The following is a 72089-nucleotide window of genomic DNA, read 5'->3' on the forward strand; positions in this document are numbered from 1 at the left end:
GCAGTATTTTGTGCACATATGCATCATGATCATAAAAGTAACAAGCATGATGCCACTTACTTGAATGCACAACAAACGATGGCCAACATTTTGTTGTTGTTATTGTTATTTTCTCTGTCACATGATTAGTTTTTGAAAAGTCTTCAATGGGTCTTATTCAAAGAAATGTATTGGAAAACTCAGGATTTTTTGAGATCACTTTATTACACATTGCAGCTATTGGGGCTTTAATGTATTTCTATATATTTACAAAGTTCACCATGTTATCAAATGATAACCATTATGAACAGAATATTAGTGTAAAACTGACAACATGCACTTTACTTAACATTCAATAAATACTACTTTTTTGCAATGACCTAGAAAAGTGAGTAGACTGCTTGTGTACATTTCTGTTTCTACATGCTTATAATTGGATCTTGAAAATTGCAAAGAAGTGCACATACCGTCCACATTTGGTTGATGCTGCAAAACATAGACAAAGGGAATACTTTGTACCAATTGTGATTTTTTTAAATTTTATTTATGGCTCTGTCTACATGTAATTATGCAACTGCTATCTCTTGAGTTTCAATAACCTCACCTGCATTAAATTGATTGCCCTTCTCAGTAAATGGGTGAATATTTAAGGTTTTAGAAGGTCTGATATTGCGATCAAAGCCCTTATCTGCCATGACAGTCTCCAACATTAAAATACATCTCCACAAAGCCACTTCTTTTTACTATTTGATGGTCACTTATCAAACCTGTGTATAATGGGTTCACAATTACAATACCACCTGACAGAGAAAATCTTATTACTGCTTTCATTGTCACATTAATATGGTAATGTGTAATGAGATGATTTTTTTGTATAGTCCTGCGTCTCCTTCCATTTTGTAAATTTGTATTATATATTTTTTTGATGTTGTATTTGAGCCACGCTTTTTAATTGCCCATGTTTGGGATAAATAAAGTTCTATTGAATTGAAAAATTGAATTGAATGATGGAACCCTTATTTCAGTGCAATCAATTCTAACCTTTCTTGATTGATACTTTTCCTTCATTGAGAATTGCATTGTTGCATTGATAACATCTTTTGAAGGCAATGTGTCAAGACTGCCTCATTGTAAATACAAAGAGTTCACCAAAGTTACAATGGAATTTAATATTAAACAGGATGGTCAAATGATGCTCAGGAAAGTACCACAAAGTAATAGAAAAAACTCATCAAGAGGTTCAAGAGACCTTGGTTGACCTAATTTATTTCTATGAAAATCATTCCTGGTTCCTGAATTTTCCATGGTACCCTCTTATTTCCAATATTCCAGTATTATTACATGCGCTATTGTTTCTCCTGTATCTTGAAATTCAAAAACGTCTAGAAAAGTCTTTGTATCAGGAAAACCAGTTTAGAGAGCTATATCATTATCAGAATCCAAAAATCTGTGTACGCTAAAAGCAATCTGACAGTCTTTCAGTTGTTATTTTTGAGATTTTTTATTTTTTTATACCTTGGCATAATCACCCTTCAGAATTACAATTTCATTCTTCAATATTTCTACTTCTACGGTATGTCTTTGCTGTAGATAATCTCACTTCAACTTCTGTATGTTCTTTCCTCAGTATTTACTGTGTCACAGGTATTTTGACACTCTCCTAGGACTGTTTTTGTTGTCACTGCCTATGAACATTTAGTCTGGGGAATCATCGTCGTACACCACGCCCTCTTCGGCGAGTCTCATCACCCAACGCCGAAAAGGATTTGATTTTTGCGTAGGTCAGCGGAGCGGAAATTATTGCTCTGGCCTGCGAGAATGTGGGGAATCAGCTCTCCTTTCTATGGCGTTCAGCTCTGAATTAAGGTGGTATGCGCCTTGAGAGTGAAAAACAAACTTTTGCTCAAACTTTCCGCAAGGAATCTCAAGGAAACATCCTCTTTCAAAATCACGAATAAAAATCGATGGGTCATGTGCAAATTTGATACTAGAGAAATTATAACCCAAGTTTTACCGATAATTACAATTCAAAATGGCCGCCATCCCGTGTGAACTCTATGGAGAAAAATAAAAATTTTGAATTTCGATAAACTACGGTAAGCCGACGAAAATTTTTCTGACACCAAGAGCTGACAATGAACGCTCACAAATGTTAGGTCAGAAGAGAATTGTAAAAGTCCGAATATCTGTCCCCGAGGCGTTGATTCTTGCGAATAAGTGAGTGAATACAACTAGCCATGATACAGTAAACTAAATACATTTAATATAATCCTTAAAATGTCACCTTAAAACCGTCCTTAGACTTCGTTTTGGTTTGAGATGGAAATTATAATTTTATTTTAAGTGGTTGATACACAGTGTCACAATTTGAATATAAAACACAACAGGCGTATCCATTTGTCGAAATAACGGCACTGTTTGTAGACATTGCAAAGGCGTCTATGATTGGTCGATTATTTATGAGTAGCAATTTATTGATTGGCTAATTGAGACTTTAAATGTAAATTAGGGCTTGAGTATATATACGTCAATTCCAGGTGCCCTTTCCAGGTGTATTATTTACGTGCATAGCTCAGTGAGCGTCGTCGTCTCATAATCCTGCCCACGTGGACTTTCGAGACCAACAGAACGGAAAGAACACCGTGTCATTTCAGACGCTGAAGGTAAGAGAGAGAAATTCACAGCTTTGAAGGGTTTGGCGAAACAGACCTGTTGGAGACATTAATATCACTGCCAACCGTTGTAGTCATCATGGAGTAACTTCAACGTATTTGTCATTCAACATGATATGCACATGTCATGTCTCCGGCCCTCACAGTCAACAACATCATTCTTGTGCACTAACGAAAACACTCATTACGCGATACTTTGAAATTCATATGTGAAGTTTTAATAGCAAATCAACAGAATTAGGTGTTTCAGGGGCAATACAAATAATTAGGCCTACAGCAGAAAATAAAGTAAATGAACTCGGAAAGCCTTTGTTCTGGTGGTAATTAGCTGGACAGAAAGAGATTTGATTTTGGGGGAAATTTAACCATACCTCTTTAAAATTCACGATGAAAATCATCGGTTTCACCTCGCAAATATTTGTGAGCAGACTTGGTTCAAGTCGGTGAATTAAAATAAATAAAACCATTTGCAACAATTTCTCTTGTGTCTCTTCTATTGTATACGAACCTATTTGAAATTTGGTAGCCCAGGTCAGGTTTTCCTGGCGATCGAACGCGTAACCTTTGAGTCTGCGCAGTAGTGAGTTAGTTTCTGCCGGATTCCGGGTGAAATTCCTCAGTAGAGCGTACACGCCCACGCATCGCGTTCAAAGCACTCACACGTTTCATTTGAAAACAGGACAGGACCGCATTTATTCACCTCACACATTCACAAATCACAGACTTGAAGCAAGCCCCTACTTCTGACTTGCGCTAACCAAAGTCAAAAGGCTTTGAATGGCATGATGAAGACTCGCGTTGTCAAGCGACTTCTGTTTTTTTTTTTCTGTTGATTTGAATCAAGTCTAATCTTACCCTTCACACAAACTCTTTCAAGAATATGATTCGATATGATACATATGTGTTCCCTGAATAAGCTTACTGTAAGTTGATTTAAGTCAGATACAGTGCTGTAAGGAAGTCTTGCGCGAAGAATTGTAATTATAATGATGATGGTGATCGTGATAATATATTTGATGATAAGCTTAATATATGAGCTATTTGATTACTTTCGGTTCTCGATTACTGTTAATGTTCATTTCTCGTCGTGTCACAATGTTCAGTGCTGCTGTATTATTGTGAGGAGATTGCAAAATAACTGGTTGGTCACCATATACGAGGGAAATTTCATTTCATACAATTTTGCAGACCGAGATAAATTTTTTTTACTTTTAAATGTTGCGAATACTAGTCCCCCGCTGGTCATTTCTGTGCCAAGTACAGTTGGGATCTCCAAAGTAAGTTTCAAGTAAAATGTCGATGATTGTTCAGGAAATTGTAAAAGTTTACTTTTGATAGCTCTCGTCATGGAGTTTCCTCAAAACAGATGAAGCTTAAAAAATGTGAACTGATGAAATCATCAGCACTTCTGTTCAAAATGCGAAATTTCATTGTAACTGTTAATCCAGTTAATTCTTTGCCATATCATTTTCATAATTTTAAAACCCTTTCTATGTATTAGCGTAAACTAAAACTTCAGTGAAATAGCGGAAACTTTGATTTGCTGTTTTTGAATGAGAAAAGAAACTTTCAGTTGTTTTTATTTCAGGTATGTGAGAGGTCAGAAATTGATAGTCTGCGCCCCCAATCATCACTTCCGCATTTCAATCTGCGCTCTCGATCGACCTGTGCTCCCATTCTGTGCTCAGCTCTACACCCCTACTCTACTCTCTATATTAAAAAATACTGGAAACTATTCAATATTTTTGTAATATATTTTAATAAAATTTGACCGACTGTTAGGAAGACTACTGTTTTTGAATATCGACCGATTCATAACACAAGTAACATACTGTACCGATAGAATGTATTTCCGAATCAAGCGCGACATGCAATCATACTCAGTTGAACCGAGAGAAACTGTCTATGACAAAATGAAGAATTCGATGAATTTCTTTCTCATAAGAGGTCGAGAAATGACTAAGTATAAGTGCGTAATACTCAAGTTCGCTTACAATTTTTATCGATCAATAGTCGCCTGCTTTTTCCAATTCCGCTCTGCTCCTACGCCCCATAGACGTGCATGTATACGCGCGTAAGACCTATTTTGCGGCACAGACCAATAGTATAGGAGACTGGAAACGCTGCATGCCTTGTGTTCCATGGTCGTCTCGGTAGACTATTGCTTTACATATTAAAATGAGCTTCAAAGGTGTTAAACTTTTTGGAGGCTTTGTTTGTGGTTGATAATTACACGAGATTATGCGAAAAATACGACGAGATGGCATCGTACTGCCAGTCGCGTAGCAACCATAGTTACTTTGTGAGCTCTCAGGCCAGAAACACTGCTTCACGCCAATCAAATCATAACACGCCGGCAGTTTCATAAACATGTCCTTCCTTGACGAACGTGTAAAATACTGTATGACTTTCAAATTTGGTTCAAACACACTCATTATATATTCATAAAAATATGAGAGGAATTTTTAAAACGGTAAAACTCACAAACTCCTGTTTTCGCCAGCACGTCAATTCCGCTCAGCACCACACGAAAACAACAACACAAACTTTGCCGAACATACTTTCGCTTAACAATTGGCGAAAATCCGAAAATTACCGAAGGATGCATGGTCGGCACTCTTCGGAAAAGAGAGGCGAGAGCAACCTGGATGGGTTACGTAACCGCTTCACGCCTTAAACACTGCCCGTTGCGACACTGTCTGTGTTTCTCTGTGTTGGCGGGTAGGCGCAGAGCGGAATTCGAGAAAACAAGCGACCGTTGATCTTGCTGCTGGTCGTCGACGCGGTAAACCTTGATGAGAGTCAAGTCACAGCAGATGGAGTGGCAGGGCGCTGGCTGCCGGCTTGCGACCCTGAGCGCAATGCCAGCAATATTATTCTAAAAAAGAATAAAATTAGGGAAGATTTTCCATGTGTAATTTGCAGCGCAATCTCAAGTTACACAAAATATTCAAAATCGATTGTTGCATTTGAAGGTCATAGAAGCCTATCATAACAATGCACATGGATTTTTTGGGCAAGTAACACCGGCAGGTGAGAATGAAAGGTCGAGGTTCACCGGGTATTTTAGTAATTGGCATTGGTAAATACAGAGATATGCTGAAATTCGAACGGGGGATGTTTTGTAGGTCAACTACATTTTACGATCCATGTTGACAAGATTTTATTTGCTCTGAATACTTATGATCCGATGCTAAAATACTTAAAATTTTCTCTGCACATTCAACTCTGAAATGCACACTTCCGAATACATTGTGTACGAAGAATACTCTAAATCAGTCACGACAATAATGTCAATAATATTTCCTTTGACGTTTATAGTAAGCATTCCTGCGCTCCGTATTTAGATTTTTTCGAGGACTGCAAATCAAGAAAGAAAACTCAAAATCAGAAATTACATTCTTTCCATTATTCTCATAAGTATTACCGTTCAGTAAAACTTCTGCGGACTGTCACTGACAATCAAATGACTCGAGAGTACGTCACTTATTTCTCAGAAGAAGGAACGCTGTTGGAAAGTACCTTTAGACCGAATCTCTCCTTTTTGATATTTTCACGCATTCAATAAATAATTTAGTCGAGAACCTACAGTTGGTGTCAGTTTGATCACATCCGGCATCAAATTATTCAAAAATACACGGTAGACTTGCACATATTCAATTTTTCAGCGAGAAAAAACATTAGAAAATGTACCGACCCGATGACAACGACAACTATTGATGCTGCAACGCTATCATGATTTTTCCTTTCTCAAATTTCAATATTAGTCTTTTAACGGGGCATTAATTCTCACTCATTGATGGCGTTTTAGGTGTAATAATTCTGCTTGTATAGCATTACTCATGCCAGAAATTATGGCGAGATTTTTCTTGTGTAACTTGTGAGTTCCGTACAGCTAACATCACATTTGTGAATATAAGAAGCCCCTCACCTCAGGACCGCATGGAAGACGCCCCCAGCGCCCTAAATTTGTAAGGAAAAATTTGAAAATTTTGACACAATTTTGCTTATTTTAGAGCCAAGTGAGACCAGACATGGTTCGAACATGGTCCTTAAGACAACAAATATGACAATAAAGCTAACTTTATAGGGTGTTCGCCTCTTTGCTAGCTTTGAATCGGATATAAATGACCAAAATGTACATCTCGCCCATTTTCCCCGTAACGGTCAAAATCAGCCTGACTCAAGACAGTGAAAGGGGCTTTAGCAGAAATTTTGAAGTGAACAATTTTAAGGGGTCGTTCATATATTGTGACTGAGATGTTTAGAATCACTACGCCCTATCTCTTTCGATCGGTAACGGGGAGGAAACTTAACCGATATTGTACACGTGTGCTCCATTTTCAATCATATCTTTCGGTGTAAATGATTTTTCTATTCTGACATTCCATTAAAATATGATTTAAATTTCCTGTTCCCAAGAGTTTCAATAAAAGGGTACACGTTCGCGTATCACAGTGACGTTAAAACACAACCGTTTTGAAAGTCTCGTTTCCAATATCGGCAGTGTCATGGTCACGTAACCACCGAAATGTATGATGTCAATGTAAATATTTACCTAAATCGTGTACATTTTATTGGACTTTTAAATTTGTCGCTAGATACTCGACGAAGGAAAAACCTTGTCCAGTTATAAGCCAGATTTCCGAACAGTTATTTGAGGGAAGACTTCGCAATTTGTAATTTCATGTGTAAATGGAGATGAAAAGAACTGAAATATTGAAACCTATTTGTTTTCACAGGTCAAATATTATTCCCTATATCGATCAGATGTTCAGCTAAATGATAAATGACTCGTGTCATTGATATATCAATAATTACTGTCTCTTTTTCTTTCATCTCGTGTATCCCTTGGAACGTATTTATGAGCGTAAGTGGTTGCGGACACCCGACTGGTTCATGTGGTTTACCTACTATATAACTGAGATGGGATTGATGGTTCAGCGTTTTAAAACGCACTCGGAAACTTTAAATATGTAAGTTTTTCTATTAGAGTCCTATTACGAAGATTTACCCTGTAGCATTGATCAAAGCGGTGTGTAGGGCTGCCTACAGAAGTGTAAGAGGACACAAAATTCAAAATTGTAGTTTGTTTGGGTTACCACCGTCATTTTCAACTCCTTTTTTCACCTCCTTTTTGACGAAATCTCTGTTGATATTGAGCATTTTTTGTTAAAACGTTCAGAGAAACGTTTGAGCCCGACAATTCCAACCTGTTGCGACTTCCGTGATGATTATTGACAAGTCTAGGTCCATTAATTAAATAATGATCGTGTCGAAAACAGTGCTAATAAAAAAAATGCTATAATCTGCTAACAATTGTGTCCCTGGCCATCAAAATGTGTTCCCAGCAATGAATTCGGCTCAGATTTAAAAGTGAACAATCGTCTGCGAAGTCATTGACATATGGCTGGACAATAGGAATAGAAGGTCACTTTTTAGCAATACAATAATCAGAAACTGAGAAATTTAACGTCAGCAATTATTGCATGTTTATTCTATGTATGGGTTATCCACTTTCTGTAAAGATCCTCCACTTTGACATCCACGTAACCAACTGTTATCGCTCTCATCACGATTGCTTAAATTCTTCAAAGGAAGATGGCGGCAAGTGTTGTGTTATGTACTCTGTTACATGGAATTGCATGTGCTTTAAATGATGGAAATGGTGCTATAAAAACCACATAGGCCTACAGAAAGGAGAATTACTAAAACTAGGTACAAAAAGCGATGAAATTGACGGTGTTCCGTTCCGAACGCATTGAAAAAAGGCCACTATACCATAAGCCTACGTTTCGAAAAAGCTGTGATTTAACGGCTATTGACAAAGGTTGAGACGACCCAAACTAGCCAAAATTAGCCAAACCAGCATAAACCACCAAAAACGACCCATATCATCAAGTAAACGACCTAAAACAAACATTCTAGGTATTCAGGGATACAATAAAACTCCACCTTCTGGAGAAACCGTCGACAGAATTGCGGGCAGCCATGTTGTTGGTACTATCAATTACCAAGTTGTGGGGCTCATTTCGATGACACAACTGAAAACGAAAATAACTTCAGCATCGTAACTGGGCTCACCGAAGGAGGGCGCTTTTTCAAACTTTGTGCAGTGCAGTGCTAGTGCTAGCCTGCCTATGTATGTATGTATGTATGTATGTATGTATGTATGTATGTATGTATGTATGTATGTATGTATGTATGTATGTATGTGTGTGTATATGCATGCATGCATGTATATGTGTATGTATGTATGTATGTATGTATGTATGTATGTATGTATGTATGTATGTATGTATGTATGTATGTATGTATGTATGTATGTATGTGTGTGTGTCTCCACATATAAATGTAGACATGCATGTTTCCTGTAATATGCCCTTGTATCAATATGGCCATGTGAGGGCGCTGTTTTTTAAAAGCGACCACCCACTTAATCTGTTACACTCTCGAAGCTGGGTCCTTCATTTGCATGCATAATAAGGGATTTCCTTCAAATGAAGGGCGCCCTCACTTCAGTATCGATGACCGTTACACCATTTTTCACGGCTAGAAAAATCGGCGAAAAACACTGCAAAAGGTGAGTATTTCTGGAAATTTTCCATTTTGTTACCATTTATATTGCCTCTGGTCGTGACCTATGTAATTTTTTTCAACAATCAGGGCAAATTTGTGATAGAAATCACCAGATTCGATTTTTGTAGACATGTTGACCTCGCCTATACAGCACTGCGTCGCTTTCGTTGGCAAGACATTTCACTCAATTTGCAACCAGTTTTGGTCGGATTTGAATCTCATTACTATGATTTTCTGCAAAGTTTTGGTGTTCAAAACGGACAAATATGAACTACACGCCTTTGAAATGAGGTCTGTTCGGTGTTGAATACCGTTAAATCCAATATGGCGGCCACGCGTAAACAGCTTGAGACGCGTTGGGTATCACATATCATCACGTATTTTCAGCATCCCAGTTGTTTTAATCTTTTATTTTTTGAGCAAAATTCGTGATCAAGAATGTATATAATGATGGTTTTGTTTGTTTGTTGACATGTAAGTATGACCCAGTTTCTGAAATACATGTTTCTTTACATTTTGTTGCAGATAAGTGGCTGCTAACCTACCACAGCCCGTTCTGGCAATGGCCCTGGCTTACAATATTCACCGGTATTTCTCCATTTGTACCCGTATCTATGTTTACTAACATTTTGAGTTTATGGTAAAGTTTTGGCCACCAGAAATTCACGTACTTTGAAAACATTTGTCACAGTTTTGACAAATTAGAATAAAATGTTTGAAAGAAATCTATTTTGTTGGAAAAGGAGAGTGTTTGGATCCTTAGCCATAAGCAGTGCAAGTAAGGATGCTTTATTGAGACTGCATAAACTGTGCCATGCCACAGAACATGGAAGGTTACCCCTGAAAGAAGTAAAACTTGCGGCAGCAAGTCTTCTCAAATGGAGGGTAACTTCTTTTACAGGCCAAGGCCAATCGCAAAAGTGGCACTTTAAATTGTTTGCCAATTTTGTGACACAAAGAGTGCAATATGCAACAGCACAAAGGTTGAGCCATGTGAATATTTCTTTGTCCCTGAAAAGGCATCTAAACACTGTACACAGAGCCTGGGTCTTCTATGGTTTCAACGTTAAACGAAAAAGTCTTGTAAAACTTATGAAAATAGCTCTCGATGGCTTCTCAGGAGATGTAATTAGACGGCTGACAAGTCTAAACACCCTTTAAAGTTTTTGATTTACTGCTTTTCTCTCTTTGATATTAATGATTGACACCCATTTATGACAATATATAGTTCTGGACATCTGGTTGCATGTGCATAGAAAGTGTGAAATACATTCACACTTCAATCAAAATACTGTATTCAAACTTTAAGATTCAAACTTTGAAATTCCTCTTACAACTGATATGTCATCAATTCCATAAAACACAATGCCTGAATGTTTAAAATAATACCCCAAACCCATATATATATATATATATATTATATATATATATTATTATAGTATTATATTAAAGCTATCACCCTGTTTGAAAATGGCAATAGAAGGGGGGTAAGCCACTTTTTTTACTTCTGCAAAAATAATCCACCCCGCCATAGAAACTGACCAGTCCTTAGCCGTAATATATATTATTATATATATATATATATAATATATATATTAGTAATGCTAGCACCCTGTTTTGGAAATTGGAATAGAAGGGGGGGTAAGCCACTTTTTTTACTTCTGCAAAAAATAATCCACCCCCGCCATAGAAACTGACCAGTTCCTTAGCCGTAGGAGTATGGCCAGAGTATCCGGCTTTGGCTACACCGCCTCCATCTGAACCTGCCGAATCAAGAGAATCTGCGGAGGCAGTACAGTAATCGTGCTCATCAAGGTACAGTGCGATGCTATTGCTGCAACTATATTGACTATATTTCTGAGGGTTTTTGCTACAACTCCTTGGATTTGGCATAAATACTGATCATCATTCAGGATTCGAGTGCTGTAGGACACTTTTGTAACTATACAATAATGACAGAAATACTGATTTTTTGTTAAGAATATTCGCAATCTTAATTTAATTTAACAGGGTCTGTAGTACAACTGCGCAAATTTGACATGAAAACTAATCATCATTTGAGATTGGAGCACAGTAAGGTACTTGTGGAAGTACCGGTATACAATAATAACAGAAATAATTTTTATCAACATTATTTATAATCATATATTTATGATTTTTTACATTCTTGCCGTGACTGATAGCGCCATATGACCCTGTGACGTAACACAGGACTTCATTGGCAATGCCGAGCACTTCAACTTCACGGCACTGTGTATATATATATATATATGTGCAAGAGTAAAAGGAGTTTAATCACATTTATGTGCAAGAAATACAGTCACTGAAATTCACCTGAGTCCTTCCATTGTGTGTGATAGATAATCAATGGTACACACTGTGTACAACGTTGTACCCAAACAAAACTAGATATATCTCAAGTATTTCAATATGTTTGACAGTTAATATAAATACACTTCATTAGGACATAGTGACTGAGAGAGCAGTTGTGTGCAAGAAATTTGATTTTGAATTTCACCGAAAGTGTCATTTCTATTGTGAAAAATATGAACAAATTTTCCAATATATATAAACTTGCAATATCTGTGTAATTATCTATCTTTGAATCTACCTTGCCAATGTACCTTTTCACTGTAATATAGTGATTGATAGGACAATTGTGTACAATAAATTTGATTTTGGAATTTCTCATTTTCACACTCTGACAGTCAGCATTGCAGTGATCACAAGCACAAGCTGTAATGGTCACCAGTCATTGAAACACTGCTGTTTCATTGGATAATCTTTGAAAACTTGTTTACGAAAGATTTGTTTTCTGTTCTGATCTGTACATAATGTTTTTTTGGTATGACTTGCATTGAGTGAAAAGTTGGAGGACACCTCTTATGGTACTCTTGAGTTTTCAAGCCCCCTCCCCAAAACACCTGATATTTTCGTAGCCGCCCCCCGCCTTTTCTTCTCTGCCCAGCTGCCATTAATAGTACATGTACTTGTTCCCTTACTATATTGCATGACCGTAGCATATATCCAATTTTAGTCACTTTTAAGGTGGAATGTGCCTCAGGGACAGATATCTCAAATTTCTACAATGCTCTTCCAAACTACCACTTGTGGGGGTTCTTTTTAAACCTCTTGGTGTGAGAAAAACTTTAGGCTTACTTTATCAAAAATCCAAAATTTTATTTCCCCCCCATAGAGTTAACACGGGAATGGCGGCCGTTTTGAATTTCAAATATCTCAATAAGTTAAGTAATTTGTTTTGCTAGTTCCAAACTTTGCATGGTGAACCCTATTTTATTGTTGATTTGGTAAGACAATGGTTGACAGTTTCATTTAAGAAAGTTTGAACAAAAGTTAAGTTTTTCACTTCCGAAGCACATACAGCCTTAATGCATAATGACTCCTCTGATCAAAAGTTCAGTTTTTCATTTTTGAGGCACATACTACCTTAAAGCATAATGAGACTCCTCTATTCCCGACACCATTGCCTTTTTACATTTGAATTGTCCCTGGTATCATAAAACTTACAAATGAAGAGATTTCAGCTGTGTGGTTATTGTTATAGTTTAGCCGCCATCATTAAGCTCAAAAGGGTAGACAATAAATTTTTACATACTTTGCTATAAAGTGATCACATTTTTGAAATGACTGTTCAATTATTTATTTTTACCTACCAGTGAAAAATAAATTTCACCAAGTGTTAATAAACACCTCTGAAATTGAAGGTTGGCCTTCAAAAAAACTGAGGGCAAGTCTGGGGATATGAAAATACTATGGGACTGAAAGGGGGACTTGAAAACATAATGGCGCTGATTGGAAGTATTACAATAGCTGAGAACCAAAGGATGAAAAATAAACAAAAATTGTTTGCAGTTTTTGTATTTATTGTAGAGATACTTTCTCTCACTCAAACAGCTTCAGTCACTTTGTGTCCAGAGAAACATTTGCTTGTTTAAGAATGGTAGTAAATGTTTTGTGTGTTTGCACTCAAAGCAGTTAAATCTATTGTTTGAAATACTATTTGAAATCTTACTTTTCTACACAAATTTATTCATAATTTTAAATATTGGGGAAGAGTCCTTTACACATCAACATTTCATGTGCATTCACTTGGTTGGACATTTTGCAGGGTTTTCAGTTTTAAATAGTTTACAGCATCACTAATCCCAGACTGCTTTAAGTGGGATATCTTTAAGTTAATTTCTGTGAACTGTTTTACAACTAACTTTGAATTAAGCACTCTGAAGATGCGCAAAGCCAGTTTTACTGAGAGGGGTTAATGTTTTATGGTTGTGTTCACAGGACATGTTGTATAATTGCCAATATTTAATTTGCTGACAGTCATCTTGTCCAAAGTGACAAATGGTGTTGCAATATGATCAGTCAGAAAGGAGCAGGTCTTATTTTTACTATATATCCATGAATAGTTTCACTTTGTCATGTTTCTGGACAGCTTCTGCAAAGTACAAATTTTGGAAAGAAATCAATTTGAAGTTTTCAAGGAACAAGAATCAAAATACTGAATTGTACTCTCTGATTCGCACATTACTGACACCATTTGTAAAATGTTTTCTTGTCATCACTTCTGCTTGATTTCTCTCACACCACTAGAAATACCAGTATACTCACCATGCACTAAAAATAATTTTAAAGAAAAATATCTTTTAATGATCATTTTCAAATCTTACAGATCTGTACATGTAACAGATGAAGAGCTGTGACAAGAAATGGAAAGAAAACGCTGTACAAGATCCGAGGATGTAGTACAATCATTGTAATATACAAGATTTTCCTATAATTTAAACTCGTACCACTTCTTTACAGAGAGAGAAAACTACAAACGTTAAAATCCACGAAACAAATTTTAGATTAGCATTTCAGTAATGTTTGAAAAGCACTAATTATTTATCAATTGAGTAACAGTTTTTACTCAGGATATTGTAGAGAGTACTTTTATAGCAATAATTGAAAGAATAAAGCAATCCATACACCTTGGTTTAAAATCAGTCTTACCAAAGTCTAGGAATGTGTGCAACAACAATTCACTGTGATTGGTAAAGCAGCTGACTGGACTAACAAATATAATTCACTTTCCTATAAAATCCAAACTTTAAAAAGAAATCACGGGTTGCTGTGGTAACTAAGACGTTATGTAAGTTGAAAGGTCAAGGTGGTCAATATGGCGAGAGTACCTGGTAATTTTTAAAGCACACATGCAATTTTGAAGTTTTCTACTCTTTGTAATCTGTCAAAGAAAAGATTGAAAGTCGTGACAAATTCTCATTTGAAAATCATCAGTCTTGTACTTTCTTGATTGCACAGCAAAAGTATCACATGACATGCAAATGGTAAGTTTACCATCTGTACTGGCTGAAAGTTTTATTTCAGACCATCGGCCCAATACAATAAAATAATCCCCTAAAGTGTGATACAGAGATGGCAACTGTCAAAGCACAAGAAGCAAAGTTCAACTACAGTGCTTCAAAAAAACTAAAGAATATAGGAATCTGAATGTACACCACTGCAGTGAAGTGCTGTCCGTTGAAAGCTTGTAGAATATAAATACCTTGCTTGCAAGTTGCATTGAAGAAAAAATTAAGTCTTTCTAGTGACATATACATTTGAATTTGAACGATGTGCATTCTTCAGTATGAAAAAGTTGTTCTGCAGTTCCTAAGGGGAAACCATGCCAACGCACAGTAAGTGAGGCTACCCACAATTCTCCATGATCTGTCCACATGGAGATCACTCACTGAACTGAAGCAAACTTCTTCTGTACACAGAACAACTCGGTCCATATTTCAAAATTCTGGCAACATAGTTCTGATAATCATAATTTTCTGATTCCTCACTGTGAATAATGAGAAGATCAACCCCTTTTCCGCGGAGGAGATAGCAATTTTGTAATTTTGTCGACGTAGATTTTTGACAGCCATACACAATATTTTCAAGGAAACTAAGGGAATAAGTTGCATCTGTGTTGGCAAAAGAAAGGGTATTGATTTTTTTTAATGTTCGTAACAAAGGAAATTTGCATGTCTGACAGGTGGTATGATCAGACCATCTTAGTTGCTGATAACTTTATCTTGACAAGTGTGCAATTTTTAGCACCTCCAAACATCGACTTCTCATTCAATTTACTCTTGAATTTTAAACACAATCAATAATTTTGGAACATAGTTTTAACAAATAATCCTGAACTTAAATTGTAAGTTAAAAATTGTTAAGAAACTGATAAAATTGAAAAAGCCTTTAGTAAAAAATGTCTGAGTGAACAAATCAAGGGGAATTGTGGGTAGCCTCACTTTGAAATGTCATTTAGAAGTGACTGAAATTGGATATTTAATAAAACAATCCAGAGTAAAAAGGACCACCTCTCTTCCAGTGCTGTAACAACTTCAGTGTGTCAATTTGGTTTTTTTTGAAAGATGAAACTTCCAAAGCTTGTCGGATTTGTTTTAATGACATGGCCTATGCCTTCAAGTTTTATATATTATATGAACACTTCATACTCTGTCAAATTATTGAGCAGATAAAACTTTCGACGTTCAGTCATCTATCACTGTGCCTGCTGTTCTCAAACACTTTGCATTCAAAGTGTACATAAAACTAAATGAGGTGACTGGTGCAGACAGGATACAACTTTTGTCTGTAGATTTCTACTGTCCTGTGTCAGTTCTGATATTGGAGATCTTCCTCAATGAAAATGTTTCTCCTGTTGTGAAAAATAGGATTTATAAATAAATTCTTTGGACTTGCAGGAGAACTCATTCTATATTGTATTAAAGAACACACTAGTCTATTAAGTATACACTATATAAACATTGGATCTGAAATTTACATAATCACCTGTATATTTCATCTTCACAATGTATTCAAATTTTTGTTTGTCACAAAGTGACATGTCATTGATGTCAATGGAGGAACACTCACTTATCCTGTTAAATCCTAGCACTTTATATAACCATCATGATTAATGTAGAATGTCAGTCAACTCAATCTACAAATGCAAACATGGAAATTGCTACAACTCTGCTATCATTCCAAACTGTATATCCCTGATACACTAATGCAACACTTCCATATGGGAAACAAAGAATACAAAGCTTTCAGTTCAGTGTCTAAAATGGTTTGTAACACTCTGGTTTAATGAAAGTGGTTTATCAGCTTTTTCTTTGAGCAAATCCAAGAACTGAATACAACTAACAAAGCATTCACATCACATGCAGAGTCAATGTCCAAAAGCACTTATATGAGAACCAGAGATTGAAGAATGCTGCCGTAAGGTAGAATATGTGCCTTGCGGACAGATATTAGGACTCTCACACTTCTACAATTTTTTTTCTAATATACCACATGTGGGGGTTCATTTTAAAGCTCTTAGTATACGAAAACTCTTCAATGACTTAGTTTTTTCCAAATTTGAAAATTTTATTAGTCTACAAAGAGTTAACACAGGGATGGCAGCCATTTGAATTTCAAGTATTGGTAAATTTTGGGTTAATTGGTTCTCTAGTTACAAAATTTGCATGATGACCCCCAATTTTTATTCTTGATTTTATTCTTGATACAGTCGCATTCTTTGATGTACATTGAACAGAATATCTGGACAGAATGGATATCGTAGTGTGTAGTGTAGTCAAACCTAATCTCAATGTAATGCGACCATATTCTGTGAATGGGCCAACTACTCTATGTATTATCAAAAGGGTTTGGTACTTTTAGGGACAGAGCCCTCTGTGGTATCATAAGGAGAGGATTGTTAATGGGTAGAGCAGTACTACTGGAAGAAATTTTAACCATTTGTTTTGAAACTTTAATGAAAGACAATGAGAAGCCATTTCTTGAGAAAATTGCTTATGAAATGGTTTCACTGTCCTACATAAAATCATTTTCTCTCTTGCAAAGGAACCTACAAAACAAAGGTTTAATGTCATCGCTATTGGCTCTACTGTAAACAGGCATATATGTAGTCTGGTTCCCTGACCCATTTCCCCGGTAGAGGGCGTGGGGAAATATAGGGTCAGGTACCGGCTAATGTAAACATGGACGCTATTGGGTTAAAATAAAACAAGCTGTGATTGGATGAAAGTAACACTTGTAACTTTTTCTCATCTTTCTTGGGTTTCGCACTTTCAGGCTCACTTGACACCAACTTCTTGTTTGTACCACAAAGCCGTGGAGGTAGAAAGAAAGACTTTCTACCCCATGATTTAGCCACTGTGATTTAGAACACCTCTTAATACTTTTAGAACGTCGACATGATGCCTGGCATTTTTCACGAAATTCGGACACCATTCCTATCCATCGAAATCAATTGTCGTTCACAGTTCCAACAACGTTTGCTTTCAATTAGCTGTGATATCGCAGCAGTACTTGTGGCGTGTATCGAACGTGCTCGGGTCATTGGGGTCACGCCACAGTCGGCGATGACCTCAATGACCCTAGCGCGTTCGATACACGCAATAAGTAATGCTGCGATATCACAGCCAGCCTTCTGGATTAATCCTTTCAGTTTATGTGTCCTGTCTCGTGTGCCATGTTTTTGGTTCGGATACCAGTGTTCGAAACATAATTCTGATCCAGTCGAATTTTGACCGGCGTTTTCATGGTAGCAGCCATATTTGTTGTAGCATGTTCTGTCAGGTGACTAACCTCCGCCATCTTGAACAAAATTCTGTTCAAGATGGCTACCCGGTACCTGACCCTATATTTCCCCACGCCCTCTACCGGGGAAATGGGTCAGGGAACCAGACTAGCATATATGCAAACATATTTCACTAATCCCTTTTCTGTAAAATAGGAATATTTTCCAAAAGCTTCCAAGAGATCTAGTGGCTGACCACCTATCAACATCTGTCCTATCTCTAGACAGCTACTTGCAGTGTTGAACTGAAAAGCTCTCGTAAAGTTTGTTCAAGAATTAAAAACAGTGGGAGGTTGTAATCATGCAATGGATATACTTTTGAAAAGTGACAAAACTTGTAATGAAAAATAAGACTTTCATCCCCCTCCCTCATCTTTTTGAAAATTATTTCAACCAGAGCATATTACTGCAATGACTCTTTTACTCCAGGTTTTTCTGAAGTTGCACTGAGAAGAAATCCCTTTCTTTCACCCAAACTATCATGATCACTGGAATCCCTGCAACCCTGAAGTTAAAAATTTGTAGTACTCACACCAATACCAGCCTATTCAAGTTTTGGAAATACCTTTCAAGTCCTACCAGTCAGTATTGCTATATTTTTTGAAAATACATCTACACAGGGGGATCAAGAACTATGGCATCACTGAAGGTAGTGACCTTCCCTATCAGTGTAGACTGTGAGTGAAGACATAATATTAATGAAGGTTAACAGGGGTCAATATACGAATGACAAGCCTTATTGCACTGGTATACTGGACAGGGAATGAAATCTTTATCCTCATTAAATGGTGCAAAAATGTCAAAAACATTGCCTGAAAAATGGCAGATTTTGAAAGCAAATCAAATTCTATGTCTATAGGTTTTTCTTTACAAATTATTTCTCACTACAGATGTCATTACATATCACAATAAGGCAAACTGGAAATATTTCCTTTACGTGTGACAGACTTGAACAAATCACATGCAAACACACCCTGAATGAGTCCTGCAGCTGGTCAACCATGGTCTAAACTCGATAAAAAAGGTAATGCTTGCAGATGAACAGACTCACAAATGTTGGTATTTTTTGTTCCAAATCTTCTCTACTGACTACATGTTCTTTGTCACATTAAAATTACTCATGACAATTAACAATCAATGATAAGCATTGAAAACAGGTTGGCAAGACTTTCACAGAAAATACATCTCAACTTCCAGACAAATTGCAAATGTACAAACCTTTATTTCATAGACATTTTTGGAAAAGTTGAGAGGTACCTCTCTGTAGTACAAAATCTCCATTTAAAAATTCAGAAATTGAAACGGACACTGTCTGTTCACATTTAAGTAGATATTTGATCTTGCTAACAAACTGGGCATACCTGACTCCAACTGTACAGAAAACATGTGAAAGCTGTCTGATGAGTTTTTTAAGAGGAATAATTTTGAAGAAAATGAGAAATCAATGTGAGAGTTGAGTGGAGACTGTGCTAAACTGATGGTTTTAAATTTAATTACAGGAAGTCATTATTTAAATTGGCAATTAATCAGCATGTCACATTTATTAAACTTTCAGTACGTGTATGACCATGTACGTGACCGATGTACATGTATCAGTGCCTAGTAGTATGATCATAATCATGCAGAACATTTAGCATTGATACAAGGCATTTTGGCATCTTTGGAGAAATTCATTAAAAATTAGATAAAGGTGAGAACAATTTACCTTAGAGGTTTGATTAAATTCACTGCATTCAGCTTTGGTATATGACTAATTATAGAAGTTCATTATATATGCAAAAAGAGCTATCAATCAGCATGTCATGACCAATGTCAAACTTTCAGCCCAACCAAAACTAAGTATGACCAATCTACCTTGGTCTGGTCAAATTCAATGCATTGATCATTGATCATTGATATGCAGATTAATTGCAGAAAAGCATTAAATATGAAAAAGAGCTTATTACTTGATCCAGACATCCTGAAAAATTACAGACCCATTTCTAACCTTCCATTCATCTCAAAAGTTACAGAAAAGTCATTGCCAAGAGACTCAATGCCATCTCAACAGTAACTCGCTTCTTGAACTGCTTCGATCTGCCTACAGAAAATTCCACAGTACTGAAACTGCACTTCTAAAGGTCCACAATGACATTACTCTCTCCCTCAATGCTGGGCAATATGTTATCCTTGTCATGCTTGATTTATCTGCAGCATTTGACACCATCGACACCACAATGTTCTACTTTTATGCCTCACTATCTAGGTATCAAAGGTACTGCCCTTAAGTGACTTTCATCATATCTCACCAATTGATACCAGTCCGTCATAATCAATGGTCATTCGTCACAATCAACTCCACTTCAATTTGGCGTTCCACAGGGATCAGTTCTAGGCCTGCTGTTATTCACTCTCTATACTACACCCCTTGGACAGATAATCCGAAACCACAATCTTAAATTTCACCAATATGCAGATGATAACCAACTGTACTTGGGCCTTCACAAAAATTGATATTCTAACAGCAATATTTCTAAAATCGAAGACTGTCTGGCTGACATTAAACTCTATGATTGGATGACATCAGACAAATTATTACAACTCAACGATGGCAAAACACAAATCCTCCTTATTCGTTCACGATATGATCACTCACCAACCACAACTAACAGCATTCAAGTTGGATCAAGTTCCATTCAACTAGCAGACACAGCACACAATATTGGATTCCTGTTTTACAGTAGCCACGATTTCAAGAAACACATAATTCAGACCTGTCAGAGCATCTATCTACTTATCCGCCGTATTGGATTCATCAGGAAATATCTCTCTCAACAGACTTGTCTGACTCTCATGTATTCAACTCTTTCTGCCAAGCTAGACTACGGCAACGCCCTACTCTACGGCTTACCATGCTCTTAAAAACTATCTACTGTTGATTGACCAATCAGAGTGCTCAATTCAGGGTGTTTTATTTACTCGTAAAGCCTTGGTCACCAAATTCCAGAAACGAATGACAGCGTAGTAAAGTACTGTCCAATCAAAAGTGAACATGTCATATTCTGTAGACATCTGGTACGTTTTTTTCCTAATATTCAAATTTGGTAACACAGCGGAAACAAGCTGCAACGAAAATATATCAGTTAGGGGCGATAGTTTTAAGTCGGATAAAACCCTCGTCCAACTCTAAGACAATTTTAAAATGTCTCAGCCTCGACATTTTATCGTTGGGTTGGACTTTATATACCGGAACAGCCCTCGTACTTGGGCTTTATCCTATACATACATCAGATTACTACAAAGAGCACAAAACTCTGCTACCAGTCTCATTACAAAACCAAAGGAAAGGAATGACATTACACCAATCCTGAATGAACTGCACTGGCTCCCCGTGTCTTACAGAATGCAGTTCAAAATCCTACTTGTCATATATAAATCAATACGTGGACTCGCTCCTTCATACCTGGCTGAACTCATTGAAGTCAACACCCCTAGCAGATCTCTCCGACCAATTCTACAAACCACACTTAAGTTCCACAAACTTGGTTAAAATCATACGGTCACAGATCCTTTTCCTATTCTTAATCAATTCCATGGAACAAACTGCCAGCTCACATTCGATCAGCTCCGGACATTCACACCTTCATATCTATGCTTATAAGACTCATTTCTTCAAGAGGGCTTACCTGTGACCCAGTGTAAAGCACCGGTGAACATTGCTGATACAAGGCGCTATATAAATTATTTATCCTATTTAATATTACCATGATATGGTCGTGCTTTAATGTAACTTCATGCATATCTCATAATAACAAATATACTTCAGAAGTCTGATCAAATTCATTTCAAATGATAATTATCTTGTAGCACTCATAAAATATCCTGCATAATTCAAACAATTAAAGTACGACTTTCACATGACCCTGGTGTCATATGACTGTAATGATGAAGAGAATATCATGTAATTACAAAAAATTCTTACTGTAACTTAACCCAGTCCATGGCATCTCAAAAATCAAAATAGAGAAATAACTGAAATACATAATTATTATCTTGAGTTTTTTCAAAAATAAAATAAAGTATTGTGTAAAAGTAATAATAATTTGCAAACAACACATAACAGAAAGCTGTTGGGATGGCATTATACCAAAAATATGTTCTGACAGCACAAAAAGAAAACTGCTCTACAATTTTGCATGTGTAAATGTCATAATAATTTTAACAAGTGAATATGTACATGTATTAATCACTCTTTGGAAACTCTTGATATCTTTGAATACTAGTACATCAGCAATTCTGAAAAATGTTTTAGCAAAAAATGACAAAATTAGGTCAAATATTTAGCTATTACAACAGACCGGTATTCTCCTATTCTATGAGAGTTGATAGCTTGCAATATCACTGAAAGGGAATTATGTTTATTTATCCTCTACAAAGTCTGTCAAATATTTCTGATCTATCTTACAAAAGTATACTGATGATTTCAACTTTTAATTTCATGTGTAAATCTGTACTCTTAAGAATCTATACAATGGAAATGAATCAGGTGATTGTGACTTCTCTTCCATGTCCCTAACCCTTGAGTAACATGCTTTGGACAATAAAGTGTTGAACACTATTCTCAAAGCTTGCATGTGAAGCATTTTTAAGATTGAATGAAAATTCTGACAAGTGTCGTAAGTTAGGGCATTCTATTTCACTTAATAAAACTGACACCGATCCAATGTATACTACTTTGTGTTGATTTTCAGCATATTCTAACTTGGTATGCTTTTTTCCTCTCCTATGCAAAATTTTGAATACATTTCTCACACCAAAGAGGGCGCTCTCCCTACTGCCTTACATTGCCCCATACGACCATCTGTGGTCACACTATGCAACATGCAAGTTGGTATGCTGGATGTTGATAGCACAAAATGCATTTGCAGTCCTTGGGTAAAACATTTGGATAACAGAATTTGAAATCCTTACTGCAGATTATTTTTGCCATGACATGCTAGGCAAGGCATAAAATACATCTAGTCACTTATTAAATTGCTTGGATGGAACGGACACTGATTTTCAAATACTTGTAAACTGTACAGCACAGCAAGTAAAGTTACCCACAATCCTCCTGGATTTGTACACACTGAGATCACTAAGAGCACAGAAGTAAACTTTGTAGTCCACACTACAAACTTCTGACAGCATTGTTTTGATGATCAGGTCTTTCTGATTTCCCACTTTTGATGAGAAGATCAATCTCTTTTATTGCATTTGTAATTTTTTCAACTAAACGTTTGACAGTTATACACCATAATTTCAAGGAAAGTAATGGAATTGTATATATATTTGCAAATGAAAAAAAAAATATTTTAGAATGTCCATGAGAAAGGAAATTTACATGTTCAACAGGTGGCATGAAACTATATTTGTTGCTGATAAATTTGTTTGAAAAGTATTTAATTTTTAACACCGACAAACTTTGGCATTTTATCTAATTTATTCTTGACTTTGTTATACAAACAAACTGAGAACATATTATAAACCTTGCCAGACAACCTTGCCAAACCTTGCCAGAATTTCATAAAAGGAACAAGCCTTTGAAAATGTTCATGCACAAACCAAGGACAATTTACTTGCATGCTATGATAATTTTGCACACAACTAGAGATATCCCATGATTCATTCTGATTTGTACTAAGAGATTCCTCAGGGTAATCTAACATGTCTCCCATGTGTGGACAATTCAGGGCAAACTTAGAATTATAGATTCTGAAAATATGTTACTGCTTTAAATGATTGGAAGGTTTGTTTGATTGATGGATAGAAATAGCATTCTTGCACAAGTGTCCACTAACTGTCCTATTCAGAATAGTGTCATGGAAAGTATGAGGACTAGTCGCATCTTTTACATGAAATGAGAATTTGATTTTACCCAGATAGAAAATGCAAATTTGAATGAAAACTTAACGTAGAGAATGAACCCTTCAGTTTGACATAACGGAAAAGTTTGTACCTGTACTCTGTCTGAATGAGAGTTCAACAAACTCAACCATGGATTACACACCATTACACAGCATATGCAGAGTAGGCATTACCATAGTACCCATTGCAAGTACGGTGTAAGGTGAGAATACCTACAAGCAAGGAAGAATTTGCTCAAAAATGAAAACCTGCACAATGAATATCCCATTGCATTAATTCTGTTCACACTGAGACCAAATTGCTAAAGTTAAAGAAGGATACTCAATGCAAAGCTTTAACAACTTTGAAATTTACTGAGACCCAGAGTTCACTGCCATGTGGTCAAACGTAAGTTATTCTGGCCTCACACACAACGGGTATGGATTAAATTATTGCAGACTTGAATGCATTGCTTCAGTCATGATAAATAACAAATACAGGCCTTACCTAGGATTGTGACAGTGTCAGGAGTAGCAAATTCAGGTTAATTAAAGAGAAAAACTGCAAGAAAGTTGGTCTGGCTCTACCAAATGATGACAGCATGTGAACAGGAAGGTTTGAAGAATAAAACGGAGTCATGCATGGGAAGTGAATTTACATACACACCAACCAGGTGTGTACATGTGCATCTGTACACAGCTGTCAAGTAACATGCAAATTAGGGACTTGTATGAATAATGCATATATTAACAATAAATGGACATAATTAGCACTCCTTATGTCCTTCAATACTATCATTTTTTATGATTAATCAGGGCTCAAACTTAACGGTTGCCCACTTTAAGTAAAACCTGACATTGTGCAAGAAAAAATAAATTGTACTTTTCCATTTGGGCAAGTGACAGACTGAGATCAAATTTACATATTCTGGAAATAAAACACTCAAGAAATTTTGTTGGACAATGCTCGCTGTTATCGAGTATCAAATCACTGAAGCCGGACACCGACAATCCAACAACTAATCTGCAAGATGTCAATATTCAGCAATTCACAGTGATATCAAGCTGTTGTCTTCTCTCCCTTCGGAAATCTAATCTCATTAAACATAGGGCCGAAGTCCCTGAAGCTACCATAGACATGGATACAAAATTTAAGTATTTCCTGACTGTATGAAATTATCTCACTAAGGTCATCCTGGGGACTTGTAAACCAGTAAGTTCTGTTGAATAAGTTGAGACTGTACGTACTCAGAGAAAGCACACTGAAGACAAATGTTTGAAACTTAAAGGGACATTAGCTGTAACTTTTGACTAATTTTTCACTACTCTGTTTCAATGTATCAACTACAGAATTTACTGTAATCCGATCATCATGACCAATGCCCGGTGTCCTGCTTGCCAACGCAGCCTGTATAAGTGAAATGATCATTGTTATTGTTGATAAATGTATTCTAGTCCGGACCTGAATACAAAATTTGAACAATAACAATGCAGATTATACTCATATAGGGTATATTTATGAGCTAAATATTAGGAATTTCTCCATGGTTCAGGGATTCAAACCAGAAACTGCAGATGATACACAGAACAAACAAAATTTAAAAAATGACCAAAGTTACAGCTAATGGATCTTTAAGAAGTTCAAGGTCATCAAAAGCATTATAAGAAATCATGTTACACTTTCATTGCACTGTTTACACAGATTGCATAATTGCTATAAATAGCACATGAGGAATCTTACAGCCAAGCTTTACCATAAAAACCATATCACTTTGATCACTCTTTTAATTGACCACTCTATTTTTTTCCTGAAAAAGTAATCTTATTTTATCCTTACCAAGTCAACCATAAATGGAAATTAGAACTTTCTCTATCTCTATTTATTTGACCACCCTATCATGACAAACTATTATGAGCAATTTCTTTTAGATAACATAAATGGTGGTTCAGAATATCAAAGTTGGGATTCAGGAAAGTTGCCTTTACATGTTTTAATCCTCCAAGATGGTAAGCATTTCACTATGAACTGTCAAAAAAAGTTGAACTTTCTGATAATTCCACACTAAAATTATTTTGGCTTTGATGATTTCCTAATTAATTCAATTATTTAAAATCTTATTAATTTTTTTTTCTGGGTGAATTGATAGGGTTTATACAGTACAAGAATTACATACAATGTAAGTCAAATTTTGACCAAAAATGACAAAAAAATTCCTTAAAAATACACATTTGCATATTTCATCACAATTTGAACAAATCTAAGTTGGGTTATCCCTAGGGACCTGTATACCAAATAACAAAGCTGTCTGACCAGCGGTTATGAAGAAGAAGATTTTTTACCAAAAACACCTTTTTTGGCATTAATTTGCCTATTTTCAACAATATCAAAAAATTAAAAAAAATAGTTTCTCAAAATCATATTTTTAATCTACACAACAAATATCAAATCAGTAAGTACTGCGGTTCTCAAGATATTTGAGTGGACGGACGCCTCACAAACGGACATACATACATACATACATACATACATACATACATACATACATACATACATACATACATACATACATACAGACTGACGACGGACGCCGGACGGATACCCATCCCAATAGCTTCTATAGACTATAGTCTATAGTAGCTAATAAAAAACTTACACTAGTGGCAACTGACTCCAAAGACACTAGATAATTATGCTTATCTATTGATGAGCCTCCCCTTCACCTCTATGACCCAACCCTGCACTGGTTGGTGGACAAGTGAGCGGAAATCACAAAAGACCAACACTTATAGATCATAACAATTGACATATATGTCAGCTTGTAGTGTTCTCTTATCTTTCATACCTGCTGGAATGTGCTTTGCTGTAGTGCTGCCATAGCAGAGGTCAAAGTCCTTGCATTGATTGCAGTGTGTGTATGTACAAACAACAAACACCTGACAGTTGTCACATTTGTACACATCACAGAACACAAAATAAACATGAATCACTGAGTGGTAAACTTTGTGACAGAAGGTACATGATTTTACAGGGACACAATTGAAGGCAATGCTTCAGTCTTTTTTCAATTTGGTATACTTTTGCGGACATAAAATGAGGGTGAGTAATTTTCTGTCTCAGCCCTAATTTAGAAATTGGTAAAATAATATCGATATGCTTCCTTACAAAATTGCCATCATACATTTCTTCACAACTGTGTATTTATAATATTCTGCAGCAAATATTGGAATGCAAACGTTTACATACTGCAGACACCTGGAGGTGGTAACATTGAGCAAAACAAGAATGCCACAAAATGGTACTTAATCTTGCAATTGCAATTCACGGCAAATGCACCATTTTTGCAGTATACTACCACTATAACTGTAGTTTAAATCTGTGCCACGCAACTCTGTATGTAAAGAAGTTTTAGCTGAGAATACATCTTCTAACTTTCAGCTGTAATTGTGACTTTAACAGCAACATTGAAGTCAAGTGCAATGAACTGTTCAGCTATTGGTCCAGACAGAGCTGCCAAATGCTGAGTTTACTGTGGTGATACCCCAGCTAACAGTTTATGTGTACACAATATATCTGTCTCACAGAGTTGTGGCACAGAATTGAAACTCATTGTAGATTGGAAATTGAGTGTTTTCAGGCAGGGTAGTTGTATGCCTACATAGTTTTATACTTTACACAATCACAGAGACACAGTAAGTGAGGCTTATTACCCACATTCTCCATGATCTGTACACATGGAGATCACTCACTGAACTGAAGCAAATTTAGTCCATATTTCAAAATTCTGGCAACATAGTTCTGATAATCATAATTTTCTGATTTCTCACTGTGAATAATGAGAAGATAAACCCTTTTCCGCGGAGGAGATAGCAATTTTGTAATTTTGTCGACATAGGTTTTTGAGAGCCATATACACAATATTTTCAAGGAAACTAAGGGAATAAGTTGCATCTGTCTTGGCAAAAGAAGGTATTGATTTTTTTGATGTTCGTAACAAAGGAAATTTGCATGTCTTACTTGCGGTATGATTGGACCATCTTAGTTAATGATAACATTATCTTGAAAAGTGTGCAATTTTTAGCACCTCCAAACATTGACTTCTCATTCAACAAAATCAATAATTTTGGAACATAGTTTTAACAAATAATCCTGAACTTAAATTGTAAGTTAAAGATTGTTAAGAAACTGATAAAATTGAAAAAGTCTTTAGCAAAAAATGTCTGAGTGAACAAATCAAGGGATTGTGGATAGCCTCACTTACTGTGAGAGATGCACTGAGCAGCTATATATTTTCATAACAACACACGTACAGTGATTGCAGGAGGCTCTGATTTGAGAGAAAAAATTCAACTTACATACGGTGCACTATTTTATAGTCTTCTGTATGTCCCTCAGGTCAGACATTGCCAAGAGAGCTGGTGTTGGATGGATCCACGTCTTCACAGTGCAAGCAATGATATCGCTGGCCTGGCAGCAAGACACCACATCCATCACAGGTGATATCAACATCCAACATGTCACAGTATCTGGCAACAAACATGTGCATAGCCTGTAGGATCCAACGAAATCATACGCTTTATAATAGTCAAACTGTTTTCATGGTCACCCTTGCACAGTGGTAACCTTATATAGAGGTTGCACACAGGCAATCCCATGAGATTTTACATGTTATGGACCCACTATAGAGCAACCACTTTGTTCAGCAACAGTCTGCAAATGCTCTCATTTGGTGGAGTACTTGTGCTAGGGGTTGTCCATCATAAAAGCTGACGCACTTGGAAAGTAATTCCTTACTTTTGGTATCAATCTCTGTCTCCCTAAAAATAAAATTCTGTAAGGCGAGAAAAAAAAATTATCTGTTCAACGGGCCCGACCGACCCATATTTGGACCACTCCACATTTTTCTTTTTTTTTCCCCCAAAATCTTTACGAATCTGAAGAAACGCGGAGATGTTATTCAGTGAACATCTGTCTGTAAGATGAATGACCTTCACATTTTCGATGACATTACTTGAGTGATATTGATACAGGCTATAATTTGAAGAGTAAAGGTGGAAGCACATCACAAACATTTGGTCAAGGTGAAGGGCAGGGTTAATACACCGTGGAAAATAAACTATTACGCAACGTGTTCCGTATAGCTTAGACACTCTGTACTGTATTGTTTCACCGGTGTTTATTTCACGTCTGAGTGGTTGTACAGTCTATATTTTCTAGGGTTCCTATTTTCAGTGTTCCTTGAAAATTCTTTATTGTTCTTTGAGTCATCACTCGTTCTGATTTTCGTCATGGCTCTCTATCGAACGTGTGATTGTAAACAGCAGTCTCACATGCAGGACGGACATGATTTGTGTTTCCATTGTCGAGAATGCACAAGGAGTCAACCTTGTGACATTTGTTTGACTTGGACACAGGAAGAATGGTCTAATTTCGCTCCCTCGCTCGACGACGTCACCCCGGACATCCTCAGGGCTGACGCGTCAGTTTCTGAGTCGCGAGTTTTGTTGGAATGCACCGTGCTCATATGAAATTAGCACCGTTAGATTCAGGTGCCACCAACGAAGCTGTTCGTGCAAAAAGGTGTTCGTGCGAAGTTTTTCAGCGGGTGGGCAGATTTCAAAACTAATCAGCGGGATGGGAGAAAATATCGATATTTACTGTGGGGGGGGGGAAGAAATTTCATTACTTTCAGCGGGCGGGGAGAAAATTTTGACAGTGGGCACCGGACAATACGTAGAGGGAGGGGAAAGCGGCGAGCTTGAATTGTTGTGGGGAGTGTGGAGCGGGCAGACTGTAGATACCGGAGGGCAGTGGGCATCAAAATTCAGTGGGAAGCCATAGTCTGGTTCCCTGACCCATTTCCCCGGTAGAGGGCGTGGGGAAATATAGGGTCAGGTACCGGCTAATGTAAACATGGACGCTATTGGGTTAAAATAAACAAGCTGTGATTGGATGAAAGTAACACTTATAACTTTTTCTCATGTTTCTTGGGTTTCGCACTTTCAGGCTCACTTGACACCAACTTCTTGTTTGTACCACAAAGCCGTGGAGGTAGAAAGAAAGACTTTTTACCTCCATGATTTAGCCACTGTTAGCACACCTCTTGATACTTTTAGAACGTCGACATGATGCCTGGCATTTTTCACGAAATTCGGACACCATTCTATCCATCGAAATCAATCGTCGTTCACAGTTCCAACAAAGTTTGCTTTCAATTAGCTGTGATATCGCAGCAGTACTTGTGGCGTGTATCGAACGTGCTCTGGTCATTGGGGTCACGCCACAGTCGGCGATGACCTCAATGACCCTAGCGCGTTCGATACACGCCACAAGTACTGCTGCGATATCACAGTCAGCCTTCAATCACCTCTATTTCCCTGTACTTCTGGATTAATCCTTTCAGTTTATGTTTCCCGTCTCGTGTGCCAATGATTTTGGTTCTGATACCAGTGTTTGAACATAATTCTGGTCCAGTCGAATTTTGACCGGCGTTTTCATGGTAGCAGCCATATTTGTTGTAGCATGTTCTATCAGGTGACTAACCTCCGCCATCTTGAACAATTCTGTTCAAGATGGCTACCCGGTACCTGACCCTATATTTCCCCACGCCCTCTACCGGGGAAATGGGTCAGGGAACCAGACTATGGGAAGGCACATTTTCAGTGTATACCAGTGGGAGGGCAGTTACGAACAGCTCTCACTTTCCCCTCCAAGTTTTAGGTCAGGGTCAAAAATAAAAAAAATCGGTATATCAGCCTTCAAAATAGGTTTGTGATGATTTTGAGAAATTCATGAAATTTACAAGTTGGCGGCACTTGTAGATTGAACTGTAGAAGTGAAGGCAAAGAAGCTGTTGTGAGACAACCAACCCATGTCAACAAAAAATTGAAAAAATCATGACGTACTGAACAACATATCAAGTATACGTTATGTGACTAAGAAAAAGCATGAAACACACAAAAAGTGTTTATATTTATATGTTCTGTTTAAGAAAAACCAAAAAAAAAAAAATCAAAAAAAAATCCGACCTACCTACCCAACTTTGAAGTCATCCCGCCCGTTGAACAGCTTTTTTTTTTTTTGGCCTAATGGGAAATTGTCTTTAGGAAACTTTATTTTGTAAGGAAAATGCCAACCGGTCTTTAATGTGATGTAGTTGCTCAATGGTTTCACCACCTGAATCATGCTATGGTGGTTGAAAATGTTCTGTGAATGACCATGTTTTTCAGCCGACTATACAGATGGTTTCAGCTGATAAGGGTGGCAGCAACCTCTATATCTGGTAATCCCAGTTTAGAGTTTTGTATTGGTACATCAAGGATTATCTTTTGCATAGCAATTTACACTTTTACATGACTTCCATGTATAGGGGGATCAGTATGGTTTGTTTCAGTCAATACAAAACACCACTAATGCACATTAGCTGTCTCTGATGCAGGAAATGTTTCACAATGCTAGACGGTTGATATTTTTGTCATTCACAAATTGACCTCAAGTCCTACAAACTGATGATCAAAGGTACAGTCAATGGGTTTATATCTCCCATGTCCTTGCATAAACATCTGAGGGCGCTGCAATATGAATCTGATGACTGGAATGGCCAAGTATAAAATATTTCAAAGTAATCTGTGTTTCCTCTGGCTTCTGAAATTTTTTAGTGAATTTACGAATTGGGTATTGAAACTTTTTGTAAACTTTTCATTTATAAGTAAACTTAACCGTTCCAATGTGGAATATCATTCAATCAAATTCAAATTAAGTACAACATGTGCTTAGACAGAAACTATTTTGAGGTTGGGGGCCTTCAGCTCTCAATCAACTAGCTGCTTCCTTGCATTTGTATATGTATGAATCAACAATGAAAAAAATTAGTAAATCATCTAAAAATTAGTAATTTTACGAATTTGAGAGTGGCAGCAGAAACACAGGTAATGAAAGTTACAGTACTGAACATAAGCATAGATGCCAAAGACACAATGATAACCACACAGTACATCAGCCATATGTGTTTCTTTAAGTCCATCTTGCTGGAGAGATACCTTGGAAAATATATAACCCCTGTGCAGAAAATTATCATTTCTTTCCACTGGTGTCAGAGAATACACCCTACATATTTAGACAACTGCATCTTTGTCAGTCTTGTGTATGACGACCTGGCTTTGAAATTGACTTACTTGACTGTTTTGATTTATCAAAAGTAGTTACAGCGTCCACCAGTCTTCTGATAAGTGAATAGTATGACCTTTGAACTTTACTCTCCAGTTCCGGTCTGCAATATTCCAATCTGATTGCATAGTCACTGAAAACAAGAAAGTCATATCCTAGTTACATCACTGGCAAATTAGTATAAGTTCAGTCTACTGTTCTAGAACTTGAAAATATATCCATTTTATGACAAAAAATGCACACTGGACACATCTTGGCAAGGATTTTGATAGCATGAGTGAAAATTTCATGGACTCAAGCCTTTGCATGTGATCAAAAGGTGTTTTCCTGGGAGCCTTAAGCCATGTACTGCATGTGATCAAAATGTATTTTCCTGGGAGCTTTGAGCCAATGTACTACATCGGTAACCCTAACAATAATAAATCTCTAGGGTACCAGTGATTAATGCAAAACACTGCGTCTGCTCAATTTCACTCTTCTCCAAGATATTACTATGGTGATATGTTAAACACAACCAGACATGTATACAGATATCATATTTCTGCAGACAGTGTGCCTTCTAAGCCAATATCATGTGACATGACTTAAAGAAATTGCCTGTGATGCAAGCAAATTCATTGGTTTACATGTAAAGATTTACATGTAAAGATATGTAAAGCTGATGCAAAGAATTTAAAAAATTCCTGATATTGACGCAAAGTTTCCAGAAAGTCATGTTTGTTAGAGGGCACACTGGTTTGCAGACCAATGATACATTTATAACATTCTTGTCATATTTTCTTCAACAAATTATCTGCCACACATTTAAGACTTCACAACTGTCTGTTGGGAGAAATATGGTAACACTGGACTTCACAACTGTCTGTTGGGGAGTAATACAGTAATAATGAACTCACATTGGAAAGTACTTCTGAGCCCTCAGCATTTCTGGAGGTAAAGCACACATGGTACTTGAAAGAGTCTAGGATTTGACATAATTCTGATGAACTCTGCAGCAAACATGAAGACATCAGCCAGTGACTGAGCTCTTGACATTGCTGGTCTAGTAAATGATGTACTCTGATAAGAAAAGAGAGAACTGATTTTAACCTCCTAACAACCTAAAATCCATTTAAATATGATCCTTGGCAATAAATATTTTGAAATCCTTGGTGATCAAAACCTGAACACATTTATTATTTTTGCTTCAAAAGAATAAAAGACTTACTGAACTAGAGTATCACTTTGCCGTCCCCTAACAGCATGGATACACCGGAGTGAATCCTGATCTAATCATTTGATTTTTGCCCTGAATAAAACTGCTGAATCAGATACTATTCAATCTCTACAGTACAAAGAACAGGTTTTACACTTTCACTTCTAGCACTCTGGTTTAAGGTCCAATTGCAGCATAGTACGATATAACAGGATTGAACCAAAACTGTTGAGCTGAAGAAAAGCTAATTCAAACCCTACGTTTCAACTGTTGTGGTTATGTACCTTTTGGTAAGATATAATCTATTTTGGCAGCCACAGAGATCACACACAGGTTTGACACAATGGCTTCAAATAATACAGGATAGTGTGGTATCTTTATATACTGCCACAGTAATTTTCAAATCATTCTCCTTATTTATATAGGTAGATCATCGTTTAGTGAGACTTTGCCATGTAAAGGCACTTGTACACTGCTGCCTTTAGTTTCACCATGTCTAAGAGTATGAGCCAAGCTGTTGTAACAATAGCTTGGCACATGTGACTTATACAGAGTGAAACTTTAAAAAAAGCAACAAATAAAAAGTCAACTTTGTAGGGATATCCTGCAAATGGCTCTAACACTTGGTTTCTTATTGCTTAGCTAGTTGTCCCTTTACATCATAACAACACCACACTTCCTAATCACCACATTTCAAACCCAGCTGGCAATGGTTTACCTGTTTCTGCTTAGCAGTGTATTCCTCATGAAATCCATCACAAGTCTGAATGATGGATACTTCTCATAAACTACTCTCCTCTTCCATCAACGTGTATCTACCCTGAAAGGCAGAAATTGTTCATCAAATAATGTTACTACTTTTGAGCAATATATATAATGCACACTGAGCATCAACAGGGCTCATACCAACACACCATTCCAAACATGTATTCTTCATAAAAACTTTGTGATACAAGGGAAAACCATGTGCTATTACTTGTTTGATGCACTTGTTACTGGTTACAATTGAGTGGTGAGGCCTTAAAAGCAATGAAGTTATTATTATTACAGTTGAGTGGTTGGTCCAATACACAAATAAGGAAAAAAGCTCACAGGATTTAGCAGCCTTTCTAAAACAATCCTCAATTACACATGTGTACAACACTCAGTTGTTTAGGATTATTTAAAAAATAGCGTCAATGACACTGTAGCTCCCATCCTGGACTATTATTGTTTGTTCTCTGGTCAGATATTGAACATGTGTGAAAGGGATAAAGTGCATGAAGTGAAAATAGTTAAATGAAATGTACTGGAGACAGTGAAATATGTTTAATGTAATTATTCAGAATATAAAATGGAAAAAATACAGAATTAGATATATCAAATACTGTGATACAACCATTAACTTAACAAGTCATTGACAATGACATAGTCCCCACTTGTAACAGGAGTATTAGTCTTGATGGGGCAGAAAAATGTGGTCATTAAGAAGTATCACTGGAGTGTATATGTTGAGATCTATGGGCACATAGGTCTATGTCGTTGTTCCCAATTTGAAACACATGAGGCATGTCTAAGTTCTGGTTCTAAATCGGGAAAAAAGATCAGACCTCTAGCAGTATTGGCCAGCCAAGAAATACATATGCGCATAATAAATGAGGTACAAGATGTGACATCTTAAGGTCTAATATCCTATCAAAATTGGAGGGTATAGAACTTGTGGTTACTGAAATATGCATATATGTGTATAATCAAGGTCAAAGGTCATCGAGGGTCGCATGACATTTTGAAAAAAAAATTATATTGCTAATTAATCCCTATATGCCAAAAAATCCGATCTCTAGCTCTATTCGCTTGCCCAGAATTAGATGTGTACATAATTAATGAGGTAAAGCGTGTGTTGTCATAAGGTCTCCCATCCTACTAAATACAAAGGACATAGCACTTGTGGTTACTTATTTATTGACATAAACATATATTTTAGGTAAAAGGTCATCGAGGTCACATGACATTTGGTCAAAAAATTTCTCTCCTATAGTTATCCCTATATACCAAAAATCAGACATCCAGCTCTATTGGCTCGCTCAGAATGAGATATGCGCATAATTATTGAGGTACAGTATGTGGCGTCATAAGGTGTCCTATCATACCAAACATGAAGGGTGTAGCACTTGTGGTTACCGAGTTATGGAAAAATATTTATATTTGAGGTCAAAGGTCACCGAGGTCACGTGACATTTTGTCAAAAAAAAATGTTTTGCTAAGTTATCCCTATATACCAAATATCAGACCTCTAGCTCTATTGGCTCGCTCAAAATTAGATATGTGCATAATTAATAAGGTACAATATGTGGCGTCATAAGCTGTCCCATCATACCATACATGAAGGGTGTAGCACTTGTGGTTACTGAGTTATGGACAAATATGTATATTTGAGGTCAAAGGTCACCGAGGTCACGTGACATTTTGTCAAAAAAATTGTATTGCTAAGTTATCCCTATATACCAAAAATCAGACCTCTAGCTCTATTGGCTCGCTCAAACTTAGATATGCGCATAATTAATGAGGTACAATATGTGGCGTCATAAGGTGTCCCATCATACCATACATGAAGGCTGTAGCACTTGTGGTTACTGAGTTATGGACAAATATGTATATTTGAGGTCAAAGGTCACCGAGGTCATGTGACATTTTGTCAAAAAAATTGTATTGCTAAGTTATCCCTATATACCAAAAATCAGACCTCTAGCTCTATTGGCTCGCTCAAAATTAGATATGAGCATAATTAATGAGGTACAATATGTGGTGTCATAAGGTGTCCCATCATACCATACATGAAGGCTGTAGCACTTGTGGTTACTGAGTTATGGACAAATATGTTATTTGAGGTCAAAGGTCACCGAGGTCATGTGACATTTTGTCAAAAAAATTGTATTGCTAAGTTATCCCTATATACCAAAAATCAGACCTCTAGCTCTATTGGCTCGTTCAAAATTAGATATGTGCATAATTAATGAGGTACAATATGTGGCGTCATAAGCTGTCCCATCATACCATATATGAAGGGTGGTAGCACTTGTGGTTACTGAGTTATGGACAAATATGTATATTTGAGATCAAAGGTCATCAAGGTCACATGACATTTTGTCAAAATATCCGAGATATCTACGTGAACGGATGGACTCACGGATGGACGAACAGACGGACATGACCCAATCTATAAGCTCACTGGACTTCATCCGTGGGGACTAAAAATTGTGTCACTGCATCCTTTTTGCAATATGAATACGATGAGAAACTAAATTTTTATTTTTCGTGGCCTTATACATGGGAGTCTATGGAGATCTGCCTTATACATGGGAGTCTATGGACGTGTAAACTAAAAATATGCAAATTTCACCACGATTTGCCCAAATTTGGGAAAGGTCACTCCTATGCACTTCCATACCAAGTTTCAAATCAATCGGACTTGTGGTTTCAGAGCAGGAGATTTTTTGACCAAAAATGGAGAAAATTACAAAAAATTCATGAAAAATAGCAAGTCCAAGATACTGACCCAAGATGTGCACAATCATTTCATGTCAGCCATAAGTACTTACATGCTAATTTTTCATGTAATCTGCTCAGTGGTTATTGAGTTTTTTCAACTTTGACTGTTTTTACATTTTTTCACTTAATTTGCATATTTTTGGCAATGACAACTTCATTTGAACAAAATCTCATCTACAGCCCATCATCCATGTACACACCAAATATCAAGATGAAATGTACAGCGGTTTTGGAGTTTTTGATGTTGACGGACAGACATACAGACATAGAGACATACAGACATACAGACACACAGACATACAGACATACAGACATACATACATACAGACATTTCCCTAGCCTATAAGAATAGCTTCCATTGCCATATATACATATGGCTATGGGAGCTAAAAATCACTCATTATTGTGGATCCCTTCCAATCCTCTACTAGGTTTGAGTCTCTCTAATGCACCATGTGAGGGCAGTACTACTTGCACAACTTACTTTGAGAATTGTCCCTCTCAGTTGCCTCCGGCGAGGGCAGTCTATTCCTTCCACATTGGTATGACAGACTTCTCATCAAGTTCCTATTACTTTTCACTTGCTCCTGAAGAAAAGAACACATCAAGTATGAGTTATGTTTTCGACAAATGAAACTGGTCTGAACCATGATCACTTTCAATGGGATTGTAATCAGTATGTGGTAAAACTATGGCATTGAAATACCATCAAGCAGATTATTACAAGCTTATCACTGCAATGACAAAACTCACTTCCATTTAGTTATAGGTATTGAGACACTTACACCCAGACATTTATAATTCAGAAACTTCTGACCAGAATGGTTAGGGACGGGCTTAGAGCAAGTGACTGGTGGATAAATGTCTAGGTAAAGCTAACTCCCTTGGCACTAAACTATGACATTTCTGGTGCTAAATCTTTTGAGATCTTGATATTTTCCTTCCGTCAAGTTACTAATCTTTGATAAATCTTACCTCTTGCTTTGATTCTTGCAGCGAACGTCAACAGAAACATTGCTCTATCTCAGCAAACAGTCACTGAAAGAAGAGTTCAACAGATTACAACTTGAAAGACACGATGGTTACCTTGATCCTTTTACCCTGCAATACTTGGGTTAGATCATTCCAGTGACATTATAGAACTTTCAAAATAATAAAGATATGATATCCACTCAATACAGCTATCACGTTTTCACTGGGTAAAGGAGTGCTGTTATACCATAGTCACTTTTCACCTGTCACACCAATCCCTCACCTCTATAGCCATGTACCGGTACACACACTCTCTCTCACACATCATCCAATTCCTCTTCATAATGCAGAATTGAAAGTCACCTTTACACAAACTTGGGAAAAAATAGCTGTTCTCAAATATGAACTAATTTTTTCCAACTATCATCACACTTTAAATACGCCTGGGTGCAGAATATGTCACTCCTTAAAAACGATTTCAACTAGAACAAAATGAAAAAGCAAAAGCAATATGAGTAGCTGATTAGAATTTATAAACGTAAACAGTATACCTTGCTCCTCCAAGCTTTCTTGCGGTCTTTGTCTTTTTCCACTTTTTAGTTTGCCAGTTTGCACTTCTGATGTCAATCAATCTGTGAAAAAAGTTGGATATGCAAACAAATACATGACTGTAGAAATTTATGAACAATGCACCTCACTACATGCAATGCAATGGAAATATTTATATCAAATTTTTTTCCAACGCATTTGATAGTAAAACGACTTAACAACAAACATCATTTATTCTATTACTTCCTTTCTAAATACTGATACAACACAGCATTGATTTCCAAATCTGCTCATTACTAAAAATTAAGATATAAATCGACAATATAAATTTTATTACTTTTGCAACAATCTCTATTGCAACCAGGGGTGAGCAAATCAGAGAGGTCAAAGGTCACAGATCCTCACATTTTTTCTTGCTCTATCATTCCACTGGACTGACTGCTCTGTGAATATCACTTGTGCACTTGTATAACAATTTTATTCAGGACTAGTAAACAAGCCTGCAATGTGTCTGAATTTATCTTGATGCCGGTCTTTGGGACACAATACACTGAATAGGTTTCCTCAATCTTGTGAAAAATTGCATGGGTTGGTGGGGTGGGGATCTTAAAATCCTGAATCACTACCTTTCTGTGTGTCAGTGTTATCTATAGAGCAGGTGGTTCCCTTGTTTGTGTATCCAGCTTATGAAAATGTTGTTTGTATGAGACACATATGCATGTTTAATACATATGTGGATGGAAAAGTGAAAGACTTAAAACTTGCTCAAACTTTCCTAATTGAAACTTTCAACCATTTTCTTACCAAATCAACAATAAAAAGCATGGCTAACTGTGCAAATTTTGGAACTAGTGGGACAAATTACCCAACATTTTGTGATATTTGAAATTCAAAATGGCTGCATTGCATGACAGTGAAATACCATGTGTACTGTTGAGATAGGGCCAGACAGCCAGACAAAACTCTTGAGCAGGATCGAAAATATAAGATAGAAGAATCTCAAAGAGTTAACTTTTTTGCTGACTGATCAATGGAATTTAAGTGTGCTAACCACATCTTCTATCAATTTTTTTCAGAAGTTCGGACAGCATGGTGTGTGATTTAGAAAACTTACAGGTAGGACAGTACCGGTATGATTGACATGTACAGGTTACACGCACTGAGAAATCTTGTGATATAAATCTAGTGGCTTAACAAGTCATTGACAATTTGATTGCTTTGTGAAAGTGAGTGGCTTGCATCAAGAGACTAGGGTACTATACTTATGCCAAGTTTTTAAAAAATTGCTTCATAGATGTTTGAGAAAAGGCTGGTGATGATGAATGCTCAGATCGACATGACCTATGACCTAATCAAGAAGCCCCTGCGGCGGGGACAAATAATACAAGGATAGAATATTGAGTGATGGGACACTAGTGGACCACTTTCATAAAAAATATCACATTTTGTTGAACTCCACTGCTGTTGCAAGCATTAAGAGAAACCCACAGTGTGTACTGTTAAAGGTGTAACTGTAACAAAAAAGCTAATGACTCACAGGTTCAAGGTGAAGGTTGTTGGTTCAAGAGACCCTTTATAACCTTGTTGGATACTCCACATCTTCTACCATGTAAAACCCACTGGATCTACCACCTTTGATGTATGCAATGTCATGGTCAAAGAGATCTAGAAACTCATCGCTCTCTTCTCCCAGCTCCTCTTGTATTGTTTCTGTTTCAGCTCGCAGCATGTTTTTTAGATTAACGGCATGAAAAGCTGAACAGGCTTTCTCGTCCAGCTGTAAATATTAAAATTGTAAGATATTATACCAGTGCAGTAGCAACATGATAACTAAACTTCTTGATATGGAGGAAGAGCTTTTAAGAATACAACAGAGAAAATGATGCACTATCAATTCTTATATCTTCAATGACAGCACTTGAGTTGTAGTTGTATTGCAAAGCTGAGTCTGATCAGTTCATCACTTTTTATTATCAAACAATCTTTTAAATATGAACATTGCATGCATGAATTTAACTTTATCTTCTACAAAATATGACCGCATGCTGTACGTCTGATTTAATCAGATTGCAGACAATCCAACTAGGACTGGGGAATCATATAGATGGAATGTTGGGTGATTATTAAGCGCAGTGGTCGTCGCGCTGCGCGTGCGCGATTTTTTTGTTGATAAACATGAATTTTTGTAAACATAAGTCTTCTCAACTTCAATCGGAGTGAGATGGGAGCGGTCCCCCACTTTGTTAACGCCTTTGTAAGACTCAACATCATACAATAGTAAAATATTAAGATCGGAAACGAACTTCAGTGGTGTATTTCTATTTATAAACTCATGTAAGGCTACGAACATTGAGACACTACACTCGGCACATTATGTCGCTGAGTTTACTGCACGCAGTCACAAGTGAACAAATGGGTTTGATTGCGCGCGGTCACGCTGATTGTAAGCTTACACAATGCTATGTATAGTACAGTAAAAATACATCTCATTGTACAGTATATACAGATCTTTCTTTGAGGACAGATTTTTCCACTCACCTTGAGTCAGCAAAGGAGCCTTCCTCTCCACTAAGCTGGTTTTCCATGAGAAATTCAAAGAGCCAGTGGAGTTTCCCTGGATCACACCTTTCACAGGCTATCGATATGCTGGCTGCAAAGTCATTGACGGTTTCTACTGTCATGTTATTCAGAGATGAACACTGCACAGGTGAAAGGAATTCCCACAACCTGTCAAGCTGAGAATAGACACAAAATACTGAGTGTTTACTTTTTTCAAATGTTAATGGCTGCATTTGACTGTCACGAAACACAGGTCACTCTCAAGGATGCATACTATAATGTACATGTGTATCTGCTGCAAAATGTACAAATGGTACAGCAAACCATCACAGTATAGTACGACACATCTACACTGCCAGCTGATGGAAACTGTAGGTCTGTTCAGTCATAAAAGATGTCTCTCTCTACAGAGACATTTGTACATGTAAGCCTGGTGTTTATTTCTATCAATCAGCAATAGTTTCCAATATGTGCATTGAAATTTGTCTACAGGGACTAATAGAGAGTGGGATTACTGGGATAAGGACTCAATGTTAGTTTCCTTGCCTTTCTTAGATTTCTCATAAAACATTTTACATTTTGTATACGTAAGTTAGTTAATGTACCAGGCACTACTTTTCTGATGAAATTGTTTCTTTCTCATTTCATTTACTGTGTTAATGAAATAAAGAGTAATGACAACATCAGACAGTGAAAGTACCACTTTGACAACAACGATGAAGTTGCTCATGGCGTGGGGACTTTGTGAGGAAATTTGCATTCCTGTGATTCAACTATAGTTCACGGTTGAGTAAATTAAGGTAGAATGTGCTTGGTGGGACATTTATTTGGACACTAACACTTTTACAATCCTTTTCTGATCTACCTCTTGTGGGACACATTTTAAAGCTCTTGGTGTAAGAAACATTTTCATTGCCTTAGTGTTTTTTGAAAAATTTAACATTTTATTTATCTTAATAGAGTTAACACAGGGATGGCAGCAATTTTCAATTTCAAATATCGGTAAATCTTGGGCACTAATTTGTTTCTCTAGTACCAAAATATGCAAGGTGATGACCCCGGGTTATATATTTGTGATTTTGAAAGAGAGTGGTTGAAGTTTCATTAAGGAAAGTTTGAGCAAAAGTTTAAGTCTTTCACTTTCAAGGTGCATACCACCTTAAAACTTTCAAGGTGCATACTACCTTAACTGTTAGAAGACCAAGTCCTTGATTTTCACTTTTACTACAAGAATAATACATAAATACTGAACAATCACTGTGTGATCCTTATCAACAAGCTCTAACCATCCATTGGCACCATCACTGCAACACTCACCTTCACCAGTATTTGCATCCCTTGATGATTCCCGAGATCAGCTCTGCAAGGCACCTTCGACTGCGCTCTGGGCTGTCTGAGGCAAGTCTCTCCATGCGTGGTTTGAACAGTGGCAGGAAAGTGTTGCGGTAGTTCCTGAACAAGCCCTGTCAGAGAGAGGACATGCAACATTAGCAGGTTGGATGAATCACTGAAGAAAGGTACAGTAAAATGTGCAGTACAGAAAATCTGATAAACTTTCTCAATTCAAAAGACAAACAACTCATAAACCAAAGTTAACGCTAGTATGAAAAATAACACTTATCCCCCCACAAAAATCCTTCTCTCTCGTTAGGGTTACTATGACCCCTGGATATTGTGAGATATTCAGCAGCTGCTTTTAAATAAGTTGGGATGAGAAAACCACTTAATGAATGTCAACAAGAAAAGACAACCACTTTGGAGGAAAAAGAACATCTTGCCTTTATGTTGTAAACTTTTACTGAAGTTCTGACGACAGCTTATACCTGAATACAGTCATTAGACAAGCACTAACAATATATGTCATGCACCTTTGAAACAAATGCTTGATTTAGCCAATCACAATCAAGAGCACAGAAATGAGCTTCTACTCACTTTGAAAAGTACAAATCTCTTGGTGTTGAACTTGTCCTTGCCTTTCCTCTCTTCTAAAGGACAAAGAAATTTAAAAGTTTGTCTTCAAACTCTAGGTTGCTAAAATGATTATACACTATGGCCTCACCCTGGAAAAATAAAAAAGATGTCTGACATGAAATGCTGACATGACATGAAATCAATATACAATACATATACCACCAATGAAATTGAAATGCTCACATTCAAGGAATGCTGCACCAATTAGAAAATGTTTAAACTAGACGTGCATTTGCCTTTCAGAGTGCCTTTCTTGCTTTGATTACATTTAAAAACGTGAAATACTTGTTGATATTGTGTCTGTCACAATCTTGGTTGTCCATTCCTGTTTATCTTTATTGTATAAAGTATGTGCAAATCACTAATCAACAGAGACAATGTGTTCAACGTCATTGAAATGCACCTTACCGCAAACATTTCCTCTCTACTTCTGTCCAGATTAGGTTGTTCACTCAGTGGAGCATACGTCAGCATCGGCCTGAAATCAGGGGGAAAATTGAACAATACAATACATTGCCCAGGTACTCTGAGAACGGTGATGAGTAAATTGGAGTTCTTAATACGAGTACAGCTTACTTTGCCAGTCTGCTTATACAATACAAGCAAGCTACAAATATTTCAAATACTGTCATCTCACATTGTCTCACACTGTGGAGTTTAATATTCCAGTTAACTATTGAAATGCTACCAGTGTTATTCTTTTATCTGACAATAAGTAGACAAGGTTGTCACTAGAGGGCGCTTCTTCTTGGCCCTTCCCTGTACAGAGCATCATCCAATTCAGACAAATGGTTTACAAGAATGTTTCATAAACTGGTAAGTCTGCACTCACATGGCAGGAATCTCTGAAGGAAAAACTGAATTGAAACGACACAAGAAGCAAGATGAATACAGACTCACTTTGTCCATGTGTAGTATCCCCAGTGTCTCTCATCAATCACGACACACTTATCCCCTTACTCCTGTGTTTAAGCAGATTACTGCTGTCGTAGTGGTACCATGAGTTGTCAAGTCTCTCACCCATGTGGATTTCATAACTTGGATAATCAGCTGGCAGGTCAACTTGTTGAAACTGATCAACTTCCAGAGATTTTTGGGTTTTTGCTTGTCTTGTCTCAAGATGCTGCCACTCCATTGATGGCAGTCTGCCAAAGAAAGAAGCAAAAATAATTTTACAATTTTATAATAATCTCTCTTGAAATTATTGCCTTTTACTGCTCTTAATATTATCAATTACTCATATGTCAATTAGTAAAAATCCTTATTCTCCCATAATAAAATAAAAATGCAAAATAAGCACATTACACCTAGGTTGAGTTCCTGTTCACAAGATTTCCCAAGCAGGTTCTCTGAAAATCACACAGTTCACCTCATTAACTGGACAAGCTGTAGACCGCAACATGAAATATCAGGCAAAGTGAAAAATGACACAATGCATGGCAAGCCAGGGTGATCATTACACATGAAAAGGCAAAATATATTTCATGAATTTATTATCAGTAATAGATGCATGAAATATATGAAATATAAAATGTGAGTATATTTGTCATCGGCGATGTTCACTGTTTCTCTGCCAGAGGAAACACGCATTTGTTTGTGTAACCTCAAGGTCTTTGAAATATTAAAAATACATATATGCAAATTTTATGCTAATTTTCAGAACTATTGAATCTACTCTCCCCACCAACATACATACCTATTATGATAGAAATAACTGTGTTGTATTGGAAATTTTTGAAATTTATGAAAAACCACTTTTCGTAGTTCTGCAAAACCACATCTATGAGATTCCACTCAGTTCTAGACAATTACCTAAACATTCCTCATCCAAAAATTTGTCACTTTTGGTGCAACAATATTTTTTGAGTTATGAGCTCCACAAATTTGGTCTACTTGTGGATAGATTGACACACAAACACAGACTGACAAAGTGGTGACATCTAGGCCCCCTCAGTGTGCCTCCGGCACATTGGAGCAAAAAAGGTGACTTTTTGATTTGTAAAGGATACCTTTACAATGAAGGAATCATTTCTGTGTTAAGTAATGCTTGAACAGGGCCCCTCTAAATATATAAAATCTGCATCAATTGTCTCATAGTTGTATGAAAAGCTACATCGTCGAAGATTTAAACTAAAGGAAAAGGTAGGTCTCTCACCTTTCTGACTGTGGAGTCTTGTACCAGACTACTCATAAACTGATTGACTGCATTTGGCGGTAGTGGAAGATCGGCACAGATCATCAATGTCAGCAAACCAAGGACTATCTGGGAAAATTTCCATCTCCTGTGAAGTGCACACACCAATGAATGAACATTGTGAAGTTGATCAACATCACATTCTGACAAAGTGTCTGAGTCAAATCTTAAAGGGACAAAGTCGGCCATTTTTTCATGAATTTTGTTTGATACAAGACACTATTTAGAATGTTTGACATGTTGAAAGATACTGAATTCAGTGTTTCCCCTGGGTTTCAAAATCTTGTAGCAAATTTGGCTAGAAGCCCTAAAAAATTATTCGCCAAACCAGATATTCAATTAGCCAAGCCGATACCACTGATCACAAATGACGTCATTTCTTTCTCATGCGTGCTACGTACAGACAACGGCACGAAACCTGGTTCAGCATACTATTTTTTCAAACGAATCAGATATCCATTCTCGTAGCAGTTTAAAAGTAAAATACCCTCAGACTTGAGAAATATGTGCATTTTTAGCTCCCATAGCCATATGTATATATGGCAATGGAAGCTATTCTTATAGGCTAGGAAAATGTCTGTATGTATGTATGTCTGTATGTCTGTATGTCTGTACGTCTGTATGTCTGTATGTCTGTATGTCTGTCCGTCAACATCAAAAACTCCAAAACCGCTGTACATTTCATCTTGATATTTGGTGTGTACATGGATGATGGGCTGTAGATGAGATTTTGTTCAAATGAAGTTGTCATTGCCAAAAATATGCAAATTAAGTGACAAAATGTAAAAACAGTCAAAATTGAAAAACTCAATAACCACTGAGCAGATTACATGAAAAATTAGCATGTAAGTACTTTGGGCTGACATGAAATGATTGTGCGCATCTTGGGTCAGTATCTTGGACTTGCTATTTTTCATGAATTTTATTGTAATTTTCTCCCATTTTTGGTCAAAAAATCTCCTGCTCTGAAACCACAAGTCCGATTGATTTGAAACTTTGTATGGAAGTGCATAGGAGTGACCTTTCCCAAATTTGGGCAAATCGTGGTGAAATTTGCATATTTTTAGTTTACACGTCCATAGACTCCCATGTATAAGGCAGATCTCCATAGACTCCCATGTATAAGGCCACAAAAAATAAAGATTTAGTTTCTCATCGTATTCATATTGCAAAAAGGATGCAGTGACACAATTTTTAGTCCCCACGGATGAAGTCCAGTGAGCTTATAGATTGGGTCATGTCCGTCTGTTCGTCCATCCGTGAGTCCATCCGTTCACGCAGATATCTTGGATATTTTGACAAAATGTCATGTGACCTTGATGACCTTTGATCTCAATATACATATTTGTCCATAACTCAGTAACCACAAGTGCTACCACCCTTCATATATGGTATGATGGGACAGCTTATGACGCCACAAATTGTACCTCATTAATTATGCACATATCTAATTTTGAGCCAGCCAATAGAGCTAGAGGTCTGATTTTTGGTATATAGGGATAACTTAGCAAAACAATTTTTTTGACAAAATGTCATGTGACCTCGGTGACCTTTGACCTCAAATATACATATTTGTCCTTAACTCAGTAACCACAAGTGCTACAGCCTTCATTTATGGTATGATGGGACACCTTATGACGCCACATATTGTACCTCATTAATTATGCGCATATCTAATTTTGAGCGAGCCAATAGAGCTAGGGGTCTTATTTTTGGTATACAGGGATAACTTAGCAAAACAATTTTTTTTGACAAAATGTCACGTGACCTCGGTGACCTTTGACCTCAAATGTACATATTTGTCCATAACTCAGTAACCACAAGTGCTACAGCCTTCATGTATGGTGTGATGGGACACCTTATGATGCCACATATTGTACCTCATTACTTATGTGCATATCTAATTTTGAGCGAGCCAATAGAGCTAGAGGTCTTATTTTTGGTATATAGGGATAACTTAGCAATACAATTTTTTTTTACAAAATGTCACGTGACCTCGGTGACCTTTGACCTCAAATATACATATTTGTCCATAACTCAGTAACCACAAGTGCTACTCCCTTCATGTATGGTATGATGGGACAGCTTATGACGCCACATATTGTACCTCATTAATTATGCACATAGCTAATTTTGAGTGAGCCAATAGAGCTAGAGGTCTGATATTTGGTATATAGGGATAACTTAGCAATACAATTTTTTTTGACAAAATGTCACGTGACCTCGGTGACCTTTGAACTCAAATATACATATTTTTCCATAACTCGGTAACCACAAGTGCTACACCCTTCATGTTTGGTATGATTGGACACCTTATGACGCCACATACTGTACCTCAATAATTATGTGCATATCTCATTCTGAGCGAGCCAATAGAGCTGGATGTCTGATTTTTGGTATATAGGGATAACTACCGGTATAGGAGAGAAATTTTTTGACCAAATGTCATGTGATCTCGATGACCTTTTACCTAAAATATATGTTTATGTCAATAAATAAGTAACCACAAGTGCTATGTCCTTTGTATTTAGTAGGATGGGAGACCTTACGACAACACACGCTTTACCTCATTAATTATGTACACATCTAATTCTGGGCAAGCGAATAGAGCTAGAGATCTGATTTTTTGGCATATAGGGATTAATTAGCAATATAATTTTTTTTTCAAAATGTCATGTGACCTCAATGACCTTTGACCTTGATTATACATATATATGCATATTTCAGTAACCACAAGTTCTATACCCTGCAATTTTGATAGGATATTAGACCTTAAGATGTCACATCTTGTACCTCATTTATAATGCGCATATGTATTTCTTGGCTGTCCAATACTGCTAGAGGTCTTATCTTTTTTCCCGATTTAGAACCATAACTTAGACATGCCTCATGTGTTTCAAATTGGGAACAACGACATAGACCTATGTGCCCATAGCTCTCAACATATACACTCCAGTGATACTTCTTAATGACCACATTTTCCTACCCCATCAAGACTAATACTCCTATTACAAGTGGGGACTATGTCATTGTAAATGACTTGTTGAGTTAATGGTTGTATCACAGTATTCGATATATCTAATTCTGTATTTTTTCCATTTTATATTCTGAATAATTACATTAAACATATTTCACTGTCTCCAGTACATTTCATTTAAGTATTTTCACTTCATGCACTTTATCCCTTTCACACATGTTCAAATATCTGACCAGAGAACAAACACTAAATAGTCCAGGATGGGAGCTACAGTGTCATTGACGCTATTTTTTAGACTTCCAATACATTTGCTTTACGCTTGAAGTTTAGCAAGCGAAGCTCGGGCAGCGCACAGCATATCAATGACGCTTGGGTCAGGGGTCATCATCAAAGACGTCAGTGTGTATTCAAAGCCAGCTTCAATCATGCCATGGATCGCGGAAATCACGGATCATAAATCCAAATGTTCACGTCTAGAACAGAACCGTAAAATATCAAATACCGGTATATACCCTTTTGATATGGAGAAACATCTTTTTGTTTCACTGACGATCAAGTTAAATGCTGAAATATCGCGACAAGACTTGCGTATTTATTTGCACGATGTGAACGCGGAACAAGGCCGACTCGGCGGACGAGCGAGCGCTTCTCTGAAAGTCTGTATACGATGTCACGTCACAATACACTACGGTCCGTGATGCACTGAAAATTGTCGCGAATTTATATTAAAGGAAGCCAATTCACACAAGTTTCTAACGCCAGTAAAGGTATTTTCTTGTTGGCAGCAATACACCACGAACATTTTCGCTATTCAGGAGTGCCTTACTCGCTCTACGTTCTAAAAAAATGTCATGCGTATGCTTTTGACCATGCATGCCGCTACCTTCCTTTCCAAATTCACGATCGACTTTCCTACATTGATCATAATTTTTCTTTCCATTTCATAGCTTTACTTGCGCTTAGAATGTGTGTTGTAGGGGTGGTTCCCCCCATATTGGTGGAGCAGCCAAAGTCAAAAAGGAAAGTTTGCCGTTTTGCTTAGTTTCACCGTCACTACGATCCTTCAATTCAATTCAGTGTTGACGATGACATGGCTGTCACTGCACGGAGTTATCTGTAGGCACACATTGCGCGTAGTCAAACCCAAAACTTCGCAACGTTTTAGTCAACTAGTCATGATATACATGCGGTTATTGATTTGTGAGTTGTTTCGTTACAATTTTATTCATACTGTATGTGTTACAAATAGGATCTCCTGACGCATAAAGGTCGGGGATGCACAGAGATACATCTCAAGTTGAATGCAGGACATGTGCGCGCGGACAAAGTGATGACGTCATAGTGCAATTTTCGATTCGCAAGTTTGGCTAACTTTTGCCAAATCTTCTCGCCAAACGCTACTTTTTTCTCGCATTTGCGATTTGGCGAGCGGGCAGCGGAAACACTGTGAATGAATGGATACCATGCGTGTATTCGACCTAGGTTTTAGACACGATACATGAAACCATTGCGAAAATGAATTAATGGTCATGACCATCAATTCATTTTCTCCATGGTTTCATCTACCGTGACTAAACTAGGGTCTAATATATGCATGCATGGTCACCCATTCATTCAGTACATGCATCTTTCACTTCCTGAGAGAAGAAATACATTATAACATTCATCAAAGAACCACAATGGAAATAAGTTTTTAACTTTTTGTGCAATGCTCGGCAAGTAATTTGTCTTTACTGTAACAGTGTTGTGCTTGGTGTAATTTATCTAGTATTTTTTTGTATTCATTTAATTTCTGTATTTTTACATTTTCCTGAATATTTGCTGAATAAAATCAAATCAAATCAAAGAAGAAGGTCTGTTTATTGACTGACAATTCACCATGGAAATTGTGATAGGAGGGCAACCTGAATGTTTGCACATTGGTGCAGAAAGTGAAGTAGTGACGATTGAGATGTCAAAATGAAAGCTTCATGTGTGCTGCTTGGGAATGAAACACTTACATCAAAGATTCACACGTGCGGAATGTGAAAGCTGTATGTGTTGCCATGCTCACTGCAACATTAACATTTGCATCAAAACTGTCATATTTACGGCAAGCAAAAGTTACATGTGTTGCTATGGTAATACAGTACAACATTTATGCCTAAAAACTTGCACACTTCGCCAAGTTGAAAATATTCATTTATACCAATATGCACCAGCACAAGCCTACATGCTGAAGTGTCACAGACAATGCTTGGCAGTTTTGATGATTTTTTAACAGAGAGCCATTGGCAGTTTTATCAAAGATAATGTGTAGGTGCATCCCTACTGATGTCGCTCTGAGTCTTCGGATGCTGTCTCAAAGAGAAAAGTTTACTGATACAGACAGTCAAATGATGAATGGCAACATGCACCAAGATGCTAATGTTGGCAAGCTGAAGTTGACAGAAATTACATTTTACAATACTACTTTGATAGCTGTTGTGATAACAGTAACTGAATACGTTATTATATGAAGTTCTCTAACAAACAATGCAGGAAACATGAAAATTGGATGAAAATTCCACACACAAAGTTGACAATTTCTTGAGATCTGTTTGGATGATCAGACAGGTCACCTAAATTTTGAATTTTGACAAAACTGCACATCCAGTGAAAGGTTTGGACACCTGCAACAGCAAATTTGATTTGAAACAAAGTACATACAAAGAAGACATACTTCACATTTACCTAATTACACACATATGCATCTCTACAACCATGTAAACGCTCTCACTCACATAATCACACACTCTGAAGGGTATACACAAAGACAGGACGACATCCCATAGGAAACAGGAAAGGCAAATGATATCATATCCATGAAGGTCAAAGCCAAGGTCAGGCACATCTGCATAGGCTACGTGGCTAAGAATAAAGAGACAGGAAATGACATCATACCTGGTTAAGTTGAGGTGAACTCTGTGTCAATAAATAACTGAATGTTGATGACAATGCTATCTCTAAGACACTTTCAAGTTGATTTTTGGATGTATCGATGTGATGTCTGGTGGTTGGATCTGGGGTGCTACTTTCTATCAGGAAGAAACACCTACAATGAGAAGAAGTCCAGAATTATTAACATTAAAAATATCTCAGAGTTTGTTGTTTTCTTTCAGTTAAAATTTCAAAATTATATCACGTCACTGTCCTGCAAAATGGGAAAGTATACCTCTTGAAACAAAAAAACAACAACCATTATCAGGGCTCCCGCAAAGTCACCAAAATGATTAGCCAACTCATTAGCCAAATCAAAAATCTTTAGCCATTTTGAGTAACTTTTAGCCAGTTTATGATCTCAAGTGTGGCAACAGCTTTCTCGTCATTCAGGAGTCCCTAATTTTACAAATCAAGATGTTTTGTATGATGTTCATGATGGTTTTTACATAACGAAATATGTGTTTAGTTTTTGCATTTATAATCTGTGTTTTTATGACATTTCAGGGATAGAAATCCTTTCTCATTTTGGTGGTAAACTTTAAACACCAGAAATTAAATTAGGTAGCAATTGAATTCTAAAAATCTGGTAGCAATGTTAAGTGTATATTACAAGAGGTGCAGATTGAATATTTCTGCCACATTCAGTTAGTATTCACAGTATGATAGCTTGTCATAAGTTACAGGTTTCTCTTGTGGCAAATTTATGCAGTCTTCCATAACCTAAATGTTTGAGCCACACAAGTAAAACAATTTTCCATGCAGAAGACAGCATTTATGGTATAGCACAATGGCAGTGTAGATACGATTATTGTGGTATTTAAGGGCACGGTTTTACTTGTATATCATAGTTGTGATCAAGCAGGCTGAAATAGCATCTTGAGTATAAGTACTTTTCTTGAGACAAAAAGGGCTGGGCCAAACAAAACTCTTGTAAAACAAGACACAACGATATCACTGTTTGAGGGCATTCATTGTTTTAATGATTATGATAACATTTTAGCCCAGATATATTTTCATTTGATATTTTGATATCATCAAGAAATGTCTGGTGATGTTCACTTCTAGATTATTAAACTGGTGGAATCTACAAAAATATTAAAATCATTCAGAATCACATAATTTCTTGTATAAGTTACAGCAGTTTGAAAGTAGGCCGAATGGGAGTCAGTCAAGCTGAATGCCAAAGGCAGCAAAATTACCTTTCACCTATTGGACCACCCTAGGTGGTTTCTTGTGAACCATAATTGTGTAATTAGGGGTCTTCATGCATGACATCACATGATGAGATGACCCAGACTTGACCTTTCAGAAAACCTCAGTTTTTCTCCTTTTCTTTTGTATAATGGCTCCGTTTGTGAAAGTTTCCTTTGAAATTATGGTTTTTACTATCAAACTGAGTAGTTGCAGGCCAAATTTTGATACAGCAAAGTATAGGTAAAACTTTTGTTAGACTCAAGGACGACCCAGGACTCACAGAGGCAAAGCAAGCCTCAGTGTATTCATGGACCTTACGTTCATTATGTATTGTAGTATCGAACAGCAACAGTGTTTGTTTTACGTACCAGGGAATTTGTAACTTTGTAGAAAGGAGATTAAACTGTTTCAATACATTGCAACTTTGTAGGAAGGAGGGTAAACTGTTTCAACATCTTACAACATTTAATTGTTAGGTGTAGTTTTCTGTTGAGGAGGTCTAAGAATTCGATAGCCACTACATTAGCCAAACAGGAATTTTTGTAGCCATTTTTAACTTTCTTTCGCATTTGGCGAATTGGCCAATAGGTAGCGGGAGCCCTGCCATTGTTTATAATTTTACATGTCACAAATTGTATCAGATACAACAGTTTAGGGCTGCATCTCGATCTGCTACCTACTGTAGCCATGTACGACTGCTGAATACAGTCAAAAGGTTTATCACGTCCATGCTTGTGCTTGGAGAGATATGTGTACATGCATTACAATGTGCAGATGGTTTCTACGATGTCATGAGATATGCCATGATGTGCTGTTAGTTAAGAAACAGTAACTGTAAATGAGTGATTTTGCAAAGGCCTATGGGGTTGCCAAATTATTTCTGTATGGACAAAAAATTTAGGTTTTTATGATAAAAATTAATTTAAGTCAGAAACTTGACACTATTTCTAAAATGTAAGATTTCAGTTGAAGGAACAGTATATAAAGAAAAAAATAACTTTTATTTTGCATTATCTATCATTCTAAAATGGCAAGGGTTGAAAAACTCACTCAAAAAGTAATTAAAATCAGTATTGTCAAAATTAAAATGTCTCTTATTAATGTAAGAACTTTATTGCCAACAAAATAGTTGTTTTGTTATATGTAAGCATTTATAGAACATGTGAACATTTCAGAAAATTTATGCCAGCTAGAATGGAGATAAATTCTTTGGAAATTTTGAAATAGGGAAGAAAATGAAATAGGGAAATCAGGTGATTTGCATACATTTGCATAAATGAATACTTGTGTATCACACAACTTACAACTGCTTGACAAGCCAAAGGTTAACACATTCAATATTTTAATCTTGAGTTCACAAATTGATTAAAATTGAATGAATATTTGCAAAAAAGTGATTTTGAGCAAAATACACTGTGTTGGACGCAGCACTCGATCAAGACCTACGGTGTCTGGGAACTGAAGAGCACATCCAAAATTTATCACTGAGGATGCGATGAGGTACACAAAACACTTTGAATAGTGACAGCTTTGATCCTGCATAGTATGTTTACCTTGCCAACAGGCGCCCGTGGGTTGGGTAGTCTGCTAGATCGATTTTCTGCTCGATATATCGATCCCGTGTTTGATCTGCCCACCACTAGTTGCAACCTAAATGTTACAGTAGGGGCTGATCGAACAGAAAATCGATCAATCTATCCAGCAGACAAACCAAGCCACGGGCACCTGTGACCTGGCTCAAACCAGGCACTACGCACAATGGAGGCTTTTGTGCATCAATCAGTCTAGACAGTGGAGTTACATAATGATATATGGAGGGACTGTGGTTTCTCACAATTAAAAGAAGAGGGAAACTGATTTACTGCTGTCAGCAGGGGACTTGTGCAATGCCTGTGCTGCTTCCGGTACAAAAAAAAGCAAAGCGTGGGCCGTGGTCGAGGTCAAGCGACAAGTCAGATTCACGGTTTAATATGCATTATTGTTCGAGCAGGTACATCGCATTCTCTCGAGCTCTCCCGGGGAATTAAATCTGTATTTTTTGTATTCTTCTCATTCATCGCTGACAAAACTGTGAGTGAAAATGTTCTGTACACAGGCTCTTGACTCAATGCAGGCGAACCGCTAGCCGTCACTGATAGTGATACAATAAAATCAATTGGATCAGTGACGGCTAGCGGTTCGCCTGCATTGAGTCAAGAGCCTGTGGTTCTGTATATCCCTGTTTATATCATTAAGGTTTCGACATGACCATAAACTTTCCCCGGTTTCGAACTAGTGTATGTGACAATGCAACACGTGTAAGACAGATAACGTATCAAAATCATGCTTATTACGTCCTTACCGAGAGAGGATCCAAGGGATGTAAAATTGTAAAGTGCAGAGAGGTCGAAGACTTCACCTCTCTTTTCGATGGCGCCTGACTATGCACTACGGATGGATCCGAAGTAATCCCCTGCAGCGCATGCAGTAGCTCGAGGGTTTGGTACATGTGATATAGGATCGATTCGAAATAGGGTACATTTTGCAAATTTACAGCGACGTCAACTTATCCTCACACACCGCGACACGCTGTACGCGTACGATCTAAATGTACACTGTTATCTTGCTGCACTATAATACTTCTTCTGAAATCAATCCGCTAGCGGTTACGATGAAGCAATGCAGTAAGTCATTTCGTCAAGCTTGAATCGCTAAACGATTGAAAAAAAAAAAAAACCAAACAAACATAATGACAGCAGTAAATTTGTCCTTCGTTTCCCCATGAAAACCACGCACAATTTTCAGGCTAATGTTAGGATTTACGTTTTCTGTGAGCGTAAGCGGAAGTATATACGATGGTCCCTGAAACCCTCCTGAACAGGCAACTTGCTTGGCAGTTACCATGGCTACTGCGCTGCACAAGGGAACTGTCGTGAAATACAAAAAGGCGGATGTGCAGCCGTCGCGTCGGCTTTCAGGCGCTTTTAAACATCTTGATGTGAATAAATATGACTGAGTGAGACACACATTTTGCTTGCACACAGAAATCGTAAACTCGGGTATGAAAACACATTTCAAACATCAAAGTCAAGGACTTTTAACACAGTAGACCGGTAGTGGCAGTGTTCCCCTGATAGTTGATTGCTCGGCTGTTTCATTTTCCGTAGCTGTGGGTCCATAGCTGTGGTGTTTTCAGACGGGATTCCTGCCTTTTACGGCTGGTTTTGACTTTTTAGGATTTTAACCCCGCCACCACATTATGCTAATCCGTGGACTTATCAAGGGTTGGGTCAACATTGGAAAGATAGAGATGTAAATGAAAAAGGAGTAACCTTTCCTATCTTTCGCGATGTTGACCAACCCATAAAATCCCACGGATTAGCATAATTAGTTGTGTTGACTTATTAATTTAATGTGTATATGACAGATAAACGTCCTTGTAATGGGATGTAAAATAAATAAAGAGTCAAGAGGCTAGGTTAGGCCATGGATGTAAAAAATAGATTTTTTACATCCATGGTTAGGCCACAGTCCCTTGGTGGGCTATTCAGCTCTGTGACTATTCGCCCCATAGACGAGTGTACAGAAGGTGCGTTTCTCGCTTCTGTACACTCGTCTATGGGGCGAATAGTCCCAAACTGAACAGCTCACCAAGCGACTGTGCCGCCACCAACTTTCCCCGCTTGGAAGTTGGCAAGAAAGTAAGTTGGCAAGTTGGCAGAGGCCCCCGCCAACTTCCCCATGAAAGTTGGCAAGTAAGTAAGTTGGCAAGTTGGCAGAGGCCCCCGCCAACTTCCCCGTGAAAGTTGGCAAGTAAGTAAGTTGGCAGAGGCCCCGACCAACTTCCCCACTTGCAAGTTGGCAGAGGCCCCCACCAAGTTCCCTGCTTGGAAGTTGGCAAGAAAGTAAGTTGGCAAGTTGGCAGAGGCCCCCACCAACTTCCCCGCTTGGAAGTTGGCAAGTAAGTAAGTTGCCAAAGGGTCTAACAAACCCAAACTTGGCAGTTCGCTATTAAATTATGTAACAGACGATAGCCACCGACTTGGTATTTCAGAGTTTGAAGTTGTACCCAAGAGGGGGAAGTTGGTCGACGAGACCTGAAACTTGTACATTCTGCATATCATTAGCATCTCATTGTCGGCTACATGGACTGTCTGCCCATGGATCACCCGGCCGGCCTCGACCATATTTTACCCAGAGACTAGCCCTGCGTACAGGTCTGTGTGTTCCCGGCGTTATACGGCCTCTATGGTGGAGGCCGTATAACACACAGAGGGATATGGGAGGGCATTATATTTACAACATGTAAAATATCATCCAATGATAGTTTGGATTTATTTTATATACATCCAATATAACACACAGAGGCACAGATATCGTAGGTACACTACCTGTACGCAGGGCTAACCCAGAGACCGGCGTTGGCGTTGATATACCATGTAAAGTTTTCTCACTACTATCTCGCATTGCTTTTTGCGGATATTTTGTAAATCACTCATTTCTAATCGCGTAATAATACTAGTAAGCTTAGGCTCCATGCACTGAGAATAAACCGAGGGACGGACTACGTCGCATCAGAACATTTTCACATCTTTGCGTGTGATGATCGACCTCCGCCACTCCATCCCAGTGTCAGCCCCGGCCGGACTGGATGTGTTTAATCACGGCAATTTGACAGCAATACTTGAAAAGAAATACATACATCCCTACTCATTGTAAAACTTTATCTTTCTGACATTATTATCCAAACATCCTTTCACAAACTCCTCACTTTGCGCGATATGCACATATATACGTTTTCCCAGGCCAGGAGACCGGAGATACGGCGCGCCTTTCATCGGCTTGTAACATACATATGAGTTCGTTGACCTCATGGTACGTCTGGGCGAAGTGTAGTTTATGCTACGTTCCGACGTTCTCTTCCGTAGCCTAATCATTCGGCTACGGAAGAGAACGTCGGAACGTAGCATAAACTACACTTATACAAACTACCCAGTAAACATCACGCCTGGGTTGGGGGGTGCGACTCCGCGGCTTGTCCGGAGTTAGCTGTGATATCGCAGCGGTACTTGTGGCGTGTATCGAACGCGATCGGGTCATTGAGGTCATCGCCACGGGACTGTGGCGATGACCTCAACGACCCGATCTCGTTCGATACACGCCGCAAGTACCGCTGCGATATCACAGCTAGTCCGGAGTGTGCGTCTGATGTCGCTAATCATCAAACCCATTCACTATTTTAAAGACGGGACGAGTAAACAAAGGTATGGCTGGAGTAAATTAACATGTTTCGGGATAGCCCTGCGTACGATGCTGTGTGTTCCGCTACAGCTAATAGCCCGGCCCCGCTCACTGTAAATGAGAGTGTAGACAAAACTATAATTATTAATCGCAAACACGGAGATAATTTAAGCAAACAAATTAAACCAGGTGAATGTCAGAATAATCCACAAGAAACTTACCAAAATGTACCCCATTAAATGCGATTGTCTTTGTCTATATTTGCCTTTATTACTATAATAATTTCTCGGGGCACCGTGAATTGTTAGGGTGAGCGAGAGTACACGGGATTTGCGAGAGATTTTGAAAAATCGCATTTTTTATCAAAATTATGAATTCTTATCAACATATTTCTGTACCACCGTGTTCGTGAATGAGAAGAGAACGTGTGGCCACAAAACAGTCTCTTTACGATCTGTGCTTGGAGAACGGGGTGAAAAAAATAATCAGTCAGAGCATGAAGAAAAGTAGCTGTGGAAACGCAGCTATCTGTTGGCGGGGTAGCGGGGATCGCTATACGGGTCAAAGGTCAACCACGCCACAGATAGCTGCGGGCCACCTGCCATCGAAAGTGGGTCTATTACGACGACACAACATGTATCGGAATTTTGAACAGCAAAATAAACCAAAGTGAGCGTAATTCAATAAAATGACCTATACCTGCCTGAACTCTGATTATTGCTCATTCCCTAACTCCTTTTGTGAACAAAATTTCTGGTTCGTTTACGTAATTCGGCCGATTTTCAAAGGAGTACTCAAGATTTTCACTCCAGCAGCGAACTTTGACTTCTATTGATATGCTAATAAGGATGTCGCTCGTTCGAACGTGAATAGCGTAACGGTCGCGATCAGATCCTATTAGTCATGGGGTGAACAGATCGAAACCTGCAACATGCCTTCTTATCAAACAAAATACGACCTTCTAAATTTATGTTTTATGAAATTTTTATTACATATCATGTTAAAATGTATCACCAAATATTGAAATAACTGTTTAATATAAAAGTTTATTCCATAGATTTTCAAGAAATGTTTTCGTAAGTAAAACCTAAACTTTAAGTGCAGGTGTTCTGATTGGGATCTATGGGTGTATAATGATCTGGAGGGAGCGAGTACGTTGACCAGGGTCTATATGAATATGTCAACGTTGGTATAACTGATACCACACGGTGACTGATACCAGCCGTCTCCCTGACATGCCATGGATCAAACGGCAAGATCGACAGTGCAAATTTGTAAAAAAAATTGCGGCTAGATTTCCGAGATTGTTTAATTCCAACACTTAACTTTACGACTGAGCTGTCGAGAGTGTTTCAAATGTAAAACCACAAAAAGGCCGTTTTTCTACAGCTTACCATATGATGTTTAAAGTTGTACAAATTCAAGTTTTATTTCACGCGTGACGGTGTGAAACCAAACTGATTCAGAAACGATCTTTTGTAAAGATTACGATGTGATGTGTAAAGTTGTACAGGTTCAAGTTTTATTTCTTGATTGTTTATTCAGAAAAAGTTTGATCGATGTAAAACATCGTTTGGCAATACTTTTCCTCGACCTTCGAAGTTGAAGCAATAACTCGAGTTTCAGTCTCGAAATTCGAGATATCTGGATATACCTCTATGCTGGTGCACAGCATTCTGTTAAAGAGGATAATTTTTCGGGAAATGTGGAATTTATCGCCCGGCACCATATCAGCGCCAAGTCGGATACCATATCAGCGTTCAACTGTCGCGTTGTTTTTCACTGATTGAAAAGACTAATGAAACAAATCGGCGAAAGTATGATGCCAGTGACGATTCAAGAAAAAAAAATTTCTGGTTCGTTTACGTAATTCGGCCGATTTTCCAAGGAGTACTCACGATTTTCACTCCAGCAGCGAACTTTGACTTCTATCGATATGCTAATAGGATCTATCTGACCGACCGTCACGCTATTCACGTTCGAACGAGCGACATCCTTATTAGCATATCAATAGAAGTCAAAGTTCGCTGCTGGAGTGAAAATGTTAAGTACTCCTTGAAAATCGGCCGAATTACGTAAACAAACCAGAAATTTTGTTCACAAAAGGAGTTAGGGAATGAGCAATAATCAGAGTTCAGGCAGGTATACCGTAGGTCATTTTATTGAATTACGCTCACTTTGGTTTATTTTGCTGTTCAAAGTTCCGATACATGTTGTGTCGTCATAATAGACCCACTTTCGATGGCAGGTGGCCCGCAGCTATCCGTGGCGGGGTTGACCTTTGAGCCGCATAGCGATTCCCGCTACCCCGCCAACAGATAGCTGCGTTTCCACAGCTAGAAGAAAAGGAGAGGAACTGATAGAGAAAACTGAGAAAAACTCAATAACAAGCTTATCAATAGTGTCTGGACCACCTGTGGGCCCAGCCTCGCTATTTACAAACTGAAAAAGTCACGTGGACGGTTCATCTCAGCTCAGCCAAAGCCTTGAAACGCGCGCGACATGCCGCGACACGCGACCTTTCAGTCGTGTCGGCTACATGGACGATCTGCCCGCTGGTGGCTCCTCAGAAATACTGCGGGCAGTTTCTCCGCCGAAAACAGCCGATTTTGAATCCAAACTTGCATTGATCATCGTTTTCGAGCACACCCACCTCGCCTAGTTACACGATGTGCCCAGCCGCGCTTGTAAAGTTACACAAAGCCTACTTTTCTTCTCTCTATGCGAGGGAAGCGTTCGTATCGCCGCCATTGTTATTCTCATTCAACTCTAAACCATGGAAGGCGTATGACGTAAACAGTATAGCGCCACGTACGGCGAGTATTTAGAGAAAAATAAAAGCAAAAGCAACAAAAAACAAGCGAAAGAAAGCTAGAATTATTAATAGCTGAACGCAATATGATAGTTTGCAATGCAAAATAAAATTAAATAAATAAATAAACAAGAAATGCCCGTAAAACCGTCCAAGTGAGCGATGACATCATAGGCGTGTTGCAATGCATTCTGGGTAATGAAGGAAAAATTTGTGTATAGCATGTTCTATGGTAGTAATACCGGAAATAGAGAAAGAAAGAAGAAAGAAAGAAAGAAAGAAGGAAAGTGAGCAAAAACTAACAGTTCCAGAGCTGGTCTCTGAACTAATAAAAATACTTCAGCAAATATTTAGCAAGGAATCAATTTCGTGGCAATACTGTCAAAAAGGTATCTTTTTTACATACAATATAGCAGTAGTATTGAAGACCATCCCTGCAAGGGAAATACCAAAAACCCAAGAGAATTAATTCTATTTGCCAATGTAATCTGCCCTCCCTTTGTTGTTGAGAAACAATGATCTAGAAGCACATTTTAATGAGCAAATACTCCAGCCTCGAGTGTGTGAAAAAAACAAACAAACAAACATTCAAGCAAACAAATACAAAATTTATTTTAGCTTCAAGTTGGTAAGCTGCTCCAGTCTACGTGTGATGTGTACAAGTTTGGTGATGAATTCAATGACTTCTTTGAAACCTCTTTGATTACAGTAATAGCCATTGCCAATGACACCTGTGGATCACAAGAATACCAAAGATGATACGAAACAATTGTTGTTGTTGTTGTTGCACACACTGTGCACATTTATTGCATTCAAAGGCCTCTGGGAAATATGCAAGGAGGTTACATGTTAAAGTACAATAATTAGAAAGTATCATACACTGAATTAATAGACATCACAAAAAACTCTTAAACAGTTGTGAAGTATAATAGTCTTCATTCTAAGTTTGAAGGCTTTCAACACTAACTGACAAGTATTAAAATTTATTTTTGAATCTGATATACTCATGAGATTTTTCAACTTACAAAAATTCAGTTCATTAATTGCTATTGTGGGTAAATATTCTGTTCATGGCATATTGTAAAGTGGACATACTAAAATAAAGTGATAATTATCTTGTACAGAAAGTCAGCAAAATCCTTCATGTCTATCGCTGACCTTGATCTGTCTGTCAGTGATCTTGACCTACATTTCTGTCACTAGCTAGATGTTTCCAGAAGACCACATCCTTGATATGCAAATTGCAAAATCTATTTAACATCACAGAGACTACTACTCAGATCTTGTCTATGGTCACAAAGTTCATCTGAACATTTTCAAAGTAGACTTGAAGTCTCCTACTTACTAAAGGTCTTATCGATGGATGCATTGGACAGCAAAGTACAGTTGAACATGGTGAACTGTCTCTTCAGATGCCGAGGGATGTCACTGTGACCGCCTTCCAGTTGGATCATGGCGGCCATCATCTGGATGCTGGCGATGATGGTGAAGTCACCAGGCTTGAAAAGGTTGTAAATCCTCCCATCTCCATCATCAGATGTACAATCTCATTGGTAATCTAGAAGACATAACAGAGTTATTGAGCTTCCATTATTTGAAACACTATCCAGTTAAAAACAAGTCATCGTTGATGACACAGTCCCCACTTGTTAATGGGTACTTTGATTACAGGTCCTCAGAGGGGATAGAGTCCTCTTCATTAGGTCTGTGATAAAAATACTTTTGAATAAATTCGCTTAATACATGTCTGAGTTGTAGTTCAGGACATGAAAAATTGTAATAAAATGGCCACATGTCGGCCATATTGCAGGTGCAGCCAACGGAGCTATTCATCGAAAAAGCTATTCCAGGAGCAATTTTTGAGGGCAGGGGAATTTTAATTTTGCTAGGGCAGGGGACATGTTTTTAGGTGGCAGGGGAGCAAATTTTAGTTTTTTTTGTAGGGCAGGGCGGATATCGGTTGATTCTCCTGGGGACAGGGCTTGGCGAAAAACTTTTTGAGGGGAATTGTTTCCAGGGCGGGGAAATTGGCAATTTTTTTTTTCGCGATAGGGCAAGGGAGCTTCAAAAATTCACAGTGGGAAGGGGAAACAGGAAAAAATAAGTGGGGAGTGGGTAAAAATGAAGTTTGAGAGTGGGAGAGTAAGTCGAAAATTTTCTGTGGGAGGGCAAATTATGAACAGCTAATTAATTACCCTCTTGACTTAAATTTAATCAGTTCACATTATTTGTCATGCACAATGTATCTTATCATAGTAAGGACCTTTTTAAAAGTGCATTGTTCGTTGGCTGCACCTGATATTGGATCGTATCACAAAACAAATCAATGTGCATATGTATGACATAGGTCAATGTCCTTGTACCAAGTTTGAATAAATCCGTTGTGATATGCCTGAGTTATGGTTCTGTACATGAAAAAATCGTAACAAAATGGCCACACGGCAGCCATATTAGATCGTATCACATGAAAATTGACGTGCATATCTATGACATTAGTCAATGTCCTTGTACCAACTTTGAATAAAATCAGTTGAAACATACCTGAGTAATGGCTCTGTACATGAAAAAATCGTAATAAAATGGCCGCCTGGCGGCCATATTGAATAGTATCACAAAATAAATTGACGTGAATATGTATGACATAGGTCAATGTCCTTGTACAAAGTTTGAATAAAATCGGTTGAGATATGCCTGAATTATGGCTCTGTACATGAAAAAATCGTAACAAAATGGCCGCCTAGCGCCATATTGGATCGTATCACCAAAACAAATTGATGTGCATATCTATGACATTGGTCAATGTCCTTGTACCAGCTTTGAATAAAATCGGTTGAAACATGTCTGAGTTATGGCTCTGTACGTGAAAAAATCGTAATTAATGGCCGTCTGGCGGCCATATTGGATCGTATCAAAAAACAAATTGACGTGCATCTGTATGACATATGAAGTAATCCTTGTACCAAGTTTGAATGAAATCGCTCCCGGCATCTCTGAGATATCTGCGTGAACGGACGGACGGACGGACGCACACACGCACGCACACACGCACGGACATGACCAAACCTATAAGTCCCCCCGGACGGTGTCCATGGGACTAAAAAATGACAATCCATTGGACATAATACCTTTCATGACTTTTGTGCAGAAGCAACAAATATACAAAGGACACCTTTGCCAGTATTTCTTGATGCCGCTGGTAACTGTCTTAGAGGGCCTTCTCAGATCACTCATTGCATGTGTGTGACCCTTTGACCCTTTGGGCCCCCTAGGATGATATCAAATTCTCAAATTTTTGGTGTATGTCAATTTGACCATAGACAGTCACTTTCTCAAGTGTCTATGATTTACCGCATCATCTGATGTCAAGCACAAGGATTGGAACTAGAAACCCTGTTGAGTGTATCCACCATCAATTTATTATAATATGGTAGCAGAATATAGTAACTGTTTCTGTCTCAACATTTTGATGAATCCACTTGAATGCAAAGAAAACCTGTCCACACAGACACCTTTGTATTCAGGGCATTTCTCAAAGGTTTTCCAGCCAATAGTCACAAGTTGAATCAAAATTTACCCTTCCAACAAGAACATATCTCTACTACAGAGACAAAGTCAGCCATTTTGTTTGATATGAGATACTACTTATTGTTTGACGTGTTGAAAGATACAGAATGAATGAGTGATCATGCATATATTCGGCCTCAGTTTTAGACACGATACATGAAACCATCGCGATCATGAATTAATGGTCATGACCATTAATTCATTTTTGCCATGGTTTCATTTAATGTCTAAAACTGGGTTCGAATACATGCATGGTCACCCATTCATTCAGTATCTTTCAACATGTCAAACAATATAAGTAGTATCATGCATCAATCAAAGTTCATGAAAAATGGCTGACTTTGTCCCTTTAAGGACACTTGTGCCATACAAAGCATGTTCTAGATTGATAGGTATCACAATACATTAAGCAGTTCACCCCACATCGTTGTAAGAAGGTCCTTGATCACAATTGATAACACTGGGTTTGGGCTAATTAAACCATGATGGTGAAAGTGTTTTAAAGAGGCACTTTACCTGGTCACCCCATTCGTTGATTACTGGCATGGTGATATCGTCAACGAACGCTGTCATTTCTTAATGATTGGTGGACCATAGGTGTTACCCATACGTTTGTCAACATAGCTTTCAATGGTATGCTGTGGAAATGTACAAGAAAGTGAATACTTAGAATCTGAATAGTTTTGTAATTTTTTGCAAAGTAGTCTTTAGCATGCACAGATCCCATGAAAAGTCACTGAACTACCATTTCTCACTACACACAATGATGGCTATTCACATTTTCCTCTCATTGGGATGTCAAACACTAACACATCAATTACATAGAAGAACATAATGTGTATTTGTCAAAATGAGAAAATCTTTTGATTTTCTGGCCTTTGAGATCTGCACTTCTTCACCTCACTTGTATGACTGTTTTGTGCTTTGTGTTTCTGACCGTAATATTTTCCATCGTACTGTTATTCTAGACTTGTATTAAGGTAGTGTGCGCCTCGAAAGTGAAAAAACTCATAAACTATTTGCTCAAACTTTCTTGAATGAAACTTTCAACCATTCTCTTACCAAATCAACAATAAAAATCAGGGGTCACCTTGCAAAGTTTTGAACTAGCGAAACAAATTACTCAACATTTTCTGATATTTGAAATTAAAAATGGCCGCCATTCATCAATATGTACGTATCTCAGATTACTGCAAGTTGCCTTTATTGCACACATTGTGAACTATTCTCAGGTGTGCCAAGTGTAACTACGTTGAATTCACACCTTCAATCAGTATCTCTTGTATTGATATTGATGGGAATATATAATACCCAAGCTAGAATACCCCGTCGTCACCCACAGTTGGTGTCTCCCTATTGTTCTATAATCATGTCATTCTGACTAACATTAGCGCCATTTTTTATGGAAATCTGAGGTTCAATCGGCTCTGTCACAAAGTCAACTTAGACTTACCTGTTGAATGACGAAGGCTTCAAGAATGTCCATCTTGAATTCCAAATTCTGAGTGGCATATCTGAAGATCAGTGCAAATGACCCATCAAAGAGACCTTCCAAAATGGCAGATTCTTGTGGAGAGCGTCTGTTCAGCAAACCCTGTCAAAACAATATCAAAAGGTATAAAAGTGTAAAATTTCCAATGGTTACTGTGAAATGTCAATCCTCTGATACTGTGGTGGTGACAATGAAAAAACTATGAAACAGAAGCAACCAATGATGCATAAGCATTGTCAGTATTCATGATTGTCATGCAATAGCATGTTTACAAGGTCCATACACTTAAAGTCAGCAAAAAAATCCAAGACTTTCAAGGACTTTTTCTGTCAAGGGCTTTTTTGGGTCTTAACATAAAAGTTTTCAGAAATAATTTTTACAATATATCATTTTATATCACCATTTTGTCAACATCATGACTGATTATCTAGTCATTTAGTCATTTTTGAAAATTGTGGGGGATTATCAATTTTCCAGGACTTTCCAGGACTCAATTTCATTTCAGGAACTTTTCCAAGACTTTCCTGGAGGTTTAAAAACTCAAAAGACTTTCAGGAGCGTATGGACCCTGTGTTTGGAATCTAGTATGCTCACCAAATAAAGTCAACTGAGTTTCCCATGAATAAAAGGAAAGTAGACAATTGAATTATATACCAAGAGGCAACATGGCTTTCTCACCTGTAAAATTGGTTTCCAACCAAGACCAGTGGAGCTCATGTAGACCATACCATTTCGTGACACAGGGGCTGGTAAGGCATTGTCAATGTTGTGCACTTCAAAGATTATTTAAATTTACAATTTGGTGCCATGGGAATACGATCACCGTTGGCAAGGGTGAGCTTGTCATCCAACACACTGTTCAGGTTCTCAATCCAAATGGCGTCTACTGGGCCATCAAGAACCAGCCAGATGTGTTCACCTGTAATTTTTTGTCAAAGAAAGAGAAATTTCATCATGAGAACACACCAGCATGGTGACATGACAAGAGTATCATGAAACAAACTAGAGAATTGGAAGCGCTCACTTCTAGACTCGTGTGATATTGACATACTGATATCACTGACTAAGTGCAAGAGGGATATCATTCATCCGTTCATTTTCAAAAAGTGGTGAGGGTCTTGTTGTCATCCAACACACTGTTCAGGTTCTCAATCCAAATGGCGTCCACTGGCCATCAAGAACCAGCCGAAAAAAGTGGAATACCAAACATACACTTACGCCATTAATGGAATACTGATTAAAAGTTATCAACCGGTGTGAGTGAAATGATACCACATTCTTTGTTTGCAAGCTTCATCATATTGTCAAAATATGAAAGTCTGACATCTTTCCAGCACAGGGCTTACATGTATGATAAATTCATTTTAGGTCATTAGGAACTGACAAATATTATGTGGAAATACCTAAGAGTGACTAATGGAGTAAAAAAAATATAGGTCCTTATACATCTCAAGTGTGCAGTGACAACTTTTACCTTTGGGTGATAAATAGCAAATTATATCATACCAGTTTATTGATGGCCCAAATACAGAGATCTGATTGGTCATTGAAACTCAAAAGGATACTTTGTGATGAGTTCTTGTATAGAAGGGACAAATTATCTTAACAGCCCTCATGAAACTTCTCTGCAAATGAGCATTCTTTGGTAGATATTTCACCAACCTGTTTTGGCTCTCAAGGTCTTTCTCCAGAGGATGGAGAAGGTATTGTCTGTCCAGTCGTTGGTGGCCACATCCAATCTACCGAACATCTGTGGTGCAGTAATGGCCTTGTGGTTCATTCTCATCTCCCTGTGTGGTTCTCCACAGTCAGTCGTGGCCTTCATCAGCATGCGAATGCAGCAGGTCTTGTCGGCACCATTGGGGCCCAGAGTCATCATGCCATGACAGACACGCTGTGTCTCAAACAGCTGGAGAGATTGGAAGAGTATAGTTGTATGTATGTGAGTGACGCTTGATTTTTGTAACATAGCAGGGCTTGAAGTATAATAACTGTGGTGTACACTCAGAGGTTGGCAAGTCCAGTGGCTTGAGTTCTGGAACTACCAAAATTACTGAGATCGGTAAATTTTTAATTCAACTGACCCAATGAACCAGTTAATACTTTAACACTATCATCATCACCCTGGTTTGGCCCAAACTTATTTTTATCAACATGGTGATTGTGGATCTGTTTACAGGAATTAGGGGTGAACTGGTTAAATGGATATTGGTCCACGGACAACCAAACACTCAATGTGTTACGCTCTTTTGCATCTATCATCGAACACTCAACTTCATGAATATTGATACATCTCACGAATTCATCAGTGTGTTTCCTTTGAAACTTCAGGAGTTGATAAGGAACTTCCTAAGAGTTCCAGACGCCGCCGCGCTGGCGACAAGTTTAATGTAAACATAGATACTGTGTAGGTGACTGTGAACAGTATCTGCTGTAAGTACCGGTACGAGAGAACAGGCTCCCTGAACGCAGCCGGTGATAGACCAGTGCGAGAACGCACCAGAGTTATGGACAACGTTCTCCAACATATCGAGTTCTACAAAAGGCGGCAGCCAAGTATTTACTTACACGAAATCAGAAGAAAACTTCTTGATAATTAAAACGTGCCATCGCTGGCGACAATCCACCGAGCGATAACCAAATACCTGAGCATGAGTCGAAAGAAAATATCAAGTCTTGCCGCCGAATCAATGACTCCAGCTATCGAACAATATACACTGGAGTTCATAGAAACTGTTTCTGACTACAATATAAATCAAATTCATTGGTTTGATGAGTCTTCGGTGATCCGAACTTCAGGCAATCGTCGTTTTGGACACGCAGAAATCGGAACACCGGCAGTTGAAATACAACGGCATGCATCGAACGCTACATACACGATCAACCTCCTTGTCAGTGCTACGGGTGTCGATCATTCCGATGTGATCGTTGGACCATCAAACGGGTTGGAGTTACTGAACTTTTTCGATGAGGCTGTTCAAGTTACAGATAATTTTGGAAATCCGTGTTTGGCCGTCGGTGACTGTGTGATTATGGATAATTGCGGTTTCCACCACTCGCGATATGTTGAACAAAATCCCACCGACTATTGCAGGAGAAAGGGTTCGACTGATTTACCACCACGTTCAACGCTTGCGAGCCGTGTTTCAACTATATAAGAGTGAGCTTAGATCTAATCAAGATTTTGCTTACAGGTTCACTGAACTAGCGACTGCTAATGCCATAGCAAACATTACTCCCGGTGCTTGTCGTTTCTTTGCGAAAGAAAGTGGTTTCATTTGGGACCATCATCATTCGTAATGGTCACGATAAGTTACGCATGCACATTTGTGTCGGCGTGAAGAAATGAACCAGCATGATGTTGACTTTCAAAATGAACCAGCGCAATGTTGACTCTCAAAATGAAAGTTCGACTACAATTCTTGTTTCTCTTTGGAAATGAGAATCTTAGTTTCCAATTTCACACATTTTAAAGCATTTCTTTGTCGGCCATGACTGCACAGCTCAGTGCAGAGCACTGAGCTCAGTGCAGAGCATGATATTTAGGCACGCGACCTTCGGCAGTTGCTTGCCAGACGTAAAATTTTCTTTCAGCGTGGTTAAAAATAGCAGAAGTAGACTCTAAGTTGACATTTGTTGATCGTGAACACGAGATTTCTGATGGTCGGGAAGTGTCCAGTCTTTAATTTGAATTGATATTGTTTACCTGATACAAACATGCACCATAATATTGGAAGTGAACATTAAACACAAATTCCGATGACATTTTCACGTACAACACTCATTGGTACCATGTGCAAACCATAGATTGTGTATGTACAAACCAACGAAGTCTAATAAAGCATTGAGCGTTACCGCGATCACTGTGCATTCTATGTAAGCGAAAATAAATGTGGCGCACCCATGTTGTGTGCCCCAGCAAGTTTTATTTGTTGGCACCGTTTTGTCTGGTGAGTTTGTAGCTATATATATTATTACATGGTTGAGGCGGCGAACTCTTTGAGGGATTTTAAGTTCCTTATCAACTCATGAAGTTTCAAAGGAAACACACCGATGAATTCATGAGATATATGTATCAATATTCACATGAAGTTGAGCGTTTGATGATTGATACCAAAGAGTGTAAATGACTTTCAAGAGCAGCTATCAATCAAGGACCATGTTATATTGCTTTTACAAAACAGAACACATGCACAGTGCATTAACACCTTAATTGCTTCATTCTAGCACTTTTCCTAAATATGAACACTGCGTGCCAAACAAAAGGAACTGCTACGTTTTCATCTCATCATGACAAATTTACTGACTATCATGTTGAGGGAATAGATATTCTCCAATCAAGAGTTGAGAAGATTACTATCTTCTGATTTTCCAACTGTTGTATATCTCACCTGAATCAGTTTGAGTTTCCATGATGGGTGGGCAACAAGTCCTGCTTCTTCAACTCTGTGGACAATAGCGCCCTCTAGCATTGGGTAGCCAGCCTTGTCCAGTGTGCTGCCAGGGAACAAATCACTGATCAGGGACAGGAGAGAGGTTTGTCTTCATCAACCTAGTAAGAGAAAGAATTTACATAACATGGTAAGTAATCACATTGACTTATGTCTGCCTATTCTAAAGAAGTGACACAAACCAAAGAGCTATCTGTTGCAGACTTCTCACACGTTAAGGAGGTACGCTACCATTCCCAAAAATGTTTGGACATTCTTGAAGTTGACTTTTCTGAAATAATCTTTATGTGTACATTGCAAAGATATGAAAAAAATATGGGGTACCCATGCAAAATTTTTGAAAAACACATGCCAAAATTGACAGAAAACCACTAAATCTCCCATTTTGCGAAATTTGCACTTACCAGCAGAATCTTTATTTTATCGCAAACGATTAACAGATCCCAGTATGCATACCACATTTTTGCATTGCCAGGACAGCTGAATTAGGACAATCAACTAAAATTTGTGATGTCTTGTCTTAAAAATTAAATATTAGACCCTAAATTATCATTAACTGTAAAATTAGTCTTTTTAAAAAATATAAACTTCATATAAATGCACAAAATAATTTTCAAAATGTTAAAAAGTACAGCAATATCTATCAAACAGACAATGTTCTTTGATTTAGAAGCAAAAAAAGTTGGGGTCACCACGCAAATTTTCTTACTAAACAGCAAAAAGTGACGAAAAAAGGTGAATTTTGTTAGACCTGAGATTTGACCCTCTAGCTTACTGATATTATGTCAGAGCTACAATTGTTAATTATTCTCTACTGATCTTTCAAAATAAAAATAACTGTTGATTTTTCAGTGCAAAAATATAATTTCGGTTGTTTTGATTCATAAAAACTTCTGAAAGAAATATTATAAGGTCACTAGCATGATTTTTTGCCATTTTGTCCTGTTATTCACGCTCACCAGGTTAGGTTACGCGCAAACCTTCTAGTTTCAAAAGGTCTGAGTGATCAAAATACTGTATTATGATTTACATGTCAGCAGAGATTTCATCATTTTACAAGCAATGCAATATTCTCCAAGGCTTCAAAAAAATGGAGGGGTGACAAATTTATATTAAAATGCATAATTTTCACATTCTTTTGTCATGAAAATGTAAATTTTGTGTGCTTATTCACACATAATTGGTTGCTCCTAACAGAGGGGTGGTCAATATCCCCTCGTAGAGAACCCTGTGATGCCATCCGTACTCTGTAGTCAAATGTAATGGAATGATCTTCAAAACCTTGCTCTGAGAAAGATAATCATTTTTACCTAGACTAAAAATTTCTCAAATGCAAATTTTTTCCTTTTATAAAAGTCTCTTTCATTTCCAATTCAGATGGAAAGCTTTTGCATCTTGCAAACATCTTTGGCTCTGACGTCACATTTTCAACATTAGCTGCAAAGCTAAACATTACAAAAACCTTGTCTCACTGTTTGTACCAGATATTATAATGCAGCTTGCTCACGGTTATGATTCAACTATACCAGCAAATATGGTTCTATCACTTGACAGACTATCATCCTACAAATGATTTTTTTAACCTGCTGACATTTGCTGTCAAATAAATCTTTAGACCAATTCAAAAGCAAAAATGTAGACCTAGGATGCTGGCTCCATGTGCAGGCTGTGTGCACGACAGCAAACATCATGCATCACAGAGAAACATAAATGTTCTTTTGTCTTTCAATCTTTTCATAGTAAATGAAAATTGCTAGCACAGTTCCATTTGCAACATTGAGCATTATGACTTTCCCTACAGAAACTGAGGCCACCTTAAATCATTTGAAAATGAAACATTTTCTGAAAAGTCTAGACTTGCTCCAAGTCTGTTGGCATGTAAACATAAAAACAGAATAAATTGAAGGAGTAAACTACAGAAATTCTCCCAGTCATTTCAAAAAATACCACCAAGGGCACAGTGTTGGTCCCATCTAGCAAGCAAAAAGAGGTATTATTCCTATATTTACTTGTGCTGTTGTGTTTGCAAAGAGTTTGAACTTTCAATGTTTAGGCAATAGTTCACTTTGACAACCAGTTTTCAATTTTGAATCAACAGTCAAAATTTGGTAGCCCAACTTAAAAATGGTCAAGTAACTTAATCACAGTTAATTAAATTTGAGTGGACGGACATCTTCACAAATGGACATACTTGCAGACTGACGCCAGATGCCTGTCAGATATCCACCCCAAAAGCTGTTTCAGACTATGGTCATAGTAGCTAACAGCCAGACAATGCCATGGCACTTCGGACACCCTGGAGACTGCAGCGGGTGTCCAAAGTAATACAAGTTACACAACATTTCTGATTCCCCTCTTAGACAATCATCTCAAAATTTGCACAAAATTCACACTTTTTTTTTATTTTCACAATTTTACAGCATGTGAATAGGTGTTGCAATTAACCTTTGGCAAAAAACACTTGATTGACAATCTATGGACGCAAGATGGTCATTAGTACATTTGCGTTTTATTCATCAGATAAAATTGAAAGGCCTTTTTTCGA

General features: G+C 37.7%; 1 protein-coding gene and 1 pseudogene across 2 annotated transcripts; both read right to left on the reverse strand.

Annotated features, from left to right (window-relative positions):
* Window positions 1–13912: 13912 nt before the first annotated feature.
* Window positions 13913–54682, reverse strand: LOC139139906 (proteasome activator complex subunit 4-like). Of its 2 annotated transcripts, none has more exons than XR_011553902.1 (17): window positions 54347–54682; window positions 50773–50923; window positions 44835–44961; window positions 43580–43824; window positions 43088–43157; window positions 42641–42768; window positions 42026–42171; window positions 40688–40884; window positions 39687–39926; window positions 38152–38232; window positions 37604–37666; window positions 37113–37215; window positions 33819–33920; window positions 32802–32964; window positions 31914–32038; window positions 28099–28288; window positions 13913–15945 (listed from the first exon to the last, which is right to left on the reverse strand). XR_011553902.1 is itself a non-coding variant. In XM_070708867.1 (17 exons), exons 7-9 carry the CDS (start codon window positions 42041–42043, stop codon window positions 39884–39886), a joined length of 258 nt encoding a protein of 85 aa, XP_070564968.1. In that variant the 5' UTR covers window positions 42044–42171; window positions 42641–42768; window positions 43088–43157; window positions 43580–43824; window positions 44835–44961; window positions 50773–50923; window positions 54347–54682; the 3' UTR covers window positions 13913–15945; window positions 28095–28288; window positions 31914–32038; window positions 32802–32964; window positions 33819–33920; window positions 37113–37215; window positions 37604–37666; window positions 38152–38232; window positions 39687–39883. The 2 variants fall into 2 exon arrangements, 1 of the variants encoding a protein (XP_070564968.1); XM_070708867.1 differs by having other exon boundaries at window positions 28095–28288.
* A 5806-nt stretch (window positions 54683–60488) lies between these two features.
* Window positions 60489–72089, reverse strand: part of LOC139139901 (dynein axonemal heavy chain 5-like) — a 26042-nt pseudogene continuing 14441 nt past the window's right edge.

The sequence above is a fragment of the Ptychodera flava genome, chromosome 9 (genome assembly GCF_041260155.1).
Source record: "Ptychodera flava strain L36383 chromosome 9, AS_Pfla_20210202, whole genome shotgun sequence".
NCBI lineage: Eukaryota > Metazoa > Hemichordata > Enteropneusta > Ptychoderidae > Ptychodera > Ptychodera flava.

Bases quoted from the DNA above. Each gene is read 5' to 3' on its own strand.
- LOC139139906 (XM_070708867.1), bottom strand. The intron at 39,927-40,687 runs GTGAGTGGAAAA...TAATATTTACAG, and splicing joins GGCTCCTTTGCTGACTCAAG to CTGGACGAGAAAGCCTGTTC.